Here is a 67842-nt window from a genome sequence, read left to right as displayed (position 1 = left end):
TGGCGGGATCTACGTGTGAAGCGGAGTACATAGCTGCTTCGGAAGCAGCAAACGAAGGAGTCTGGATGAAGGAGTTCATATCCGATCTAGGTGTTCTACCTAGTGCATCGGGTCCAATGAAAATCTTTTGTGACAATACTGGTGCAATTGCCTTGGCAAAGGAATCCAGATTTCACAAGAGAACCAACCACATCAAGAGACGCTTCAATACCATCCGCGATCAAGTCCAGGTGGGAGACATAGAGATTTGCAAGATACATATGGATCTGAATGTTGCAGATCCATTGACTAAGCGTCTCTCATGAGCAAAACATGATCAGCAGCAAGACTCCATGGGTGTTAGAATCATTACTGTGTAATATAGATTATTGACTCTAGTGCAAGTGGGAGACTGAAGGAAATATGCCCTAGAGGCAATAATAAAGTTATTATTTATTTCCTTATTTCATGATAAATGTTTATTATTCATGCTAGAATTGTATTAACCGGAAACACAATACATGTGTGAATACATAGACAAACAGATTGTCACTAGTATGCCTCTACTTGACTAGCTCGTTGAATCAATGATGGTTATGTTTCCTAACCATAGACATGAGTTGTCATTTGATTTACGGGATCACATCATTAGAGAATGATGTGATTGGCATGACCCATTCCGTTAGCTTAGCACATGATCGTTTAGTTTACTGCTATTGCTTTCTTCATGACTTATACATGTTCATATGACTATGAGATTATGCAACTCCTGATTACCGGAGGAACACTTTGTGTGCTACCAAACGTCACAATGTAATTGGGTGATTATAAACGTGCTCTACAGGTGTCTCCAATGGTACTTGTTGAGTTGGCATAGATCGAGACTAGGATTTGTCACTCCGATTGTTGGAGAGGTATCTCTGGGCCCTCTCGGTAATGCACATCACTATAAGCCTTGCAAGCAATGCAACTAATGAGTTAGTTGCGGGATGATGCATTACAGAACGAGTAAAGAGACTTGTCGGTAACGAGATTGAGCTAGGTATTGAGATACCGACGATTGAATCTCGGGCAAGTAACATACCGATGACAAAGGGAACAATGTATATTGTTATGCGGTTTGACCGATAAAGATCTTCGTAGAATATGTAGAAACCAATATGAGCATCCAGGTTCTGCTATTGGTTATTGGCCGGAGACGTGTCTCGGTCATGTCTACATAGTTCTCGAACCCGTAGGGTCCGCACGCTTAAAGTTCTGTGACGATCGGTATTATGAGTTTTTGTGTTTTGATGTACCGAAGGTAGTTTGGAGTCCTGGATATGATCACGGACATGACGAGGAGTCTCGAAATGGTCGAGACGTAAAGATCGATATATTGGATGACTATGTTCGGACACCGTAAGGGTTCCGGGAGGTTTCAGACATATACCGGAGTACCGGGGGTTACTAGACCCCCCCCCCCGAGAAGCTATTGGGCCTTATGGTCCTTAGTGGAGAAGAGAGAGGGCAGCCAAGAGGTGGCATGTGGCCCCCCTTGCCCCAATCCGAATTGGACAAGGGGAAGGGGCGGCGGCCCCCCTCTCCTTCCTTCTCTCCACCTCCTCCTTCCCCATTCTCCTTCTTGGAATAGGAAAGGGGGGGGGACAAACCTACTTGGAGTAGGATTGCCCCCCCTTGGGCGCGCCTCTCCCTTGGCCGACCCTCTCCTCCTGCCTCCTTTATATACGGGGGCAGGGGGCACCTCAAAGATACAACAATTGATCTATTGATCTCTTAGCCAGGTGCGGTGCCCCCCTCCACCATAATCCACCTCGGTTATATCGTAGCGGTGCTTAGGCGAAGCCCTGCTTCATCAACATCGTCACCACGCCGTCGTGCTGACGAAACTGTTCCTCGAGCTCTACTGGATCATGAGTTCGCGGGTCGTCACCGAGCTGAACGTGTGCTGAACGCGGAGGTGTCGTACGTTCGGTGGTAAGGATCGGTCGATCGTGAAGACGTACGACTACATCAACCGCTTTGTTATAACGCTTCCGCTTAACGGTCTATGAGGTACGTGGACGACACTCTCCCCTCTCGTTGTTATGCATCACCATGATCTTGCGTGTGCGTAGGATTTTTTTTGAAATTACAACGTTCCCCAACAATTGGTGATGGAGGAAGGTTGATGATGATGATGGCGACGGGTTCCCCTCTATGGAGCCCCGAACAGACTCCAGATCAGCCCTCCCGAGAGAGTTTAGGGCTTGGCGGCGGCTCCATATCGGAAAACGCGATGAATCCTTCTCTTTGATTTTTTTCTCCCCGAAAGTGAATATATGGAGTCAAGGTGGACGTCGGTGGAGCGTCAGGGGGCCCACGAGGCAGGGGCGCGCGCCTAGGGGGTAGGCGCGCCCCCACCCTCGTGGACAGGGTGTGGGCCCCCTGACATGGATTCTTCTTCTAGTATTTTTTATATATTCCAAAAATAATCTCCGTTGATTTTCATGTCATTCGGAGAACTTTTATTTCTGCACAAAAATAACACCATGGCAATTCTGCTGAAAACAGCGTCAGTCCGGGTTAGTTCCATTCAAATCATGCAAGTTAGAGTCCAAAACAAGGGCAAAAGTGTTTGGAAAAGTAGATACGACGGAGATGTATCAACTCCCCCGAGCTTAAATCTTTGCTTGTCCTCAAGCAATTCAGTTGATAAACTGAAAGTGATAAAGAAAAACTTTTACAAACTCTGTTTGCTCTTGTTGTTGTAAATATGCAAAGCCAACATTCAATTTTTCAGCAAAGATTATGAACTAACCATATTCACAATAACATTTAGATCTCATGTTTACTCATATCAATGGCATAATCAACTAGCGAGCAATAATAATAAATCTCGGATGACAACACTTTCTCAAAACAATCATAATATGATATAACAAGATGGTATCTCGCTAGCCCTTTCTGAGACCGCAAAACATAAATGTAGAGCACCTTTAAAGATCAAGGACTGACTAGACATTGTAATTCATGGTAAAAGAGATCCAGTCAAGTCATACTCAATGTAAACTAACAGTAATACATGCAAATGACAGCGGTGCTCTCCAACTGGTGCTTTTTAATAAGAAGATGATGACTCAACATAAAAGTAAATGGATAGGCCCTTCGCAGAGGGAAGCAGGTATTTGTAGAGGTGCCAGAGCTCGATTTTGAAATAGAGATGAATAATATTTTGAGCGGTATACTTTCATTGTCAACATAACAACCGAGAGATCTCGATATCTTCCATGCTACACACATTATAGGCGGTTCCCAAGTAGAATGGTAAAGTTTATACTCCCCCACCACCAACAAGCATCAATCCATGGCTTGCCCGAAACAACGGGTGCCTCCCACTAACAACAATCCTAGGGGAGTTTTGTTTGCAATTATTTTGATTTGATTTGAGCATGGGACTGGGCATCCCGGTGACCAGCCATTTTCTCATGAATGAGGAGCGGAGTCCACTCCTCTTGAGAATAACCCACCTAGCATGGAGGATACAGACATCCCTAGTTGATACATGAGCTATTCAAGCATGCAAAACAGAATGTTTATTTGAAGGTTTAGAGTTTGGCACATACAAATTTACTTGGAACGACAGGTAGATACCATATATAGGAAGGTATGGTGGACTCATATGGAATAAATTTGGGGTTTATGGAATTGGATGCACAAGCAGTATTCCCTCTTAGTACAAGTGAAGGCTAGAAAGAGACTGGGAAGCGACCAACTAGAGAGCGACAACAGTCATGAACATGCATTAAAATTAATCAACACTGAATGCAAGCATGATTAGGATATAATTCACCATGAACATAAATATCGTAGAGGCTATGTTGATTTTGTTTCAACTACATGTGTAAACATGTGCCAAGTCAAGCCACTCGAATCGTTCAAAGGAGGATACCACCCCATCATACCACATCACAACCATTTTAATAGCATGTTGGCACGCAAGGTAAACCATTATAAACTCCTAGCTAATTAAGCATGGCATAAGCAACTATAATCTCTAATTGTCATTGCAAACATGTTTCATTCATAATAGGCTGAACCAGGAACGATGGACTAATCATATTAACAAAAACAAGAGAGGTTGAGTTCATACCAGCTTTTCTCATCTCAATCAGTTCATCATATAATCATCATTATTGCCTTTCACTTGCACGACCGAACGGTGTGGATAATAATAATAGTGCACGTGCATTGGACTAAGCTGGAATCTGCAAGCATTCAATTCATGGGAGAAGACAAGGTAATATGGGCTCCTCGTTAAATCAACAATAATGCATATAAGAGCCACTCAACATTTTCATTATAGTCTTCTCCTCTGGACCCCCAATGGAAAGAAATAAAACAAAACTATTTACACGAGAAAGCTCCTAACAAGCAAAAGAAGAACGGGAAATATTTTTGGGTTTTCTTTTTAATTACTACTACTACAAGCATGGAAAGTAAACTAACTAAAAGCTACAACTAATTTTTTTTGTTTTTTCTTAAGGTTTTTCAAACACACAAGAAGAAAGCGAGAAAATGAAAATAAACTAGCATGGATGATACAATGAAAAATTATGAGCACCGAAAACTTGGCATGAGTGTGTGAACATGAATGTAATGTCGGTGAGAAATACGTACTCCCCCAAGCTTAGGCTTTTGGCCTAAGTTGGTCTATGCCCATGGATCAAAACTGTAGTTGGGGTCGTACTGAGAAGGGTCCTCAGATTGCCACTGGTTGGCGATCTCCTCTGGATTCCACTGATAAACAGACTGACAGTGAGGGTTAGATGGTGGCTCCAGCTCTGCAGATGACATCTGGCTCCGGTAGGCATGAATGGCCTCCGGCAGAACAAGGTATATGCCTGAAAATATGTTGAACAAATAGGGTGCAGGCAAGGTAATAAACTCACAATAATTTTTGTTAAATATCAATTTATATTTGAGTGTCTTATTCTTATCCTTAATAATAAACTCATGTGCTACCATACTCTTATAATCTAGAGCAATAGGAGGCAGCAACTTTTCCTCTTTCTCACAATGCCTGATAGGTATGTTAAAGTGTGCAGCAAGGCGCGAGGCAAAGAAGCCTCCGAGGACGGGGCCCTTAGTACGGTTCAGATTTAACCGTTTAGCAGCAATAGCGCCTAAACTGAAAGTAGTATCCTGAAACAAGGCATGACGCAAAATAACAATATCAGGGGCACTAAGGTTTCCACAGCTCCCGCGGCCAATTAAGCATCTACTAACAAATATTGTGAAGTAACGTAGAACAGGAGAATGTATGCTAGTGATTCTCGCATCGGAAACTTTCCTCGTTTCCCCTACAACAATCATATCAATAAATCCCTCCACATCATTACGATGTGGTTCCTCTATGCTGCCCTCAAAGGGTATCAAACAGAACTGGCAAAAATCATAAAGTGACATCTTCTTATGCTCATCATATAAATAAATTTCCGCCGAAGGTGGTGATCTCCTAGCATGGAAATGAAAATTTTGCACAAAGATATTGGTGAGTAAGAGGTACTATTCACGCTGGTCGTGGAGGAAGGCGGTGAGGTCTGCATTCTCAGCTAAATGATAAAAATCTTCATGAATCCCAACTTTTCTCAAGAACTCATCACAAGGCCATTCACATGGCCGAACCTCCGCAGTACGAGGGAGATTATACTTGGGCTTCTTGTTCTCTTCACTTTGCTTATCCTTTAAGCTTCGGCTCGAGCCCCTCAAAATCTCTTCATCTTTTTCTGAAATTTTCTAAAAATTTTAGTAACTTAAAAGAAGTGAACCAAACTCAACAAGATTGATAGCAACTACTCCTACAAGTGCCTAGAGGTATATCATGCATTAAAACTACTTTTGACCACATAAATTTTTGATGCAAGCTCAAGAACAGGGTCACCTAAGCAGCAAAAATTTGCAATTAATAAAGCACTAGAACAAAAACTAATTGGACCATTGGAGGAGTCACATACCAAAGAACAATCCCCCAAAGCAGTTTTGTGAATGGAGCTTTGAACAAGGAGGTCGAAAATGGTAGCAAGATGAGCAAGAACTCGGGTTTGAGCTGGCTAGTGATTTTTTCTGGTGCAAGACGAAGTGTGTGGATGCAAGGATAAGTGGATGGGACTCACGTGGGGTCCACGAGGCAGGGTGCGCGCCCACGGGGGTGGGCGCTCCCTCCACCCTCGTGGGCATGTGGCTGCTCCCCCTGCTGTGTTCTCAGTGCCTAAAATCGTCAAATATTCTAGAAAAAAATCATATTTCATTTTCAGGGCATTTGCAGAACTTTTATTTTCGGGGCATTTTCTATTGCAAGGATAATTCAGAAAATAGACAGAAAAATACTATTTTTACTTTATATAATATAAATAACAGAAAGTGAAAAGAGGGTACAGAAAGTTGTGATTTCTAACTTCATCCATCTCATGCTCATAAAAAATGAATCCACTAACAAGGTTGACCAGGTCTTGTTAACAAACTCATTTCGAATAACATGAAACCGGGGAAATTTCGAATAACACTAGGTTACCTCAACGGGGATATGCACATCCCCAACAATAAGAATATCATATTTCTTCTTGATAGTAGGAAGAGGAAATTCAAAACCTCCAATAGTGATTGTTGAAAATTTTCCAATAGAACTGATACTGTGGACTTGAGGTTGTTTCCTCGGAAAGTGTACCATATGATCATTACCATTAACATGAAAAGGTACATTGCCTTTGTTGCAATCAATAGCAGCCCCTGCAGTATTCAAAAAGGGTCTACCAAGGATGATCGACATACTATCATCCTCAGGAATATCAAGAATAACAAAGTCCGTTAAAATAGTAACGTTTGCAACCACAACAGGCACATCCTCACAAATACCGACAGGTATAGCAGTTGATTTATCAGCCATTTGCAAAGATATTTCAGTAGGTTTCAACTTATTCAAATCAAGTCTACGATATAAAGAGAGAGGCATAACACTAACACCGGCTCCAAGATCACATAAAGCAGTTTTAACATAGTTTCTTTTAATGGAGCATGGTATAGTTTGTACTCCTAGATCTCCAAGTTTCTTTGGTATTCCACCCTTAAAAGTATAATTAGCAAGCATGGTGGAAATTTCAGCTTCCGGTAACTTTCTCTTATCAGTAATAATTTCCTTCATATACTTAGCATAAGGATTCATTTTAAGCATATCAGTCAAACGCATACACAAAAAGATAGGTCTAATCATTTCAGCAAAGGGCTCAAAATCCTCATCATCCTTTTTCTTGGATGGTTTAGGAGGAAAAGGCATGGGTTTCTGAACCCATGGTTCTCTTTCTTTACCGTGTTTCCTAGCAACGAAGTCTCTCTTATCATAACGTTGATTCTTTGATTGTGGGTTATCAAGATCAACAGCAAGTTCAATATCTACATCATTATCATTGCTAGGTTGAGCATCAACATGAACATCATCATTAACATTATCACTAGGTTCATGTTCATTACCAGATTGTGTTTCAGCATCAGAAATAGAAATATCATTGGGAATCTCAGATGTGTCAACAACAGGTTCACTAGAAGCATGCAAAGTCCTATCATTTTTCTTCTTCTTCCTTTTAGAAGGACCAGGTGCATCAACATTAGTACTCTAAGAATCTTGCTCAATTCTTTTAGGGTGGCCCTCAGGATACAAAGGTTCCTGAGTCATCTTACCCCCTCTAGTCATAACTCTAATAGCATTATCATTTTTCTTATTGTTTAATTCATTGAGCAAATCATTCTGAGCTTTAAGTACTTGTTCTACTTGAGTGGTAACCATAGAAGCATGTTTACTAATAAGTTTAAGTTCACCTTTAACTCTAGACATATAATCACTCAAGAGTTCAAGCATATCAGCATTGTGTTTCAATTGTCTACCAGCATAAGCATTGAAGTTTTCTTGTTTAACCATAAAGTCATCAAACTCATCCAAGCATTGGCTAGCAAACTTGGGAAATGGAATTTCACATTTATCAAATCTATAGAGAGAATTTACCTTTACTACCTGTGTCGGGTTATCAATACCATGTATTTCTTCAATAGGTGGTAAATTCTTAACATCTTCAGCTTTAATACCTTTTTCTTTCATAGATTTCTTTGCCTCTTGCATATCTTCAGGACTGAGAAATAGAATACCCCTTTTCTTCGGAGTTGGCTTAGGAGTTGGTTTAGGAAGTGTCCAATTATTTTCATTAGTCAACATATTATTCAATAGAAATTCAGCTTGATCAATAGTTCTTTCCCTGAAAACACAATCAGCACAACTATCCACGTAGTCTCTGGAAGCATCGGTTAGTCCATTATAAAAGATATCAAGTATTTCATTTTTCTTGAGAGGATGATCAGGCAAAGCATTAAGTAAACGGAGAAGCCTCCCCAAGCTTGTGGGAGACTCTCTTCTTCAATTTGCACAAAATTATATATTTCCCTTAAAGCAACTTGTTTCTTATGAGCGGGGAAATATTTAGTAGAGAAGTAATAAATCATATCCTCGGGACTACGCACACAACTAGGGTCAAGAGAATTAAACCATATTTTAGCATCACCATTTAATGAGAACGGAAACAATTTAAGGATAAAGTAATAGCGAGTTTTCTCATCATTAGTGAACAGGGTGGCTATATCATTTAATTTAGTAAGATGTGCCACAATAGTTTCAGATTCATAGCCATAAAAAGGATCAGTTTCAACCAAAGTAATTAACTCAGGATCGACAGAGAAATCATAATCCTTATCAGTAATAAAGATAGGTGAAGTAGCAAAAGCAGGGTCATATTTCATTCTAGCATTCAAAGACTTTTCTTTAAGCTTAGCTAATAATTTCTTAAGATCAGATCTATCATTGCAAGCTAAGAAGTCTCTAGCAGTTTCTTCATCCATAACATAACCCTCAGGCACAATAGGCAATTCATATCTAGGGGGAGAATCTTCATCATCACTTTCATCAATATTATCAGTTTCAATAATTTCATTCTCTCTAGCCCTAGCAAGTTGTTCATCAAGAAATTCACCTAGTGGCACAGTATTATCAAGCATAGAAGTAGTTTCATCATAAGTATCATGCAAAGTAGAAGTGGCATCATCAATAACATGCGACCTATCAGAATCAATAGCAGCACTAGGTGTCGCAAGTTTACTCAAAATAGAAGGTGAATCAAGTGCAGAGCTAGATGGCAGTTCCTTACCTCCCCTCGTAGTTGAGGGGAAAATGTTGGTTCTTTGATCTTTCAAGTTCTTCATAGTGATAAGCAGATATAAATCCCAAGTGACTCAAAGAATATAGCTATGCTCCCCGGCAACGGTGCCAGAAAATAGTCTTGATAACCCAAAAGTATAGGGGATCACATCAGTTTTCGAGGGTAGAGTATTCAACCCAAATTTATTGATTCAACACAAGGGGAGCCAATGAATATTCTCAAGTATTAGCAGCTGAGTTGTCAATTCAACCACACCTGGAAACTTAATATCTGCAGCAAAGTATTTAGTACGAAAGTAATATGACAGCAGTGGTAACGGTGGTAAAAGTAATATTTTTGGTTTTATAGTGATTGTAACTGTAGCAACGGAAAAGTAAATAAGCGAAGAACAATATATGAAAAGCTCGTAGGAATTGGATCGGTGATGGAGAATTATGTCGGATGTGATCAATCATGCAACAGTTACAACATAGGGTGACACATAACTAGCTCCAGATCATCAATGTAATGTAGGCATGTATTCCGAATATAGTCATATGTGCTTATGGAAAGAACTTGCATGACATCTTTTGTCCTACCCTCCCGTGGCAGCGGGGTCCTATTGGAAACTAAGGGATATTAAGGCCTCATTTTAATAGAGTACCAGGCCAAAGCATTAACACATATTGAATACATGAACTCCTCAAACTACGGTCATCACCGGTAAGTATTCCGATTATTGTCACTTCGGGGTTAACGGATCATAACACATAATAGGTGACTATAGACTTGCAAGATAGGATCAAGAACTCACATATATTCATGAAAACATAATAGGTTTAGATCTGAAATCATGGCACTCGGGCCCTAGTGACAAGCATTAATTATAGCAAAGTCATAGCAACATCAATCTCAGACACATAGTGGATACTAGGGATCAAACCCTAACAAAACTAACTTGATTACATGATAAATCTCATCCAACCCATCACCGTCCAGCAAGCCTATGATGGAATTACTCACGCACGGTGGTGAGATTCATGAAATTGGTGATGGAGGAAGGTTGATGATGACGATGGCGACGGATTCCTCTCTTCGGAGCCCCGAACGGACTCCAGATCAGCCCTCCCGAGAGAGTTTAGGGCTTGGCGGCAGCTCTGTATCGTAAAACGCGATGAATCCTTCTCTTTGTTTTTTTCTCCCCGAAAGTGAATATATGGAATCAAGGTGGATGTCGGTGGAGCGTCAGGGGGCCCAAGAGGCAGGGGCGCGCCCAGGGGGGTAGGCGCGCCCCCACCCTCGTGGACAGGGTGTGGGCCCCCTGACGTGGATTCTTCTTCTAGTATTTTTTATATATTCCAAAAATAATCTCCGTTGATTTTCAGGTCATTCCGAGAACTTTTATTTTTGCACAAAATAACACCATGGCAATTCTGCTGAAAATAGCGTCGGTCCGGGTTAGTTCCATTCAAATCATGCAAGTTAGAGTCCAAAACAAGGGCAAAAGTGTTTGGAAAAGTAGATAGGACGAAGACGTATCAGACGTACAAAACATAGCCATTAGTTGCAACTAGTATTGGTAAGATTGAACTGGTGAGTTCATACTTGGTAAGTCCTGAGAGGTAGTTGTTCGGGCACTTCATCTTGGCCAGAGCCCACCCAAAGTCAGCGGCGGCGGCGGTGAGCTATTCCTCCGGGTCGAAGCGTGGATCAGTGCGACTGACATGTGTACCTACAGGCAACCAGTAAATGTTAGAAGTTAAACTGCAATTGCACAAATGATGTGAAATACTGTAAGACATGGGATGCAACTAACCTTGACAGTAAATAATAGCATCGGATGTTATGACCCTGCGTAAGTACATGAACATGCATGTTAAGTACAACATGGTTAGCATCCACCAAAAATAGCAAATGGGCAACATCTCTAGTTATATCCTGAGTCATGTATTGTAAGTTTGTTGCTGGTATTGATGAAATTGAGTTGGAGAGTTAATACTTGAACATCACACAGTGTGCAGTACTGAAATAAACAAGGCACGAACATGCTTAATACATCAATCGTACAAAACATAGCCATTGCAAGTGGTATTGGTAAGATTGAGCTGGTCAGATCATACCTGGTAAGTCCTGGGGGGTAGTCGCTGGGGCACTTCATCTGGGCCAGAGCCTGCACTAAGTCGGCGGCGGTGGAGGCGAGGTGTTCCTCCGGGTCAACATGCACATCGTCCATCGCGCCATCGACCGCCATCAGCTCCTCGACCTACACATGATATGTGGTTGGGCTTGCGCGGTGATGCTCTGGAGGTATGGGCGGTGGGGATTTGGAGGCATGAGGATGTTTCGCATGCACCATTTAAGCAATCAGGCCGGGGCCATGATAGAGATCGGTGGGTTACCTGACTGGGTTGATGATGGTCGGGCAGAACGTAGATGTGGTTGAAGTTGTGGTTGCGACGACGGCGATTTGAGCTGCCAGTAGGGGGAAGGGGGAGGGGGGATATGTTGTCGCTTGAAGCTACGTCAGTATTTCCCCAAAGAGGAAGGGATGATACAACACAACAGCGGTAGGTATTTCCCTCAGATATGAAACCAAGGTTATCGAACCAGTAGGAGAACCAAGCAACACAACGTAAACAGCCCCTGCACACAAATAACAACTTCTCGCAACCCAACGTGTTAAAGGGGTTGTCAATCCCTTTCGGGGTATGGCGCCTCAAGTGGCAAACGGATGTGAGATAAATTTGTAGTAAACTGATAGATCGAACACCAAACAAAATAAATAAGAATAAATTGCAGCAAAGTATTTTTGGGTTTTTGGATTAATAGATCTGAAAATTAAAGCAAATAAAAGTAGATCGCAAAGGCAAGTATATGGGGAAGAAGACCCGGGGGCCGTAGGTTTCACTAGTGGCTTCTCTCGAGAAAAATAGCAAACAATGGGTAAACAAATTATTGTTGGGCAATTGATAGAACTCCAAATAATTATGACGATATCCATGCAATGATCATTATATAGGCATCACGTCCAAGATTAGTAGACCGACTCCTGCCTGCATCTACTACTATTACTCCACACATCAACCGCTATCTAGCATGCATCTAGTGTACTAAGTTCATGGAGAAACGGAGTAATGCAATAAGAACGATGACATGATGTAGACAAAATCTATCTATGTAGAGATAGACCCCATCATTTTATCCTTAGTAGCAATGATACATACGTGTTGTTTCCCTTTCTGTCACTGGGATCAAGCACCATAAGATCGAACCCACTACAAAGCACCTCTTCCCATTGCAAGATAAATAGATCAAGTTGGCCAAACAAAACCCAAATATCAGAGAACAAATACAAGGCTATAAGCAATCATGCATATAAGAGATCAACTAAACTCAAATAACTTTCATGGATATAAAAAGATGGATCTGATCATAAACTCAAAGTTCATCGGATCCCAACAAACACACCGCAAAAAGAGTTACATCACATGGATCTCCAAGAGACCATTGTATTGAGAATCAAGAGAGAGAGAGAGATGAAGCCATCTAGCTACTAACTACGGACCCGAAGGTCTACAAAGAACTACTCACACATCATCGGAGAGGCACCAATGGAGGTGGTGAACCCCATCCGAGATGGTGTCTAGATTGGATCTGGTGGTTCTAGACTGTGCGGAGGCTGGATGAATATTTCGTCGACTCCTCTAGGGTTCTGGGATTTTTTGGGTATTTATAGAGCAAAGAGGCGGTCCGGGGGACACCCGAGGTGGGCATAACCCACTAGGGCGCGCCTGGGCCTCCTGGCGCGCCCTGGTGGGTTGTGCCCGCCTCGGGGCACCCCCCAGGTGCAGCCATGGCCCGTTGTGTTCCTTCTGGCCCATAAAAATTCTTCGTAAGGTTTCGGGGCATTTGGACTCCGTCTGATATTGATTTTCTGTGATGTAAAAAACACAGAAAAAACATGAACTGACACTTGGCACTATGTCAATAGGTTAGTACCAAAAAATGTTATAAGATGATTATAAAACATTCAAGATTGATAATATAACAGCACGGAACAATCAAAAATTATAGATACGTTGGAGACGTATCAACATCCGCAAGCTTAACTCCTACTCGTCCTCGAGTAGGTAAGTGATAAAAACAGAATTTTTGATGTGGAATGCTGCCTATCATGTCATATCATATTCTTTTCTTTATAGCATGGACAATTGGACCTTTAGTTGTTCAAAGCAATAGTCTAGTTTTGACATGATAATTTAGATACTCAAGCATACCAACAAGCAACCATGTCTTTCAAAATATCAACACTAAAATAAGTTATCCCTAGCCCATCATGCTCAAACATTGATCCATTCATGAAACACACTTGAATATTAGCTATATCCAATACTAAGTACGATAATATTGCCTCCTAGTTGGTGCTTTTATAAGAGAATATGGAGACTTAAAATAAAAATTGCATAAAGTAAAAGAAAGGCCCTTCACAGAGGGAAGTAGGGATTTGTAGAGGTGCCGGAGCTCAAAGAGAAAAACTTAGAGATAAAAACATTTTGGCATGTGTATCCATCCCACCAACGAAAACGACTTAGAGTTAAACGACTTTGAGTTCCCAATACTTTCCATGCATAGATATATCATAGGCGGTTCCCAAACAGAAAATAAAGTTTATTCTTTTTTCCACCATACTTTCACTTTCCATGGCTAGCCGTATCCACGGTTGCCCTCCATACCAACACTTTCCATGCAATTTATTATTTGACAACATAAAGTAAATTCATTTTTTTGCATTTCGGGACTGGGCATCCCTAATACCTTTGCCTTACTCTCGTGCAATGACAAGTGAATAAACACTCATCGTGAGAATAACACATCTAGCATGAAAAATATTAGCCACCCCTCACCACTCCGCGAGCGAAACGAACACACAAAAGAGAAGTTTATTTTTGGAAACTAGAGATGGCACATGCAAATTTGCTTAGAACGGCAAAAGAATACCGTATATAGGTAAATATAGTGGACTCATGTGGCAAAACTGGGTTAAAGGTTTTCGGATGCACAAGTAGTGATCATACTTAGTCCAAAATGAAGGCTAGCAAAAGATTGGGAAGCGACCAACCAAGAAACAGATAATCTCATAAGCAAGCATTAAGCATAAATAACACTGAATAATGCACCACAAGTAGGATATAATTTCATTTCATGACTGTTGACTTTCGTACTTGCATAGGTAATCACAAACCTTAACACCAATATTCTTACAAAAGCATAATTACTCACCAACATAACTCACATATCACATCATCATATCTCAAAACTATTACTAAGAATCAAGTTTATTTTGTCCACTGATCTTCATGAAAGTTTTCATTATATCCTTCTTGGATATCTATCACTTTGGGACTAATTTTCATGCGTTGCTTTTGACAAGCTCCAACAAATATAAGTGAAGATCGTGAGCATAATAAATTTTTCTTTCTCTCAAATTAATTTAAGTGAAGCAAGAGAGATTTTCTTGAATACTTTACTAACTCTCAAATAAATCTAAGTGAAGCAAGAGAGCATTTCTTCAAAAATACTAAAGCACACCGTGCTCAAAAAAGATATAAGTGAAGCACTAGAGCAAGTCCATTGCTCATAAAAAATTTAAGTGAAGCATAGAGAGCAATTCTAACAAGTCATGACATAATTTTGGCTCTCTCAAATAGGTGTGTCCAGCAAGGATTGATGACTTAAAGCACAAAATAAATCAAACAAAGACTCATATCATACAAGACACTCCAAGCAAAACACATATCATGTGACGAATAAAAATATAGTTTCGAGTAAAATACTGATGATCGTTGGAATAAAGCGGGGATGCCACTCGGTGGCATCCCCAAGCTTAGTTGGTTGCTCATTTTTGGATTATAGCTTGGGATGCCGGGACATCCCCAAGCTTAGGCTCTTCCATCCTTCCTTCATCCATCATAAGATAACCCAAAACTTGAAAACTTCAATCACACAAAACTCAACAAAACCTTTGTGAGATCCGTTAGTATAAGAATAATAAATCACTATTATAAATGTTGTATCAAACCAATTCATATTTTATTTTTGTATTATATCTACTGTATTCCAAATTTTCTATGGCAAAAACTCATCAAAGAAAACCATAGAGACATCAAAATAAGCACACAAAACAAAGAAAACATAATCTGTCAAAACAGAACAGTCTGTAGCAATTTGACTATTTCGAATACTTCTGTAACTCCAAAAATTCTGAACAATTAGAAAGACCTGAGCAATTTTTATATTGATCTACTTCAAGTGGAGTGGGTATTTTATTACTCTCTGGTAAAAACTGAAAATTAATTTCGTGAGCATAAGAGTTTCTGTTTTTTCAGCAAGATCAAACAACTATCACCCAAGAAGATCCTAAATGCTTTACTTGGCACAAACACTAGTTAAAACATAAAAAACACAATCATAACAGTTGCATAATTGTGCTAACACTCAAGAATAGAAAGCAAAAATAAAATGTATTCATTGGGTTGCCTCCCAACAAGTGTTATAGTTTTACGCCCTTAGCTAGGCATAAAGCAAGGATCTAAGTTTTGTCTTCCGAAGTTTTGGCAACTTTTGCAAGGGTTTTCTGAACCCGGGAGGCTCTTTACGCTTCCCTAAATTCTCCGGGAAAGAAACCATCTTAAGATCCAAAATATCCAATTGCTTATTACAAAGAGTAATCAGGGCATTCATGCGATTGATACTACCATTGAGGTATTTGAGGGGTTCATTATATTTTTGTATTTCAACCATATGTTTATGCAAATCACCAAGTTTGTCCAACATTTGAGCTCCATCGGGGGTAAAAGGAAACCCCTTCTTTTGAGGTGGAATTCCCAAAATTCCCTCTAAGATTTCAAAGGTAGCATTGGCATCAAGTTCAATGAAGTTTCCTTTAGCGGCAAAATCAAGAAGTTGTCTATGATGCAAAGCCAATCCTATGTAAAATTTTTGAAGCAAAACTTTAGCGTCCCCCTTTAAGTTGGAAATACGATACGATTCCATAAGCCTATACCAAGCATCTTTCAAATTTTCTCCTTGTCCTTGCTTGAAGTAAAGGACTTCAAAATCTGGTGACAAAGGAGGAGTAGGGATGCTAGCCATCGAGACTGGAAAGCAAGAGAACGGCAAACGAAAAAGAGAGGCGAATAAAACGGCAAATTTTTGTGAAGAGGGGGAAATGGAAACGAGAGGCAAATGGCAAATAATGTAAATTGCAAGAAGATGAGATTTGTGATTAGGAACCTACTATATGTTGAAGATCCTCCCCGGCAACGGTGCCAGAAATGGCACGTGGTCGGAGACTATCTTGACTTGATCCTCCCCGGCAACGGCGCCAGAAAATTCCTTTTGATGTCGCTTGAAGCTACATCGGTATTTCCCCAAAGGGAAAGGGATGATGCGGCACAACGGCGATAGGTATTTCCATCAGATATGAAACCAAGGTTATCGAACTAGTAGGAGAACCAAGCAACACAACGTAAACAGCCCCTGCACACAAATGACAACTTCTCGCAACCGACATGTTAAAGGGGTTGTCAATCCCTTTCGGGGTACGGCGCCTCAAGTGGCAAACAGACGTGAGATAAATTTGTAGTAAATTTATTGATCGAACGCCAAACAAAATAAATGAGAATAAATCGCAGCAAAGTATTTTTTGGTTTTTGGATTAATAGATCTGAAAATAAAAGCAAATAAAAGTAGATCGCAAAGGCAAATATATGAGGAACAAGACCCTGGTGCCGTAGGTTTCACTAGTGGCTTCTCTTGAGAAAATAGCAAACGGTGGGTAAACAAATTATTGTTGGGCAATTGATAGAACTTCAAATAATTACGATGATATCCAGGCAATGATCATTATATAGGCATCACCTCCAAGATTAGTAGACCGACTCCTGCCTGCATCTACTACTATTACTCCACACATCAACCGCTATCCAGCATGCATCTAGTGTATTAAGTTCATGAAGAAACAAAGTAATGCAATAAGAACGATGACATGATGTAGACAAAATCTATCTATGTAGAGATAGACCCCATCGTTTTATCCTTAGTAGCAATGATACATACGTGTCGTTTTCCTTTCTGTCACTGGGATCAAGCACCGTAAGATCGAACCCACTACAAAGCACATGTTCCCATTGCAAGATAAATAGATCAAGTTGGCCAAACAAAACCCAAATATCGGAGAAGAAATACGAGGCTATAAGCAATCATGCATATAAGAGATCAAAGAAACCCAAATAACTTTCATGGATATAAAAAGATAGATCTGATCATAAACTCAAAGTTCATCGGATCCCAACAAACACACGTAAAAAGAGTTACATCACATGGGTCTCCAAAAGATCATTGTATTGAGAAGCAAGAGAGAGAGATGAAGCCATCTAGCTACTAACTACGGACCCGAAGGTCTACAAAGAACTACTCACGCATCATCGGAGGCACCAATGGAGGTGGTGAACCCCATCCGAGATGGTGTCTAGATTGGATCTGGTGGTTCTGGACTCTGCGGCGGCTGGATGAATATTTCATTGACTCCTCTAGGGTTCTGGGATTTTTGGGCTATTTATAGAGCAAAGAGGCGGTCTAGGGGACACCCGAGGTGGGCACAACCCACCAGGGCGCGCCTGGGCCTCTTAGCGCGCCCTGGTGGGTTGTGCCCCCCTCGGGGCACCCCCCTGGCGTAGCCAGGGCCCGTTGTGTTCCTTCTGGCCCTTAAAAATTCTCCTTAAAGTTTTGGGGCATTTGGACTCCGTCTGAAATTGATTTTCTGCTATGTAAAAAACACGAAAAAACAGGAACTGGCACTTGGCACTATGTCAATAGGTTAGTACCAAAAAATGATATAAAATGATTATAAAACATCCAAGATTGATAATATAACAACATGGAACAATCAAAAATTATAGATACATTGGAGACATATCAGGAGATACTGAAAAAATATGATGGGTGGGGATGTGGTGGAAGGAATAAATTCTGAAATCGCGCGCCTAATGAAAATTTCGCTGCGAAACTTGAAACTTGGGCGGGGGAAACACACAACACAGACGAAGCGCGTAAAATACTCGTGTGTGAGAATTGAGAAAATTGGCAGACCCCGTTTCCAAAAAATGTACACATGTAGTTGATTTTTTCGGTCAATGATACGCCTATTTTATTAGGAAACGCCGCACATGTAATTGACTTATGGATTATTAACGCAAAAAACGCACACGGGTACGCCATAAAAACCATGTGTTTTGTGATCTTTTAATAATTCTTATATCTATCAGCATCTCCAACCACACCTAATTTCAAAAATCTCTTTCATTGTATCAGGATTATTCAATGTACATGAATGAGGCAAGGTGACACCCGATGAGCAATCATCGGTTTATGAAATTCAATCAAGTGTCAACCTGCCTCGCTCGCATAGCCAGATTTGTTCCTATGCAACAAGAGAGAAGCTTGCTGCCATCCGCCAGCGCAGCAATTTAAGTCGGTGTGCGGCCAACTCGCACAGCAAGGTGGGACTAAAAACCAGCTGCGGCCAACTCTATCTCCGCCAGTGGCTGCGGGCGGACGTTTCAGGAGTATTTAGGGCCGGGGTGCGGCTACAAAACTTCAGTGAACACATACTAATCAACGCTCAAAGCCCTCAAAGAATGTGCTTACCGACATTGTACGTTAATAATAGATAATACCAACTTAAAATACTAGTGGTAATTTTCTCTAAAACTAGTATGTATGTAGTACTCATAGATGCTCATAGTTAATTATACAAACTTACAGGTGACACACGCACTAACTACTTCTCACATGCTGCCATCGGGGCATGCCGGGCTAGACGCCGGCGTTCTCCTTCCCGGCCTTGTAGGCGACAGCCTACCGTGCTTCAATCTTTGCCGAGCTCTCCTCAGCACGACATGCGGCCTCTTCTTTCCTGCGGAGGCAGGACTCTTTTTTCTTGACTGCTTTCTGCCTTTTTAGCTCCTTCTGTGCGGCTTTGGCCGCCTCTAGATCCACCGCCCATTTGGCCATGGCAGCCACAAAGTCCGCCCACGTAACTGTGTGGCCGTTGGCGGTGATGAACTCGGCACGGCAAGATGTCATCGCTTCCTTACCATGTGTGCGATCGCGGGCGGCTGTGACGCCCCCGATTCGACCGTACACTAATCATACACGCAAATGTGTACGATCAAGATCAGGGACTCATGGGAAGATATGACTACACAACTCTAGACACATTAAAATAATACAAGCTTTATATTTACAAGCCAGGGGCCTTGAGGGCTCGAATACATAGCTCGATACACAAGAGTCAGCGGAAGCAACAATATCTGAGTACAGACATAAGTTAAATAAGGATGCCTTAAGAAGGCTAGCACAAACATCAACGATCGAAGAGGCAAGGCCTCCTGCCTGGGACCTCCTAACTACTCCTGGTCATCGGCGGGCTCCACGTAGTAGTAGGCACCCTCAGGGTAGTAGCAGTAGTCGACGGTGGCATCTAGCTCCTGGGATCCACCATCTTGTTGCAACAACCAGAAAGAAGAAAGGAAGGGAAAAGGGGGGTAGCAAAGCAACCACGAGTACTCATCCAAAGTACTCGCTAGCATCAGATCTATACTAAGTATGCATTGGTATCAAATGGAAGGGTTGTATCTGTGGACTGAAATGCAGAATGCCAGAATAGAGGGAAAGGCCTAGCCTATCGAAGACTAGCATCTTCAAGCAGCTCCAAGCATCTTCCAGCATGTAGAAGAGTAAAGAATAGCAGTTCATATTTAACAAACATGTTATAGCATTAACGCCCAGAGATCCTTCCTCGACTCCCTGCGAGAAAAGCCATCTCGAAGCCACATATCCATCTCATGTCTCAAGTAACCAGTTCTAGTTGTAATAGATCAGGATACAAGTCTAAACGTCCATTACCGTGGACACGGTAGTCGAATAGATAACTTCCCTGCAGGGGTGCACCACGTTACCCAACACACTCAATCACTCTGGCCGAACACACTTTTCTGGGTCAATGCCCGGCCTCGGAAGATCAACACGTTGCAACCCTACCTAGGCTCAGCAGAGAGGTCCCCGTCGGTCTACATCCTAAGCGTTTCGGGGTCTTGGGCCCATCGCCCATTGCACTCCTGGTCGTTGCGAGCAGGGTGAATACCAACACCGCCTCGGATGACCTACACGATCCGACCGTGCCGCAATGCTGAACTGGACGTCTGACAAAGCTTCGGCTGATGCCACGACGTCGAGGCCCATAACTATTCTCGCGTGGTGGTTAGTGCGTAAAGGCCAACTCAGAACAAATACCCAAACCTGTTAGTGCATTGGGGGCTCACGGAGACGAGCAGAGACTCACGGTAATGTGACCCCATGGCCCCGTCTCACGGACTTACGGCAAGGGCCCAGAATGCATGGCCGTGCCACGTAGAAAACTCGCGGGTGCTCTACGGGCCCGCCCGACTTTCACATCAACTCGCCGATACCCCTCGGGGCCAACCCGACTTCAACAATGGTCTCAAGTAAAGTCTGGGTAACCATGTGTCCAAAACATCAAGGAGGAAAACCGGAGGAATCACCCTCGGTGGATTCCACTCGATGTAATCATCAAGGTGAATGTAAGAGGAACCACCCTCAAGGTTCACACTTGAGGGATTGCACGATAGAGTCGTATCGGGAGTGATCAAGGAGGAATCACCCTCGATGACCGCGACCGAATAGCTACACTATAGAGTCATCATCAGGAGTGCGTTATGAGGTATCATCCTCGGCACTCGATAATAGCTCTGCAGAGTCGAGCAACAAAAGGGGCGTGATGTGAGGTGTCGGGCTTTGGTCGTCGATCACATTGATCGAGTCATCGATGATGAAGCAAGGGCAACAAGGACAAGGTGGGGGTCACTGATGGATCACTAACCAACCTATACTAAGTAGTTTAGGATAAGGAGGTAAGGTACAATAGCAGGTTACAAAAACAGGGTATGCATTAGAATAGGAGCAATCAATAACAGTAGCAAAATCTAATGCAAACATGAGAGAATGGAATGGGTGATATCAAGACGATCAAGGGAGGGGGGGGCTTGCCTGGAAGCTCCGCTCAAAGGGAAGAAGGGTCATCGTCGACGTAGTTGATCACAGCGGCATCAACATCGGTCTCGAGGTCTACCGAAGAAGAGGAGGAAGAAATAGTAAATACAAAGCACACAGATGCATGACATGACAACAGGCAAAGCTAGGGTGTTCTAACGCGGTGCTACACGCTACCGGCGAAGGAGGAGAACATTCGGGAATGTTTCCTCGAAGTTTGGCATTTTTGGACAGGTGAAACAGAGCGGGGGCGGTTCGATGTTCTCTATGTTAGGGATGTGTGATAGATGAATGGACCACGTATTCGGATTCGTCTCGTCGTTCTGAGCAACTTTCATGTTTTCATCCGAGCTACGGATTATTTTCTATAATTTTTCAAAGTTTTATTAATATTCTGGAATTATCTTTAATTCGAAAATAAAAGAATAAATTGCTAGGGGTACACAGGGAATGTACCCAGAATTTTTCTTTTCAGGCTGGTAGGTGGGGTCATTGACTGAGTTGACCTGGTCAAAAGTTGACAAGTCAAAAGAGGAATAGTGCTTGGGTCCCACTTGTCATTGTCTCTGACTTTATTAGATTAATCATTTTTCTTTAATTAATTGTGGGGCCCATTAGTCAGTGTGTTAGGTCTCGGGTTAGTGGGCTAAAATTAGTTTGACCTCCAATCTAATATTCACACGGCCCAGGTGGCAGGGGCACTAGCCAGCCAGGACCGCACGCGCGCAGTGGACGCGGCAGCAGCAGTGGGCGCCGGCGACGAGCGCATGTACTTGGCGCGGAAGGAGGTGCGTGGGCAACGGTGAGTGGAGGTGGGGGCTTGGCAACGGCGGCGGTCCGAGCAGACGGCACCAGCGCAACGGCAGCTGGAGGCCAGCGGGGGTCGGCCGCGACGCGGGGAGCACGCATGGGGGCGACCGGTGATGCGCGGGTCGAGCAAGCAGAGGTCAGGGGCGTGCGCATGCGATGGCTGGCGCACAGCAGGTCGCGGGCTGCGGGGCACGCGGAGCTACGACGGGTACGGGGGGTGGAGCGGGCGAGAGCGCACGGCGTCGGGATACAGGGGAAAAGGGAAGCGGGGCGCGGGAGCTCACGACGAGGGGGTCGGGGTGGCGTTCGGGGAGGCCGGCGACGCCATGGTCTCCCACGAGCAGAGGACGGCGCGAGGAGCGGCGGGACGGAGGCAGCGGTCCTCGGGCGTAGCCGCGCTTGACGCCGGGAGGAGACGGGGATGGCGCGATGATGAGGACGGGGCGACACGGTCCTCGGGCGACGGCAAGCGGCGACGCCGGGGGCGGCGCGGCACCCAGCTCAGGTCGGGGCGAGGAGAGGGAAGAGGGGATTGACCGGGGTTGCTCCCCCGATCCAGATCGGGTCGGGGTGAGGGGGAGACGTGGATCGGGAAGTGGGGAAAGTGGGGATCGGGCCTAGGGTTTGTGGGTGGTGGGGGGTTTATGGCGGGAGAGTGGGCCGGCCTGGGTGGGCTGGCCGACTAGGCCGGCCAGTTGGCTGGCTGGGCCGGTTGGCCCAACGTGGGGAGGGGGGGTTCATTTCCTATTTCACATTTTTTTCTATTTTCAATTTTAGCTAATGCTTTCTATTAAATTATAAAACTAAATGAGTTTTGTTAGATATGAGACTTGTCACATAAATCAGTCACATTGTTTTTAGGAGTCACAAAAAGTTCGAGGCCAAAAGGAGTTGTCTAACCATTTTTAGAAATAGAAAAGGCGAGATTTAAAAGTTGTTGGACCAGTTAATAAAATTCTAGGGGCACTTTGGGAATCCAAAAGAGGTTGGTTCCAACATGACAATTACTCAGTGATTATTTGCAATATCATGAACATTTTAGTTTCTCGGTTTGGATAAATTACATTTTGACTTTATTTTTGCGGGTTTGAATCAGAAGAATGATTTGGATCAAGTGAGGATTAGCAACAGTAATGTGATGACATGGCATCATTAGCAGAATGTTATTGTAACTTAATTATTCGGGCGTCAGAGCGGCGAGGAACGCGGCGCGGTGGGATGCCCATCGCTTCCTTACCAGTTACTGTACGCCGTGGCGCCATGAACGATGCTTGGAGAGAGCTCTGGGACAGAGTGACCGGGCAGCCGTACAGTGCGGTGGTTTTTAAGAGCTCAACGACAAACAACGAAGGAAATTTGGCTTCCCTTACAATTTTGCTCGTTCAATATCGCACACGGTTTATCTCCGTCGCGTCCGGAAACATTGTGTGCCGAGCTTATTTTGTGTTGCGTTATGATTGTCCGGAACCCCAGCCACGCGGATCGTGCGTGTGCATTGTAGGATGCACCGCGATCGAATGGCAATTCACGTCCCTCATATCACACCCGTGTAGATGGAGCTGTATTGGATTTATATGCGCTAAATGCCTAGAAAATGCACATAATCCCCTAAATATGGTAAATAAGTCCGGAAAAATGCCCAATTTGAACACGGTGATTTGCAGGGTGTATGTTCGTCATAGAAAAAAACTCCAAGGCAAAGAACGAAGAAAATTTGGATTTCCCTTCAATCTTGATGATTTCCCTCTCGAAAGTATGGAACTTCCTCGGTGATGGTTCGATTTATGAAGGGCGTGCATGATGACATACGCCAAACCTTATCATTTTTTTACAAGGGCATGGTGAGGCCATACCATGGCACCATGCCATGTGTCATGTTTTTCAAGCATTTATTTCATTTTTCTATAGTTGAAACCCCAATAAACAAACATTTGTGGTTGACTATTGCCACACATTTCATCGAAATATCTGCCCATACCTTGTAAAAGGCATGAGAATTTACTAAATGGAATGAGCATGGTTTTCCAGGCCGTTCTTGTGCACCCTTTCATGCACTGACTATTTGAACTTGAATTATGTGCAGTAATGTCTAGAAAACGCACATAATCCCCTAAATATGGTAAATGAACCCGGAAAAGTGCCAAATTTGAACACAGCGATTTGCAAGGTGTATGTTCATTGTAGAAAAAAACTCATGGACAAAGGAAAAAGGAAATTTGGACCCCCCCTTCAATCTTGGTGATTTCCCCCTCGAAACCATGAGACTTCCTCAGTGATGGTTCGATTTATAAAAGACGTGCATGACGACATAAGGCAAACATTCTTAATTTTTTACCAGGGCACAGGGACGCCATACCATGGCACCACGCCAGGTGTTATGTTTTCCAAGCATGTATTTCATCTTGGTATAGTTATTAACCCAGTAAACGACACCTTCGTGGTTGACTATTGCCACACATTTCCTTGAAATCTCTGCCCATTTCTTGTAAAAGGCATGGGAATTTACTAAATAGCACGAGCATGGTTTTCCAGACCGTTCTTGTGCACCTTTTCATTCACCGATTGTTCGAATTTGAATTATGTGGATTAATGCCTAGAAAATGCACATAATCCCCTAAATAGGGTAAATGAGCCCGGAAAAATGCCAAATTTGAACACGTTGCATTGGAGGGGGTATGTTGATTGTAGAAAAAACTGAATGACAAACTAGGAAGGAAATTTGGATTCCCAACCCCTTCAATCTTGGTGATTTCCCCCTCGAAACCATGAAAATTCCTCGGTGATGGTTCGATTTATGAATGGCGTGCACGACGACATAAGCCAAACCTTCTCAAATTTTTACCAGGGCATGGTGATGCCATACCATGGCACCATGCCAGCCGTCATATTTTTCAAGCATGTATTTCATTTTTCTACAGTTGGAAAACCAATAAACGACATGTTTGTGGTTGACTATTGCCACACATTTCCGTGAAATCTCTGTCCATTCCTTATAAAAGGCATGAGAATTTACTAAATAGCACACGCATGGTTTTCCAGACCATTCTCGTGTACCTTTTCATGCACCAATTGTTTGAATTTGAATTATGTGCATTAATGCCTAGAAAATGCACATAATCCCCTAAATATTGTAAATGAACCCAGAAAAGTGCCAAATTTGAACACGATGATTTGCAGGGTTTATGTTCATCGTAGAAAAAAACACAAAGAAAATTTGGATTCCCCTTCAATCTTGGTGATTTACTACCGCACGCGATTCATCGTCGTCGCCTCTGCGAACCGTGTGTGTTCACCCACACATGCAAAAGGAAAAAGAAAACCCTTGCACACTTCGTTCTCACCCACTCGCTGCGGACTCCTCCGCAACTCCGCACCTTGATAATCCCCAAGTGCAAGGAATCATCGTAGCAATTTTCAAAGGTGGAAGTGATAAGTATGGAGTGTCGAACCCACAAGGAGCTAAAGGTAAGATCAATATTCTCTCAAGTCCTATATGCCACTGATACGACTCTACATACACCGAACGTTTGCTTCCATCTAGAAACGAGAAATAAAACTACGTTGTGGGTATAAAGAGGATAACTTTGCACGATATCGGAGAGCTAAAATATAAAAATAGGTGCTGCTAACATAAAGTTAGAATATATTACTATATATTATAAATAGTGAGTGTGGAATAATGATGGATCGGTGTGTGGAATTACCCTAGGCAATTGTTAACAAGATCGATGATCATTATTGCAATTCTATATGAGGGAGAGGCATAAGCTAACATACTTTCTCCACTTGGAACATATGCAGTTATGATTGGAACTCTAGCAAGCATCTGCAACTACTAAAGATCATTAAGGTAAAACCCAACCATAGCATTAAAGTATCAAGTCCCCTTTATCCCATACGCAACAACCCCCCTACTCGGGTTTAAGCTTCTGTCACTCTAGCAACCCACTATAAGTAAATCATGAACGTATTGCAACACCCTACAATGGGAATCCTTCACATGTGCGCGACACGGAAGGTACCATAGGGCAGCACCAAAATAAAATATACAACTCAAACCAATCTAAATCATCAATCAACCCAAAAGGCAAAAGAAATCTACTCAAAACATCATAGGATGGCAACACATCATTGGATCATAATATGTGGCATAAAGCACCATGTTCAAGTAGTGGATTACAGCGGGGTGCGGGAGAGTGGACCACTTAAAAGAGATGAGGAAGGTGATGAATATGGTGATGTTGATGAAGACGATCACCGCGGCGCTGGCCCCGGTGGCATTCCGGCGCCATCAAGAGAGAGGGGGAGAGAGTCTACCCCGTGTGCTTCACTGTCGGTGTCAAAACCGGCGGATCTCGGGTAGAGGGTCCCGAATTGTGCGTCTAAGGTCGATGGTAATAGGAGGCGGGGGACACAATGTTTTACCCAGGTCCGGGCCCTCTTGATGGAGGTAATACCCTACGTCCTGCTTGATTGATATTGATGAGTATAAGGATTACAAGAGTTGATCTACCACGAGATCGTTGCGGCTAAACCCTAGAGGCCTAGCCTGTCTGATTGTGATTGTTATCTACAGACTAAACCATCCGGTTTATATAGACACTGGAGGGGCCTAGGGTTATACGAAGTCGGTTACAGAGAAAGGAAATAATACATCCGGACGCCTAGCTTGCCTCCCACGCAAAGGAGAGTCCAATCCGGACACGGGAGGAAGTCTTCTATCTTGTATCTTCATGGCCCAATAGTCCGGCCCATGTCACATAGGCCGGACGCCCGAGGACCCCTTAATCCAGGACTCCCTCAGTAGCCCCCGAACCAGGCTTTAATGACGATGTGTCCGACGCGCTAATAGTCTTCGGCATTGCAAGGCGGGTTCTTCCTCCGAACACTTCAAAGCGTTTGATCCGAAGAGTCATACTCGGCTTTCCATTTAATGCCGTACCCCTGGGCTTCTGCGCCTCTACCACTTCGGCTTCCACGTGTCAAGCGAACATGATAGGTCAGAGTACTTTTTGCACATACCACCCTGGCCATGTAAGAAGGGTGCCTATTTAAAGGGACTGGATCTCAGATCCCATTCCACATTGAGTGGAAAATCCTTAGAGCTTGCTAGGATAAACCATTCCAACATGGCTAGCATTCCCAGTTCTTCCTCCCGTCCCCACGGCTCCGAAAAAGGCGATTGGGGGAGATGTTCAGTATCCCACGATCAGCTGGCTAAGCTTCAAACGCAGGGATTTCTTCCCCCCGCGGATCTAGTCCCTGTTCGAGCAGGATTAACCTCTTTTACGGGCGAAGCCCTGGCGGAAAATTTCCCCAATCCAGCCAGGGGAGAGCGAGTGTGCTTTACATCCTTCTTAATAAGAGGCGTCGTGTTTCCAATCCACCCCTTCCTCCTCCGAGGTCTTCTGGAGTACTACGACCTCCAACTGCACAATCTCACACCGGGTTCCATTCTGCACATCGCAGGCTATGTTGCTCTTTGCGAGCTATTCCTGGGCTGCGAGGCCCATTTCGAGCTATGGAGGAAACTGTTCTGCCTCGTCCCTCGCTCCCAAAAGGGATCTATATTTGAGGTGGGCGGCGCCGAACTATGGCGCATAGCCGGGACTGGATACTTATCCGGCACGCCGAAGAAGGCGTCCGAAGAGTGGCCCTCGGAGTGGTTCTATATTGAGGACGTCGCTCTCCCTAACCCAGTTCGAATGGGCCTTCCCGAATTTACTCGTGCTCCATTGAAAAAACGCCACAGCTGGCGCCCTCGGAGCCTCGAGGAGGAAGATAGTGCGGAAGTCCAACAATTAATGGGCAAGATAAGGACACTCGCCCAGTCCGAATTATCAATAATCGATGTAGTGGCCACTTCCATAGTGCGGTGTGTGCAACCGCTCCAATTCAGGGGGCTTCCCATGTGGCACGACAATGGGGAAGATGACGCCTCGCGCTGTGGACAAAAGGGTCCGGATTCCCTTACCGCCTTGGCCGCAATACTGGCCGATCTGTATAAAGGGGAGAAAGAGGAGTTCACTCGTCTTACGCTCCGGGAAGGATTTTCTATGTACAATCCTCCTAGCCGGGTGGGTTTTAATCCCATCACTCTACTCAATCCTCTCCCTGAGTCATGCTTAATTAGCATTAACCCTTCCATTTGTAACATGAATGGCGGAAGGTTATAGCGGGGATCTATAGCCCCGCTCCATAACCGGAGAACCGTAACCGGGACCTTGACCCCGGATATGAAGAGGATCCAGACATATTCGTAGAGCTTGAGGAGGGAGTATTCTACCAGGCGAGCTATGATGGCACAGTAGTGCCAATTTTGGTCGACTATCCCGGCCTCCTTCCTGCCTCACATGTAAGTAATCAAGAGACACCTCCTCCGAAAGAGCTTCCTCACCGTACCTCACCCACCGCACTGTCTCATGCTCCAAAGGGTAGGCGCTCGGCGCGCCATGCTACACTAGAGGCATCTCGTAAGAGCGCGGCGCCCGCGCCTAACAAGTCGTTGAAGAGGAAGGCAGACGATAACACGGCCGAACCTTCATCGAAGAGGTATGGCTTTTTAAATATGCCCTCTAGCAGTCACATCAAACTGTGACACTACCTGCTATGTCTTATCAGGAAGAGCGTTCGCCAGACTATGTTCGGGGATCCTGCCGGTCGCGCCTCCACCAGTCAGGTTCCAGACCCTGCCTTAAGGACGGAGGCTAACACGGGAGTGACGCTGGATTGTCCTTCCGCAGAGGACTCGAATGACGTGTCCATCATGAACTCTGAAGTGGAGAGTGCCATGAATCATCGGCGCTGGAGGGCCACGAAAGAGGCATTCAATGCCTTCAGCTTGGCCGATGCATACATCCGAGCTGCTCGGGATGGGCTTGCCAGAGCCACGAACCAACATTTAAAAGATATGCGGGTAAGTACAGATTTGTACAACCTTTGTAATCATATACCAGTAGCCCCCGAGACTTGAAGCAGTTGATACAACTGATTTAAGGATCATTGTATAATCATGCACTTACAGATAAGAACAACCTGCTGTCTCAAGAGCTGGAAGAGTGTCAGACTCTGCTAGCTATGGCTACCGCCAAATTGGAGAAATCCAAGAAGGCACCGCATGGTATTGTTTCCCTCCATCTAGAAAAAGGATAATTATATACCAGTAATATTAATACTATTGTGTCTCCACTAACAAGATCGGTAGATCAACTGAAAGAGAAACTGAAAGTCGCCCAGGCGGGTGAACAGGAGGCCAAAAGGCAACATGCAGCAGGCGAACGTGTGCTGACGCGAGTCAGGGACGACAAGAACAAGCTGCAGGATTCCAACATCCTGATGGGTGAAGAGCTAAAAGATGTACGAGCCCAGCTGGCTGACACCGTGAAGGAGAATTAGAGGCGACGAGGCGGCATATTCAGTATGCTTTTGACCTTACCTTAATGTAATTTAGCGAAGAAATGATCTAACAGATTGATGTCTGCAGGTATGCTGACTGTCCATCCCGAAGAGGAAATGTCCGGTTCTCAAGGCGACCTGCTGCAAGAGCTATCCCAACTGCACGCATTGCCAAAGCTTTGTGGCCATCCGCCTCTCCTCCAGGAAGTATGGAAGAGCTTGTGAAGACATTCCAGGGAGCTCAGCGGCGCTTCCGATTATGGAAGATATCGGCCTGCCGAGAAGGTGCGTGAGAGGCCTGGGCCATGGTAAAAACACGGTACACCAAGCTTGATCCAAATCATATGGTCCGGGTCAGACCTCGGGGGTCAGATGGAAAATAAATTCCAGTTAGTCTGGTATATGACCAAGTAAAGATAGCCGCCAAGTATTCCCAACTAGCTAGATAACCTGTTAGATGGCATAGAGGAAGAAGTTTTTTAGTCCAAGTGACTATGTACTTCGATTGACAAACTTGTTCCTAGCCGGATTGTAAAACGATTGTCATGGCAGACCTTTTCGCTTCGACCTCTGGACCTGAAGGCTCAGAGTTTTTCTGAATACCATAACGGTAATATAGACCGGGGCATGCGTGGAAACCAGGCGTAGGGGTCATAGTTGCTTGAACAGACAAGTTGTATCCGGCTAGCTATGTTATATTACATGTTGATTGTAAGAAACATCTTACAGGGAGAATAGTTCCATTAGGGGTTCCTTTCCCTGGGCAGATATGCATTAGTATGCATGTCCGAACTATGATTGAAAAATCGCAGTGTACGTAACATCTGGGGGTTCATGGTGTGATGAAGGTAAAACGTCTTTAGTTCGCCGACCGAATATTCCCTTAAGAATGCTAGCTTTCGGCTTCACCCAGCCTTTAGGTACAAGTCTGGATGACCCTGCTGTAACAATCGCAGAGGTGCTCCCTTTATGCCCTAGCCGAACAAACAGGAACGTAGGGCATAAACACAGGAGCCAGGCAACCCAGCTTGGCAAAAACTTAAGTCATAACGATGCATATAATGTCGAAGAAAAGGTGCATATGCGGAAGAGGACGCATATGTGTTGAGCTTGATGCTCCGAAAATAATAATAAGCTTCTGTAAAAGAAGCCCCCAGGTATTATGAGTGTATACATTTAAGGATGTGCACATCATATGTGTGCGGTTTGGCCTCACAAGAGCTAAAGAGCTAGAGAAAAATTAAAGAGGCTAAAAAATGAAAACAAAGGGAGAAGAAGACAAACAAAGAGTATGGCTCTAGGCATAGAATCTTCGGAGTCTTGCGGAATTCCACGGGTTCGGCTCTAGGCGATTGTTAGATGCATCACGCAAGCGGTACGCTCCTCCAGTGAGAACCTCATCTATGATGAAGGGACCCTCCCACTTGGGCTTGAGTTTGTCCTTTTTCTTTTCTGGCAAGCATAGAACGAGTTCACCAACATTATAAGTCTTGGCCCACACCTCTCTGCTTTGATATCTGCAAGCCTGTTGTTGATAGAATGCAGAACATGCTTTTGCAATGTCACGCTCCTCCTCCAAGGCATCTAGACTGTCCTGCCGATCCAACTCGGCTTCTCTCTCTTCATACATATGCACTCGAGGTGAGTCATGAATGATGTCGCAGGGCAAAATGGCCTCTGCACCGTACACCATGAAGAATGGTGTGTATGCGGTAGTGCGACTCGGCGTGGTCCGCAGCCCCCGGAGTACGGAGTCGAGCTCCTCAACCCAGTGCTTGTCTGATTCTTTCAATGACCGCACTAGTCTAGGCTTAATGCCGCTCATGATAAGACCATTAGCTCGTTCGACTTGACCGTTTGTTTGTGGATGATAGACCGAGGCATAATCGAGCTCAATGCCCAATTTAGCACACCAGGATTTCACTTCATCGGCTGTGAAATTGGAGCCGTTACCGGTGATGATGCTGTTTGGGACACCATAACAGTGCACGACACCGGATATAAAGTCTATCATCGGTCCAGCTTCGACCGTTTTCACTGGTTTGGCCTCTATCCATTTGGTGAATTTATCTACCATGACTGGCAGATATTTTTTCTTATGGCTTCCTCCTTTAAGGGGTCCTACCATATCAAGCCACCAGACCGCAAAAGGCCAACTAATGGGGATTGTTTGTAAAGAAGTAGGCGGCATATGGCTTTGATTGGAAAAGAGCTGGCATCCGACACAACGTTGGACCAGGTCCTGTGCATCTGCTCGGGCCGTCGGCCAAAAGAAACCTGTACGGAAGGCCTTACTTACAATGGCCCGAGCCGCGGTGTGGTGACCGCTGAGACCAGCATGGATTTCAACCAGGAGTTGTCATCCCTCTTCTTTAGAGATACATCTTTGAAGGACTCTGGCAGCACTTTTCTTGTAGAGCTCTTCATTATGGACCTTGTAGGCTTTCGAGCGCCGAACAATGCAGCGAGCCTCATTCTGGTCCTCCGGGAGCTCTCGCCTATTAAGGTAGGCCAAGAAGGGTTCGGTCCATGGGGCAATTACTGCCATTATTAGATGGGCCGATGGTGTTATTTCAGTGGCTGAGCCCCCGATGATACCGGTATTGTGTTCGTAATATGGGGATATAATCGGATCCGGACTAGTGTTGCCGCTCTCATCCTACCACACCACGGATGGCTTGAAGAGCCTTTCCAAAAAGATGTTCGGCGGGACGGGATCACGCTTGGTGCCCATGTGAGCAAGGACATCCGCCGCTTGATTGCTTTCTCGAGCCACATGATGAAACTCGAGTCCCTCGAACCGAGCTGATATTTTGAGTACGGCGTTGCGATAGGCCTCCATCTTTGGATCCTTGGCGTCGGAGTCTCCATTTATTTGGGATATTGCGAGATTTGAATTCCCGCGCACCTCCAGGTGTTGTATGCCCATGGAGGTAGCCATCCGAAGACCGTGCAACAAGGCCTCGTATTCGGCTGGATTGTTGGAGTCTGTGTATAATATTTGGAGTGCGTACTAGACTGTGTCTCCAGTGGGGGACGTTAAAACGATGCCTGCTCCTAAACTGGCCAGCATTTTAGAGCCATCGAAGTGCATGATCCAGTTGGAATATGTACCATACTCTTTAGGGAGTTCGGCCTCTGTCCATTCGGCGACGAAGTCGGCCAATACTTGGGATTTAATGGCTCTGTGTGGTTTGTATGTTATGCCGAATGGTAGGAGCTCAATAGCCCACTTGGCAATCCGACCCGTAGCGTCACGGTTATTTATTATATCATTGAGCGGTACTTCTGAAGCCACCATGATCGAACACTCTTGGAAGTAGTATCGTACCTTCCGAGATGCCATTAAGACCGCGTACGCTATCTTTTGGTAATGAGGGTACCGGGATTTGCACAGTGTGAAGATGGTGGTGCTACCTCTTGAGCATGCGTTGGTTTTCCCTTGAAGAGGAAAGGGTGATGCAGCAAAGTAGCGTAAGTATTTCCCTCGGTTTTTGAGAACCAAGGTATCAATCTAATAGGAGACTACACGCAAGTCCCTTGTACCTGCACAAACAATCAAGAACCTTGCAACCAACGCGATAAAGGGGTTGTCAGCCCTTCACGGCCACTTGCAAAAGTGAGATCTGATAAAGATAATAAGATAAATATTTTTGGTATTTTTTGTTGTATAGATTGAAAAGTAAAGATTGCAAAATAAATAGTGACAGAAATAGCTAGTTGACGGGAAAATTATATAATGGAGAATAGACCCGGGGGCCATAGGTTTCACTAGTGGCTTCTCTCAAGATAGCATAATCTACAGTGTGTGAACAAATAACCATCGAGCAATTGATAGAAAAGCGAATAGTTATGAGAATATCTAGGCATGATCATGTATATAGGCATCATGTCCGTGACAACTAGACCAAAACGATTCTGCATCTACCACTATTACTCCACACATCGACCGCTATCCAGCATGCATCTAGAGTATTAAGTTCATAAGAACAAAGTAACACATTAGGCAAGATGACATGATGTAGAGGGATAAACTCAAGCAATATGATATAAACCCCATCTTTTTATCCTCGATAGCAACAATACAATATGTGCCTTGCTGCCCCTGCTGTCACTGGGAAAGGACACCGCAAGATTGAACCCAAAGCTAAGAGCTTCTCCCATTGCAAGAAAGATCAATCTAGTAGGCCAAACCAAACTGATAATTCGAAGAGACTTGCAAAGATATTTAAATCACGCATAAAAGAATTCAGAGAAGAATCAAATATTATTCATAGATAATCTTTATCATAAACACACAATTCATCGGATCTCGACAAACACACCACAAAAAGAATTACATCGAATAGATCTCCAAGAGAATCGAGGTAGAACTTTGTATTGAGATCCAAAGAGAGAGAAGAAGCCATCTAGCTAATAACTATGGACCCGAAGGTCTATGGTAAACAACTCACACATCATCGGAGAGGCTATGGTGTTGATGTAGAAGCCCTCCGTGATTGATTCCCCGTCCGGCGGAGCGCCGAAAAAGGCCCCTAGATGGGATCTCACGGGCACACAAGGTTGCGGCGGTGGAAATAGGGTTTCGTGGTGCTCCTGGATGTTTTCAGGGTATATGAGTATATATAGGCGAAAGAAGTAGGTCGGTGGAGCTGCGAGGGGCCCACGAGGGTGGGGGGCGCGCCCTCCTGCCTTGTGGCTTCCTCGCTGCTTCCTTGACGTCCACTCCAAGTCTCCTGGATTGCGTTTGTTCCAAAAACGACCCTCGCGAATGTTTCATCTCGTTTGGATTCCGTTTAATATTCCTTTTCTGCGAAACACTGAAATAGGAAAAAACAGCAATTTGCACTAGACCTTCGGTTAATAGGTTAGTCCAAAAAATAATATAAAAGTGCATAATAAATCCCATTAAACATCCAAAATAGATAATATAATAGCATGGAACAATCAAAAATTATAGATACGTTGGAGACGTATCAAGCATCCCCAAGCTCAATTCCTGCTCGTCCTCGAGTAGGTAAATGATAAAAACAGAATTTTTGATGTGGAATGCTTCCTAACATAATTTTCAAAGTAATTCTCTTTATTGTGGCATGAATGTTCAGATACGAAAGATTCAAGATAAAAGTTTAATATTGACATAAAAATAATAATACTTCAAGCATACTAACTAAGCAATTATGTCTTCTCAAAATAACATGGCCAAAGAAAGTTATCCCTACAAAATCATATAGTCTGGCTATGCTCTATCTTCACCACACAAAATATTTAAATCATGCACAACCCCGATGACAAGCCAAGCAATTGTTTGATACTTTTGACGTTCTCAAACTTTTTCAATCTTCACGAAATACATGAGCGTGAGCCATGGATATAGCACTATAGGTGGAATAGAATGGTGGTTGTGGAGAAGACAAAAAGGAGAAGATAGTCTCACATCAACTAGACGTATCAACGGGCTATGGAGATGCCCATCAATAGATATCAATGTGAGCGAGTAGGGATTGCCATGCAACGGATGCACTAGATCTATAAGTGTATGAAAGTTCAAAAAGAAACTAAGTGGGTGTGCATCCAACTTGCTTGCTCACGAAGACCTAGAGCATTTTGAGGAAGCCCATCATTGGAATATACAAGCCAAGTTCTATAATGAAAAATTCCCACTAGTATATGAAAGTGACAACATAGGAGACTCTCTATCATGAAGATCATGGTGCTACTTTGAAGCACAAGTGTGGTAAAAGGATAGTAGCATTGCCCCTTCTCTCTTTTTCTCTCTCTTTTTTTTATTTGGGCCTTTTTTATGGCCTCTTTTTTTCTTTTTTTTTCTTTTTCGTTCGGAGTCTCATCCCGACTTGTGGGGGAATCATAGTCTCCATCATCCTTTCCTCACATGGGACAATGCTCTAATAATGATGATCATCACACTTTTATTTACTTACAACTCAAGAATTACAACTCTATGTGAATGCCTCCGACGGTGTACCGGGATATGCGATGAATCAAGAGTGACATGTATGAAAGAATTATGAACAGTGGCTTTGCCACAAATAGGATTTCAACTACATGATCATGCAAAGCAATATGACAATGATGAAGCGTGTCATAATAAACGGAACGGTGAAAAGTTGTACGGGAATATATCTCGGAATGGCTATGGAAATGCCATAATAGGTAGGTATGGTGGCTGTTTTGAGGAAGATGTAACGTGGGCTTATGGTACCGGTGAAAGTTGCACGGTACTAGAGAGGCTAGCAATGGTGGAAGGGTGAGAGTGCGTATAATCCATGGACTCAACATTAGTCATAAAGAACTCACATACTTATTGCAAAAATCTATTAGTTATCGAAACAAAGTACTACACGCATGCTCCTAGGGGGATAGATTGGTAGGAAAATACCATCGCTCGTCCCCGACCACCACTCATAAGGAAGACAATCAATAAATAAATCATGCTCCGACTTCATCACATAACGGTTCACCATACGTGCATGCTACGGGAATCACAAACTTTAACACAAGTATCTCTCAAATTCACAACTACTCAACTAGCATGACTCTAATATTACCATCTTCATATCTCAAAACAATCATAAAGAATCAAACTTCTCATAGTATTCGATGCACTTTTTATGAAAGTTTTTATTATACCCATCTTGGATGCCTATCGTATTAGGACTAATTTTATAGCCAAAGCAAATTACCATGCTGTTCTAAAAGACTCTGAAAATAATATAAGTGAAGCATTAGAGATCAATAATTTCTATAAAATAAAACCACCACCGTGCTCTTAAAAAGATATAAGTGAAGCACTAGAGCAAAATTATCTAGCTCAAAAGATATAAGTGAAGCACATAGAGTATTCCAATAAATTCTGATTCATGTGTGTCTCTCCAAAAGGTGTGTTCAGCAAGGATGATTGTGCTAAACTAAAAATCAAAGACTCAAATCATACAAGACGCTCCAAGCAAAACACATATCATGTGGTGACTAAAAATATAGCCTCAAGTAAAGTTACCGATGGACGAAGACGAAAGAGGGGATGCCTTCCCGGGCATCCCCAAGCTTAGGCTTTTGGTTGTCCTTGAATTTTACCTTGGGGTGCCATGGGCATCCCCAAGCTTAGGCTCTTGCCACTCCTTATTCCAAAATCCATCAAATCTTTACCCAAAACTTGAAAACTTCACAACACAAAACTCAATAGAACATCTCATGAGCTCCGTTAGTATAAAAAAACAAACCACCACTTCAAGGTACTGTAATGAACTCATTATTTATTTATATTGGTGTTAAACCTACTGTATTCCAACTTCTCTACGGTTCATACCCCCCGATACTAGCCATAGATTCATCAAAATAAGCAAACAACACACGAAAAACAGAATCTGTCAAAAACAGAACAATCTGTAGTAATCTGTAGGTTTCGAATACTTATGTAACTCCAAAAATTCTACCAAATTAGGAAGACCTAAATAATTTGTATATTGATCTACTGAAATTGGAATAATTATTTTATCACTCTGTGGTTAAAAATTAAAATTATTCTCGTGAGCGCATACTTTCTGTTTTTTTTCAGCAAGATCAAACAACAATCATCCAAGAAGATCCTAAAGGCTTTACTTGGCACAAACACTAATTAAAATATAAAAAACACAATCATAACAGAGGATAGATGATTTATTTATTACTAAACAGGAACAAAAAACAATAAACAAAAATAAAATTGGGTTGCCTCCCAACAAGCGCTATCATTTAACGCCCCTAGCTAGGCATGAAAGCAAGAATAGATCTAGGTATTATCATAATAATAGTAAGGCAAATCGCGAAAACTCATCTCGTATTCCCTACGTTCGGCAGAAAGTTTTCTTTGAGGCAAGCAAAAGTAATCAAAAGGGCTAAATTTAATGGGACAAAAGTCCCCAAGATCAAGCTCGAGAGGTATGGGTTCATCCTTTGGCCCCTTATATTGCACAACTAATTCATCATTATAAGACTTCTTTTGGCAAAAACTCATGAGTTTTGTTCAAGAGAAAAGCCTAGCCCGTTGTTCTGAATAGCAAAATTATCATTAAGCTCAGAAATTCTATTGACCAGAACATTGGTAGGAACCTTCTTTCTAAGGTCTTCATTATAATTAACATGATCTAAAGATTGTAAACACACTATATCTTCCTGATTAAAAAGGATAGCCTCTATGGGTGGACGGCCGACATCCACCCTATAGTGCGCAAACATTTCCTTGGCTTCTTTCATAATAAATCTGAACTCATGTGCCAAAAAGATAGTAGCTGCGCGTTTGACAGAAGAATGCTCAATATTGGAAAATTCTAAGAAAATCCTTTGTATGGAAGGATGAATATGCATAAATTGTCTTTCAAGTTCAACCATGAGCAAAGATATAACATCTGCAAGACTACTAGTTCTATGAATAATTGACCCTCCCATAGTGGGCAAAGCACCGGCACACGTAAAGAAATCTTGAATAACTCCTTTTCCAATGATATTACCACTACCAATCCGAAACTTTTTAGCGTGTAAAATAGTAGGATCTTCATGAGGATCAACAAAAGCATCAAAGTTTTCCATGTCATTACCACTATCCTTATCAATGATAACCTCCCTAGTTTCACACATAATGGCAGCAATTCGCACAAAGAACGAGCACACAAAAGGTAAACAAAAAGAGACGAACGGAAAAAGGGCGAATGGAGAAGAGGAGGATAAAGCGACAAGGGTGAAGTGGGGGAGAGGAAAACAAGAGGCAAATGGCAAATAATGTAATGCGAGGGATAAGAGTTTGTGATGGGTACTTGGTATGTCTTGACTTGTGCGTAGATCTCCCCAGCAACGGCGCCAGAAATCCTTCTTGCTACCTCTTGAGCATGCGTTGGTTTTCCCTTGAAGAGGACAAGGTGATGCAGCAAAGTAGCGTAAGTATTTCCCTCATTTTTTGAGAACCAAGGTATCAATCCAGTAGGAGACTTCACACAAGTCCCTCGTACCTGCACAAACAATCAAGAACCTTGAAACCAACCCGATAAAGGGGTTGTCAGTCCCTTCACGGCCACTTGAAAAAGTGAGATCTGATAAAGATAATAAGATAAATATTTTTGGTATTTTTGTTGTATAGATTGAAAAGTAAAGATTGCAAAATAAACAACGACAGAAATAGCTAGTTGACGGGAAAATAATATAATGGAGAATAGACCCCGGGGCCATAGGTTTCACTAGTAGCTTCTCTCAAGATAGCATAATCTACAGTGGGTGAACAAATTACCGTCGAGCAATTGATAGAAAAGCGAATAGTTATGAGAATATCTAGTCATGATCATGTATATAGGCATCACGTCCGTGACAAGTAGACCGAAACGATTCTGCATCTACTACTATTACTCCACACATCGACCGCTATCTAGCATGCATCTAGAGTATTAAGTTCATAAGAACAGAGTAACGCATTAGGCAAGATGACATGATGTAGAGGGGTAAACTCAAGCAATATGATATAAACCCCATCTTTTTATCCTCGATGACAACAATACAATACGTGCCTTGCTGCCCCTGCTGTCATTGGGAAAGGACACTACAAGATTGAACCCAAAGCTAAGCACTTCCCCCATTGCAAGAAAGATCAATCTAGTAGACCAAACCAAACTGATAATTCGAAGAGACTTGCAAAGATATTTAAATCATGCATAAAATAATTCAGAGAAGAATCAAATATTGTTCATAGATAATCTTGATCATAAACCCACAATTCACGGGATCTCGTCAAACACACCGCAAAAAGAATTACATCGAATAGATCTCCAAGAGAATCGAGGAGAACTTTGTATTGAGATCCAAAGAGAGAGAAGAAGCCATCTAGCTAATAACTATGGACCCGAAGGTCTGTGGTAAACTACTCACACATCATCGAAGAGGCTATGGTGTTGATGTTGAAGCCCTCCGTGATCGATTGCCCCTCCGGCGGAGCGCCGAAAAAGGCCCCGAGATGGGATCTCACGGGTACACAAGGTTGCGGCGGTGGAAATAGGGTTTTGTGGTGCTCCTGGATGTTTTTAGGGTATATGAGTATATATAGGTGAGAGAAGTAGGTCGGTGGAGCTGCGAGGGGCCCATGAGGGTGGGGGGCACGCCCACCCCCCTGGGGCACGCCCTCCTGCCTCGTGGCTTCCTCGCTGCTTCCTTGACGTCCACTCCAAGACTCCTGGATTGCATTTGTTCCAAAACGATCCCCGCGAAGGTTTCATTCTATTTGGATTCCGTTTGATATTCCTTTTCTGCGAAACACCGAAATAGGCAAAAAAACAGCAATTTGCACTCGGCCTTTGGTTAATAGGTTAGTCCCAAAAATAATATAAAAGTGCATAATAAATCCCATTAAACATCCAAAAGAGATAATATAATAGCATGTAACTATCAAAATTATAGATACGTTGGAGACGTATCAAGCATCCCCAAGCTTAATTCCTGCTCGTCCTCGAGTAGGTAAATGATAAAAACAAATTTTTTGATGTGGAATGCTTCCTAACATAATTTTCAAAGTAATTCTCTTTATTGTGGCATGAATGTTCAGATACGAAAGATTCAAGACAAAAGTTTAATATTAACATAAAAATAATAATACTTCAAGCATACTAACTAAGCAATTATGTCTTCTCAAAATAACATGGCCAAAGAAAGTTATCCCCACAAAATCATATAGTCTGGCTATGCTCTATCTTCAACGCACAAAATATTTAAATGATGCACAACCCCGATGACAAGCCAAGCAATTGTTTGATACTTTTGAGATTCTCAAACTTTTTCAATCTTCACGCAATACATGAGCATGAGCCATGGATATAGTACTGTAGGTGGAATAGAATGGTGGATGTGGAGAAGACAAAAAGGAGAAGATAGTCTCACATTAACTAGACGTATCAACGGGCTATGGAGATGCCCATCAATAGATATCAATGTGAGTGAGTAGGGATTGCCATGCAATGGATGCACTAGAGCAATAAGTTTATGAAAGCTCAAAAAGAAACTAAGTGGGTGTGCATCCAACTTGATTGCACATGATGACCTAGGGCATTTTGAGGAAGCCCATCATTGGAATATACAAGCCAAGTTCTATAATGAAAAATTCCCACTAGTATATGAAAGTGAAAACATAGGAGACTCTCTATCATGAAGATCATGGTGCTACTTTGAAGCACAAGTGTGGTAAAAGGATAGTAGCATTGACCCTTCTCTCCTTTTCTGTTTTTTTTATTTGGGCCTTTTTTATGGCCTCTTTTTTTATTTTTCGTCCGGAGTCTCATCCCGACTTGTGGGGGAATCATAGTCTCCATCATCCTTTCCTCATATGGGACAATGATCTAATATTGGTGATCATCACACTTTTATTTACTTACAACTCAAGAATTACAACTCGATACTAGAACGAAAATATGGCTCTATGTGAATGCCTCCGGCGGTGTACCGGGATATGCGATGAATCAAGAGTGACATGTATGAAAGAATTATGAACGGTGGCTCTGCCACAAATACGATGTCAAGTACATGATCATGCAAAGCAATATGACAATGATGAAGCATGTCATAATAAACGGAATGGTGGAAATAGTCCGGGTGTTTTATTTCTCTGATGTATCCGGCCTCGATTAACTTGGCTAGCTCCCCCCCCATAGCTTGTCGTTTTGGTTCGGAAAAGTGCATCATTGTTTGCTTGACCGGCTTATATCCCTTCAATATATTGAGGCTGTATTCGGCCAGCCTGCCTGGGATTCCTGGCATATCAGAAGGGTGCCAGGCGAATATGTCCCAGTTCTCGCACGTTCGTAGTGCGGCGTCAACCCTTGGGTCCAGCCGTGCCCCGATAGAAGCTGTCTTCTTGGGGTCCCTCGGGTGGACCTGAAATTTGATTATTTCGTCTTCTAGTTTGAAGGAGGTGGATTTGAGACGTTTATCAAGGATTATGTCGTCCCTATCCACCGTAGAGCGTAGTGCGGTTAACTCTTCGGCCGCGAGGGCCTCAGATAGTGCCTCGAGGGCTAGGGATGCTGTTTTGTTTTTGGCACGGAGGGATATGTCCGGATCACTCGCAAGAGTGATAATACCATTGGGCCCGGGCATCTTGAGCTTCATATACCCGTAATGAGGTATAGCTTGAAAGCGTGTGAATGCATCTCGCCCCAACAGGGCATGATATCCACTATTGAAAGGGGCCACTTGGAAGGTTATCTCTTCGGACCGATAGTTCTCCGGCATGCCGAATACCATATTGAGTGTAATTTCCCCCGCGCATCGTGCCTCCCGGCTAGGAATGATCCCTCGGAAGGTCGTATTACTATGCTCGATGCGGCTCCTGTCTATTTCCATTTTCTTCAGTGCGTCCTCGTAGATGAGGTTTAGTCCGCTACCGCCGTCCATGAGCACTTTAGTGAGCCAAAAGCCATCCACAATTGGGTTGAGGACCAAGGCGGCTGGTGCCCGGACTGACCGGATTTTTGGTTCGTCACTCGCGTTGAAAGTTATGGCCTGTCGTTCCAGGGATTTATTGTTGCGACTTGGCAGACTTCGGCGAGGTCGCGGAGTGTCCTCTTGCTCCAATTGTTTGAGGCAAAAGTCTCGAAGACTGTCAATACTCTATGGTCGTCGTATTCTGGGGGGAGTTGCTCCGCGGTGTTTTTGGTGAGGATATCCTCGCCACTCTTGGTCACTTGTCGGAGTATCCAACATGCTCTAAGGCTGTGGGTTGGTACGGTATCCGGTGTCGTGTGTATTTTGCATGGCCTATCGAGCCATCCCTCCATAATGGTTCCATGTCCTATAATGGGTTTAATTTTCTTTACTATGGGTTCGGGTGCCCCGTGAGGGTGCATCCGTTTTGCTCGCCCGAGGGGTTGGGTGGAGACCGGTGGCTCCCAGCAAGCTGTCTAATTTTCCAGCCGCTTAGCATTGCACAGTACTTCTGTACTATAGTTGCCAAGTTTGCGAAGTGTAATACGCAACGGTGGTTGATGGCATTGAGGATTCCTTCGTCTGTGCAATTATTGCAGAATACTGAAATCGCGTCCTCATCGCGACAATCTTTAATCTTGTCTTTGACAAGTAGGAACCTGGCCCAAAAGTGATGGACTATTTCCTGAGACTGCTGTCGTATGCACGTGAGGTCGCATATATCTGGATGACCGGAATTTCTTGTTGAATATTGCATGTGGTGGGTGGGTGGCTTTAAATCCGAACCCTGGCCCAATTTGGAGTCCGGAGCTTGAGAAGCTTCCGAGCTTGTTAGTTCGGGTTCCGGGATGTCCAATGATTTTCCGGGCCCCACGCCCGATTCCGGATTCGGAGGGCTTAGAGTGTTGTTCCGCAGACAGGTATCCGGCTCTTTGAGCTCAGAAATCTGAACATAGTTCATCTTCAGGATACGGGAATAATTATTGTTTTGCTCTTCTACGACCGCTATCTGATGGGTGATCGACAGAGATTTGATTTCTCTCTGATCGGTTTTAAGCCCAATCTGATCATAGTCAGTAGCAACCCCCATGGTGGCAATGCGATCCAGGAGTTTGTTTAAAGACGACCACTCCGTCGGATCCATCCGTTTGGAGTATTCGGCGTCAACACGGAGGCGATTTTCGATGACCCGAGAAGTCAACATCGGTTTAACAACCGAACGGGCGGTCATGGTAAAGCCGCCCAGCCGGAGGGTTTGGCCTGAGGCCAGAGCTCCTCCGGAGGTGATACTGTCTTTGATAACAAGGCGAGCCATCAACCCTAACTTTGATGTCATAGTGGAACTCTCAATGAAAGCACCAATGTTGGTGTCAAAACCGGCAGATCTCGGGTAGGGGGTCCCGAACTGTGCGTCTAAGGTCGATGGTAACAGGAGGCGGGGGACACGATGTTTTACCTAGGTTCAGGCCCTCTTGATGGAGGTAATACCCTACGTCCTGCTTGATTGATATTGATGAGTATAAGGATTACAAGAGTTGGTCTACCACGAGATCGTTGCGGCTAAACCCTAGAGGCCTAGCCTGTCTGATTGTGATTGTTCTCTACGGACTAAACCCTCTGGTTTATATAGACACCGGAGGGGCCTAGGGTTGTATAGAGTTGGTTACAGATAAAGGAAATAATACATCCCTTAATCCAGGACACACAGGCCGGACGCCCGAGGACCCCTTAATCCAAGACTCCCTCATTCATCCTCCATGGCCTCCCCCTAGATGGGGAGAGGTTCTCCCTCTAGTCCTTGGCCTCCATGGCGATGATGGCCCCCTTCGGATTACTCCTCCATGGCCTTCGGTGATGATGTCCCCCTTCGACAGGGTGCTGGAGATGGCCTAGATTGATTTTTCGTGGCTACAAAGGCCTGCGGCGGAGGAACTTCAGAGCTAGGTTTCTTTTTGGGGTTTTTGGCATTTATTAGAATTTTTGGCGTCGGTCTCACGTCAAGGAGGTGCCCGAGGGGCCCACAAGCCCTCAGGGCGCGCCTCCCCTGTGGCGCGCCTAGGAGGCTTGTGGCTTCCTTGTGAAGCTTCTGGTCCAGCTCTTGTGCTTCGGGGGTCTCTTTTTGTCCATAAAAAATCACCGTAAATTTTCAGCTCATTCCGAGAACTTTTATTTCTGCACAAAAAATGACACCACGGTAGTTCTGCTAAAAACAACGTCAGTCCGGGTTAGTTCTAATCAAATCATACCCAAACCATATAAAATTGTTGTAAACATGGCATGAATACTTCATAAATTATAGATGCGTTGGAGACGTATCATCATCCCCAAGCTTAATTCCTGCTCGTCCTCGAGTGGTAAATGATAAAAGAAATAATTTATGAAGTGTGAATGCTAGCATAGTGCATTAATTTGATCAATGATAGTTCCATACACTTTTTCCAATGTCATTATATATTATAAACAGCAGCTCATCTCATAAAACTTCTCATGAGCAAGTAACAAGCTATTCACATGTTAAAGTATAGCCATAAAGTTCCTCGAGAACTAACAAACTATGCTTTGAGTCACCAAACAATTGTAATTCATCTTATTTTCAGGAAGGGTCTATGTAAGAGCTTTGATTTAGCAAATTCTACATACTCAGTTATCATATAGTCTTCCATGATTGCTAACACTTAAAAGCATATTTTTAGAACAAATAGCATCCGTCGAACATAGAGAAAGATAGGGGCTTAATGTTTCGCCTCCCAACTTATTTATCATATAGATAATTGTCAACAATGATAATTCATGATCAAATATATTTGAATCGCCATATATGCTTGGATCTTTCTCCACCACATGATGCTTGCCAACTAAGGAATAATTGAGGTTGAACTAAGAAGGAATACTATTCACTCTTGCATAAAGGTAAATACATGAAAGTAAAAGATAGGCCCTTCACAGAGGGAAGAAGAGGTTGTCATGTGCTTTTTATTTTTGGATGTGCAAACCCTTAATGCAAAGGAACGTCACGTTGTATTGCCCTTTGTGATATCAACCTTTATTATGCAGTCTGTCACTTTTATTTCTTTAATTACCATCACAAGTTCATACAATGCTTATTTTCCCTTACTATAAAAGACCATACATATTTAGGAGCAGTTTTTATTGCTTTTTGCACCGATGACAACTTACTTGAAGGATCTTATTCAATCCGTAGGTAGATATGGTGGACACTCATGGCAATAAACGGGGTTTAAGGGTTTTTGGATGCACAAGTAGTATCTCTACTTAGTACAAATTTTTGGCTAGCAAAAGATCCTAAGCAAGCACCACATGTTGGAGGATCCATAACAATATAACTTCTACACAAATATACACAAACATAACTCATTATGTTGTCTTCCTTGTCCAACTTAAACTAATTTCCTCAAGTTTGAAAATAATTAATGGGGCTCAAAATCATAGAAGATGTCCAAGATAGTATATTTATATGTGAAATCTCTCTTCTTTCAATATTCTTTCATGAATTGTTCAAGTAACCAATGCGGTGTTTGCTAACTTTCAATAAATTTTACCACCTATACTTCTTATATGTGAATTCATTACTCCCCATGGGATAAGCATATAAAACATATATAATTTTAGATTTATGATATTCAATTCATTCAACCATTTACTCATACGATATAAGTGAAGCACGAGAGTAAATGACAAAACTACTCCAGAAAGATATAAGTGAAGATCCATGAGTAGTCAAATAGTTAAATAGCCATGTGTCGGAGTAATGGGCCATGGGTAGCCTAACCCGAGTCCCTGAGCATTTCAAGACATCGGGCCGGCTGCTCCCCTCAAGCGTCAAGGACGAAGCGCCGCCTTCTGGTGGCTGGCTGGCTCAAGCGACCGGCTGCCAGAGGACGACCAAGCACCAGAAGACGCCCCCAAGACGGGCCGAGTCCCATGCCCCCAAGGGAGGCCGGCTCCTGGCAGGCGGCCCACGGCGCCCTCAAAGTCTGCGCCCCCATAAAGAAGACAAGACAGGATGTGGCTACAGTGTAGCCCATCACCCCCATATCCAGGGCGAGGCGCGGCCATAGTGCCCCGTACCGGCCGAGATCTCCGCACGACGCAGTACTGTTGCCATCCCACCCTTGACGTCACCCCTGTCAGGTGGAACCTTGTTCCCACGACGGCCTGTCGATACGGCCTGCAGGCGGCGGGCCCTACCAGGCAGCGAGAGCCCAGAGGGCGGCGGCACCTGACCAGTCGGACCCGAGGGAGGCCGGCCTCTAGCAGGCGGCCCACTCTTCCCTTGGAGTCCATGAACCATTAACCAGACGGGACATGGTGTGGCTACATTGATCTCCCACTAGACGCGGGACTGTAGCCACGCCCCCCGACCAAGCACGCGTCATTAGCATTACGGCTATAGTAACAAGCAGCCGGCCAGACCCACAAGCGTCGGAGGCGGCCTGTCGGCTCCGTACCAGACCAGCCGGGAGGGCCCACCTGGCGGCGGGCCCCAGCGGCCGGCGGAGGAGCCGGCGACAGGAGACACTGACAGCCAGGCCCTACACCCAGCCAGATTACCATTGTACACATGGGGGTAGGCCTATATAAACCCCCAGGGCACCCATGCAAGGGGTTCCCAACCTGTTAGACCTAGACACACACATAGAGAGAGGAGAGAGCTAGACTTGCATTCTTCTACCTCCAGCATATAGCTCAAGGAGCACCATTGTACTCACTAGTGCCTTAGTAATCATGCAAAGACCCCGCAGAGCAGGACTAGGGGTGTTATTTCCTAGGAGAGCCCCGAACCTGGGTAAGATTCGCCGGCGTACATGTCTTCGCCTCATCCCATTTCCTGGCACCGGCGGCGTCCTACTAGCCCCCATCATGATTAGCCATCCTTTGGCATATGTCGCTCCAAACACTCGACATTTGGCGCCCACCGTGGGGCTAGGTGCACCGTCGTCCGGAGATCTGTTCTGGATGGGAATCCTCTTCCTCCCTGCTGAGCGCAGCCATCCAGGCACGCCGGATGGCGTTTGCGCCGATGTGTTGCTTGGCACGGAGGTCGCCTGCGCGGCAAGCTGCCTCGCTGACCTTGTTGGCGAGATCTGCCTCTCCGACGAGCATTCGACACAGGCAACGACGGCCCCGAGAGCCGCCTTGTCAGCTTCCTCGACCAACTCCACGTCGCCAACGAGCCGGCCATCGACTTGGAGTCGGTTGGCTCCATCGACCCGATACTCATTGACTCCGACACGGCGTCGCTCGATGCATTCCCTACCAACGTGGTGATCGTTGATGATCCTCTCCCCGCGTCGAAAGCGGCGGTAGCACCATCAGGGAGGTGCTCATCATCAACCACGATGGAGTTTCCGGTGACGGTGCCCGAGACCCGCTCCAAGCAGCGCTGCAAGACTTGTCGGCACCCATCCCGGAAGACGCGGACGCCGAGACACTGGAAGCCCGCCGCGTCCAGCTTGTTAAGAGCGCCAAGAAGCTAGCCAGCGTGAGACGCCTTTTGGAGGCTTATCAGCGCGAGATGGACCGCGCCGTTGGCGGCACGCCAGCTCCTGGCGGACCCAGCCGCATCGGTATGGTCCGGCAGCACGGCGCGGCCATTGCCAGCATGTTCGGGGCCGGTCACCCCATCTACGCCACGCCCATGGATAACATACGAGCTGCCCGAGCGGCAGCAGATGAGCTGGACAACCTTGAGGGTGACGAGCGTCGCCACATGATGGAGTGCGTCCAGCAACTCATCGATGCGGCTGCCGAGCAGCAAGAAGCCGGCTGTCGCGTCGGGGACCTCAACCGGCGGAACGACGACCCGCCTCCCCGCCAGGAGTATGGCGCGACGTCCCGGACGCCGACTGATGGCAACCGTGGATGACGAGACAAGGAGCCGGCTGCCAGTCGCAGCCGGACGCACATCACCATCGAGCGCGACCAGGACGACTACCCTTGTGTGGTGGAACGACCAAGCGACTACCGGCCTCCCCAACACAGAGAAAGGCGCGTGTATCCGCTGCCTGTCGATCATCCGAGTCTTAGAGGCCAGCTTGGACCCCGAGAAGGAATCGGAGAGAATGATGCCTGCCACCGGATCGATCGTATCAACCAATCCTTGGCGCTAGAAGAAGAAGACGCATTGGGCCCGCCTTGCTTTGGCCCCTGCATCAGAGATTAGCCCTTCCCCAAAGGGTTCACGCTCCCAAGAGATGCGCCCAAGTATACTGGCTCCGTGAAGCCGGAAGACCGGCTGGTCGACTACTCCACAACCGTCAGCATTGCAAACGGCAACATGCGTGTTGCCATGAAGTATGTCCCACTCATGCTCCAGGGCACCGCCCGGACATGGTTGAATAGCCTAAAGCCCCGTAGCATCAACAACTGTAGATTTCACTGAGGCCTTCGTTTGCAACTTCACCAGCACGTACAAGCGGCCGCCCAAGCCTCGTCAGCTCTCCTTGTGCATCCAAGGCCCCAACGAATCGACTCGCGACTACCTCACGCGTTGGGCCGAGCTGCGCAACTCTTGCGAGGGCGTGCACAAGGTGCAGGCCATCGAGTACTTCACGGCTGGGTGTAGAGAAGGCACTTTTCTCAAACACCGGCTCCTCTGCGACGAGCCGACGACCCTCGACAAGCTGCTAATCATAGCAGACAAATACGCCACGGCTGATTCCTCCATGAAGACGGAAATTCAAGTTGATGCATCGGGCAAGGTGGCTCCTCAGGCTCCTCGGACCCTGGCTGGTGATACCAGTCGGCGCCAGCAGCAAAGCGAAAACAAGCGAAAAGCCCCGAAGGGCGGCAAGCCCAACTAGTTGCCCGCCTTCTCCTATGAGAAGACTCTTGATGCTCCCTGCAAATTCCATAGCGGCGCAAAGCCGTCCAACCACACCACCCGGGAATGTCATTGGCTCGCATGAATCTCCAAGGGCGAAGGGCTGCAACCACCGCCGCCTGCTGGCCAGCCGCCTCCGCCTCTTCAGCAGTCGGCGGCCCGCCCAGCAGTCGACGCCGTTCAAGATCAATTCCCTGAAGAACATGGAGCATATGTTGTCTTCACTAGTGTGGCCGATGTCAGGCGCAGCCGGCGCCGACAGTCTCGTGAGGTGAATGCCGTAGCCATTGAAGCCCCGGAGTTCATGCACTGGTCAGAAAGGCCAATCAGTTGGAGCCGGGCTAATCACCCGGAAGTAATGCCTTCTTCGGGCTCTTACGCTTTGGTGTTGGAGGCCACCTTTTCCACGGAGAGGCAAGCCGCTCGTTTCTCCAGAATCCTGATAGATGGCGGCGGCAGCATCAACATCCTATACCATGATACCATGGAGAAGTTGAAAATCAAGCCCAAGCATCTCCTCCCCAGTCGGACTGTCTTCCACGGCATAGTTCCTGGCCTTTCTCACTCACCAATCGACAAGATCCAGATAGATGTCCTCTTTGGGGACAAAGTCCATTTCCGCCGAGAGCCCATCTGGTTTGAGGTAGTCGATTTGGAAAGCCCGTACCACGCACTGCTTGGCCGACCTGCTTTAGCGAAGTTCATGGCGGTGCCACATTATGCCTACCTCAAGATGAAGATGCCGAGTTCCAGGGGAGTCATTACCATCTCCGGAGATTATCAGAAGTCGTCCGACTGTGCGGCCGCTAGCAGCCGGCTAGTCGAGTCCCTTGTGATCGCTGCCGAGAAGCGGCTCCTTGACCGAGTTGAGCTGGCCAACTGTCGGAGGAGAAGAGAAGAATAGTTGGATAAGAGATCGCCCGTCTGTTGGCAGCCGACTTCATCATGGAAGTTTTCTTCCCAGAATGGCTTGCCAACCCAGTCCTTGTACTGAAGAAGAATAACAAGTGGCGCATGTGCATTGATTACACCAGCCTCAACAAGGCCTGCCCAAAGGATCCGTTTGCTCTGCCACAGATAGACCAAGTGATAGACTCCACAGCCGGATGCGAGCTGTTGAGTTTTTTGGATGCCTACTCAGGATATCACCAGATCAAGTTGAACCCAGCAGACCGTCTGAAGACCGCTTTTATCACACCATTTGGAGCCTTTGCTACCTGACCATGACATTCGGCCTGAGAAATGCCGGTGCCACGTTTCAGCGTTGCATGCAGAAGTGTCTCCTCAAACAACTCGGCAGAAATGCCCACGTCTACGTAGACGATATCGTGGTGAAGACGGAGAAGCGCAACACACTCCTCGAAGATCTCAAGGAAACCTTTAAAAATCTGCGCCGATTTCAAATCAAGCTCAACCTGGAAAAGTGCGTGTTCGGAGCACCAGCCAGCCAGCTCCTTGGCTTCCTGGTCTTAGAACGCGGCATTGAGTGCAACCCTGTGAAGATCAAAGTCATCGAGAGGATGGAGAAGCCCACCTGACTGCGAGACGTCCAGAAGTTCATCGGCTGCTTGGCATCCATCAACCGGTTCATCAGTCGGCTGGGAGAAAAGGCTCTTCCCCTATACCAGCTCATGAAGAATACCACTCACTTTGAGTGGAACGGCAAGGCGGATGACACTTTTCTCCAGCTGAAAAAGATGTTGACCATGCCGCCTGTCCTGGTGGCTCCGACTGCTAAAGAGCCCATGTACCTTTACATCACCGCCACCAGCCGGGTGGTTAGCACAGTCATAGTTGTGGAGCGCAAGGAAGACAACAAGGCATTACCAATCTAGAGGCTGGTGTCTTACCTGAGTGAAGTGTTGTCCGCCTCCAAGCAGAACTACCCCCACTATCAGAAGATGTGTTACGGCGTGCATTTCACCGCCAAGAAGCTGAAGCCATACTTTCAAGAGCACTCAATCACTGTTGTCTGCACTGCTCCCCTTGCCGAGATCATTGGAAGCTGAGATGCTTCGGGACGAGTGTCCAAATGGGCCATAGATTTGGCTCCATACGCCATCTGCTACCAGCCTCGCACCGCCATCAAATTCCAAGCACTGGCCGACTTCCTCATCGACTGGGCCGAGACCCAGTACCTGCCGCCAGCGCCAGACTCCACCCATTGGCGGATGCATTTTGATGGTTCAAAGATGCGCACCGGTTTGGGAGCCGGCGTCGTCCTCACCTCTCCCAAGGGCGACAAGCTCAAGTACACATTGCAAATCCACTTTGCCGCCTCCAACAATGTGGCCGAGTATGAAGCATTAATACACGGCCTCCGGTTGGCCAAAGAAATCGGCATCCGCCGGATCCTGTGCTACGGCGACTCCGACTTGGTGGTCCAGCAGTCTTCTGGTGACTGGGATGCCAAGGATGCAAATATGGCAAGCTACCATTTTTTCGTCCAGCAACTCAGTGGATACTTCGAGTGGCGCGAGTTCCTTCATGTGCCAAGAGCCGACAATGAGCAAGCAGATGCCTTGGCACGAATCGGCTCCACCCGGCAAGCAATACCATCCGGTGTCTCCCTTCAGCGCCTCCTTAAACCGACGATCAAGCCCTCTCCGAAATCTGAGTCCATCTTTGTGCCAGCTCCTCCCGAGGCCGACGGATCCGACTCTAGGGCTGCGGCAGCCGGCTCGCGGACCTCAGCGGTCAGCACGGGTACTGTGACAGTAGCACCCGGCCCGGGGACTGCAATAGTCGGCCCAGGGACTTCACCAAGCAGCTCGGGGACTGCAGCAGTCGCACCCGGCCCGGGGACTTCAGAACCTGGCCCAGAGGCTGCGGCAGTCAGCCTAGGGACTTCATCGACACAACAAGTAGCAGCCGACTCCAACCCGCCGCCTCCCAGCCCAACTGCCCTCGTGCAAGTTGCAGTTTTGGCAGTTGAATAAATAGCAGCACCCTCATGGGCGCAACCCATCCTCAACTTTCTGGTGAACAAAGAGTTGCCGACTGATGTGATCTCAGCCCGACAAGTGCAACGTCGGGCAGCAACATACACCATTGTCAACAGAGAACTTGTGAGGCGTAGTGTCACTGGTGTGTACCAGTGCTGCGTGGAGCCAGAGAAAGGCCAAGTAATCCTCAAAGATATCCACCAAGGCGAGTGCGGCCACCACGCAGCTTCTAGATCACTCGTGGCCAAAGCTTTCCGCCACGGTTTCTTCTGGACAACTGCCTTGGAGGATGCCAAGGATCTAGTCAAGCATTGCAAGGGGTGTCAGAAGTTCATCTCGTAGCAACATCTACCGACTTCTGCACTCAAGACCATTCCCTTAGCATGGCCTTTTGCCGTCTGGGGCTTGGATATGGTGGGACCATTCAAGACATCACGCGATGACATGACCCATCTGCTTGTCGCCATGGACAAATTCACCAAGTGGATAGAAGCAAAGCCAATCAAGAAGTTGAATGGCCCGACTGCCATGAATTTCATTGCAGATATCACCACTCGGTACGGAGTACCACACAACATCATCACGGATAATGGCACAAATTTTGCCAAAGGAGCCTTGGCCCATTTCCGCGCGACGCAGGGCATCCGACTGGACCTAGCGTCTATTGTCCATCCGCAGTCAAATGGCCAAGTTTAGCGGGCAAACAGCCTCATCCTTTCCGGCATCAAGCCCCGACTGGTCGAGCCTCTGGAGCGGTCGGCCATCTGCTGGATTGATGAGCTGCCGCCGTCCTCTGGAGCCTGCGCACAACTCCAAACAAGTCAACCGGCTTCACACCTTTCTTCCTCGTCTACGGTGCCGAGGCCGTCATCCCAACTGACATTGAGTTCGACTCACCTTGCATCACCATGTACACTAAGGCGGAAGCAAAACAAGCGCGAGAAGACGGTGTCGATCTACTGGAGGAGGGCCGGCTGTTAGCACTCATCCGGTCCGCCATCTACCAGCAGAGTCTGCGCTGCTACTACAATCGGAAGGTCAAGCCAAGATCTTTCCAGGAGGGAGACCTTGTGCTCTGGCTGATCCAGTGAACAGCCGGCCAGCACAAGCTCTCGGCACCTTGGGAAGGCCCATTCATCATTAGCAATGTTTTGGGCAATGACTCCTACTACCTGATCGATGCTCAGAAGCCCAGAGCACGCAAGAGAGACGACTCCGGCAAAGAGACAGAGCGGCTGTGGAATGCAAACCTCCTTCGAAGATTTTACAGTTGATGCAGTATGTACCACACTATCTTTTGTATTAAGTGCGAAGACTCTGGGTCCCCCGAGAAGAGCTCGGGGGCTACCCTCTTTTCTATATGATAAGTATTATGCCTATGAATGTGTTATTTCATTATCCCGCCTGGCACCGGGTTCAACCAGTCGGCCCGGGGGCTCGCCGCCTTGTACTATGTGGAGCTTCCTGCAGTCGGACAAGTAGTGTGTTCGCACCTAAGCTTTCTCCTGCTAGAAGCCGCAACTCGCAGAGCGACTGTCCGGTGGGCAGGAGTTACAGGCAGGAAAGGGTGTCCACATGAAAAATGGCTAAGGACCCTAAGCATGCACATAGTTCAGGCCGGCTTCCTGCCTCATCGACCGGCTGCTGAAATAGCCGGCCGACCTCTACTTAACTTGCTAACGCTCTAGTCGGCTAAGTACTTGCCCTCTCGAAAGCACCTAAGTACTTGACCAAGCCACAGTCCGCAGAGCGGCTGTTTGGCTGGCAAGGCGGCAGCCAAGGGAGGGCAGCAAAGGAAAAAGGCCAAGGAGCAGAAAGCAAGAAAAGTCAGAACTCGACAAAAGCACAACTTCTGTGAAAGCATATTTACATGTCAAAAGGCCCTTGGCGAGCATTCAACAGAGTTTGAAATACACCCATGGGTGGAATTGTGCAAATTTAACAAAGTTTGTCGAGACTAATAAAACAGGGAAAATAAAGATAAGTCAACGGCCTAGGGAGCTGCAGAGGGGTCCGGCTGGTTGGCGGAGTCGGTGGTGCCGGTTGGTGGAGTGGACGGCTGGTCAATCTCCGCTTGGTCGCCTCCAGTAGCAGTCAACGCATGATGTCTACTACACAATCTTCTTCTTGTAGACGTTGTTGGGCCTCCAAGTGCAGAGGTTTGTAGGACAGTAGCAAATTTCCCTCAAGTGGATGACCTAAGGTTTATCAATCCGTAGGAGGCGTAGGATGAAGATGGTCTCTCTCAAGCAACCCTGCAACCAAATAACAAAGAGTCTCTTGTGTCCCCAACACACCCGATACAATGGCAAATTGTATAGGTGCACTAGTTCGGCGAAGAGATGGTGATACAAGTGGTATATGGATGGTAGATAAAGGTTTTTGTAATCTGAAATTATAAAAACAGCAAGGTAACTAATGATAAAAGTGAGCGTAAACGGTATTGCAATGCTAGGAAACAAGGCCTAGGGTTCATACTTTCACTAGTGCAAGTCCTCTCAACAATAATAACATAATTGAATCACATAACTATCCCTCAACATGCAACAAAGAGTCACTCCAAAGTCACTAATAGCGGAGAACAAATGAAGAGATTATGGTAGGGTACGAAACCACCTCAAAGTTATCCTTTCCAATCAATCCGTTGGGCTATTCCTATAAGTGTCACAAACAGCCCTAGAGTTCGTACTAGAATAACATCTTAAGACCCAAATCAACCAAAACCCTAATGTCACCTAGATACTCCAATGCCACCTCAAGTATCCGTGGGTATGATTATACGATATGCATCACACAATCTCAGATTCATCTATTCAACCAACACATAGAACCTCAAAGAGTGCCCCAAAGTTTCTACTGAAGAATCAAGACGAAAACATGTGCCAACCCCTATGCATAAGTTCATGGGCGGAACCCGCAAGTTGGTCACCAAAACATACATCAAGTGAATCACGTGATATCCCATTGTCACCACAGATACGCACGGCAAGACATACATCAAGTGTTCTCAAATCATTAAAGACTCAATCCGATAAGATAACTTCAAAGGGAAAACTCAATCCATTACAAGAGAGTAGAGGGGGAGAAGAAACATAAGATCCAACTATAATAGCAAAGCTCACGATACATCAAGATCGTGCCAAATCAAGAACACGAGAGAGAGAGAGATCAAACACATAGCTACTGGTACATACCCTCAGCCCCGAGGGAGAACTACTCCCTCATCATGGAGAGCACCGGGATGATGAAGATGGCCACCGGAGAGGGATTCCCCCTCCGGCAGGGTGCCGGAACGGGTCTAGATTGGTTTTCGGTGGCTACGAAGGCTTCTGGCGGTGGAACTCCCGATATATTGTGCTCCCCGATCGTTTTAGGGTATATGGAGATATATAGGTGGAAGAAGTACGTCAGGGGGGCCATGAGGGGCCCACGAGGGTGGGCGCGCCCCCTACCTCGTGGCTTCCTCGAAGCTTCCTTGACGTGGACTCCAAGTCTCCCGGGTTGCTTTCCTTCAAAAAATAAGTTCTGTGAAGTTTCTGGTCAATTGGACTCCGTTTGATTTTCCTTTTCTATGATACTCTAAAACAAGGAAAAAACAGAAACTGGCACTGGGCTCTAGGTTAATAGGTTAGTCCAAAAATAATATAAAAGTGTATAATAAAGCCAATAAACATCCAAAACAGATAATATAATAGCATGGAACAATAAAAAATTATAGATACGTTGGAGACGTATCAACGCACTCGAGCATGGCTCGTTGTTTGAGGCACGATCAAGCTGGGGCTGGCCGTCCGCTCCGACCTTTGGCGCATCTTCTTTGCCTTCTTTGTCCTCCTCGTCTTCTCCCTCGTCGCTGGAGTCGATCATCTCGGCCGAGTCTTCGTCATCCTCCGGGTTCAGCCCGAACCACTCTGGTGGCGCCTCGGCACCATTCTCAGCTAGCTCAAGAACGAAGATGCTGGTGTCGGTGTAGTCGGCAATCGCTGTTGCCCGTCTGACAAGGTCGCGCTCCACCGCCACCAGCTCCTCTTGGGCCTCCTACTGGAATGTGGTTAACTGGGCTAGATTTAGCCCAGGATACCATGCCTTGACGAACTCCAAGGCCCGACGCGCTCCAGCCCGGGCCGAGGAACCCTTACAAGCCTCGACTCGGCCGGCCGCCACCTCCAGCCAGTCGGCAGTCCGACTAGGAGTGCGTGGGTCCGGCATGTCTGGCCAAAGGGCGGAGATCGCCTGGGCCCCGACACGTTGAAGACGGCACAACATCCGATGAGCCGGCCAAAGGCAGGCTTGGCTGCTGAGAAGTTGTTCGCTAAGAGTCCGGGGGGTGTCGGCAGCGATCTGCACGCCTTCTGCCCTCCGTTCCTCACGGTAAGCCTCAATAGCGTCGTTGGCGGCGTCATAATGGCCAGGAAAGTAGTCTGCTCAGGCAGAAAGCAAAGAAATCAGAAGTCAGAAGTCAGATGCTGGAAGCCGGCTCGAACGGTAGCTGGCAGCCCAAAGAAAGAAAAAGAAGAAAACTTACCATCAACCATGTCTTCAATCCTGCCGAAGCCGGACTTCAGCAGCGCCTCCTTGTCGGTCTAGGTGGAGCGTTCGGTCTCGGCGAGGAGATTGGACTCCACCCCCGCCTCCTTCTGGGCCTTCTGGAGAAGCTCTGCCTGCTCCGCCAGTTGCGTGGCCAGTCAGTCGCGCTCCTGGGCCAGCTCGTTGCACTCTGCCTCCTTGGCACACAACATAGTGTTGGCTTCACCCAGCTGCCGCTGCAAGGCAGCATTGGACTCTGCAAGAGCGGAGAAAGAAAAAGATGTCAATGACCAACAAAGAATAAGTATAGTTGCCGGGGAGATCCGACCCGACTGCTCAGCAGTCGCCTCCACGCACCCATTCAGCGGGAGCGGCGCTGGTTGCTTCGGCATCCGGGGCTGATGAGCTCGCAGCACCGGCTTCCAGCGGTCGTGGCGCCGAAGTCGCCTTCACGCCTCGGCGGCGCGATGGTGTGCGGACCTCAGGAGTCGGGCCCGTCACCATCTCGTTTCCAGACGGTGGCACTAGCGGGGCCGCCGGCTGTTTGTCCCGCGCTCCCTTAGACGGTGGTGGCGGAGGTACGGCTCCCTCCCGCATTACGACATCGCCGCCTCCCCTCTCCATGACCGGCTGTCCGTCGCCGGCTCTCCCAGACGGTGCCGTGAACTCTGGTGGTGGCGGCGCGGAGTTCAAGGGAACGACGAATATCGGCGCCTGACGGTGCATGGCTTCTCCAGCCAGCTTCTTCGTCGCGACGGCCTCAGCCTCCGCCAACTTCTTCAACACGACGTCCTCCGCCTTGTCCGCCTCCGCCCTCTCCCTTTGGTCGGCTTCCTGCTCCTCGCGCACCTCCCGTGCTTTTCGTTCCCACGCCTCTCGGAGGTCGGCCGCAGGGTCGATTCGCCGGGAGGTGGCAGAAGTGTTCGCCGACCCAATGACGGAGGCGGCGACCGACTTCTCAAGAGAGAGCGGAGCCCTAAGCCAATAAAATGAAGCAGAAAAGCTCAGATAGAATCGACAAGAAAGGAAGGCACAAGGAAAAGACACTTACGCCGACACCATAGGAGGCACTTTCGGAAGCTTCTGAAACTTGGTCGCCTTCGTGGCGGCCTCCTTCCGCTTGGTCGCAGCGGTCGGGTTCTTGGTTTTCTTCGGCGCACTGCCAAACAAGGCGGCGCCTTGTTTGCGCTTGCGCGTGCCGCCTTGAGCAGCCAGCTCGGCGGAAGGGCCCACGTCCGCCTTGCCGGGGCCTCGCGCATGGCGCGGCTCGTCCTCGTCTTCGTCGTCATCAGGCCAGGTCTCGATGCCGCCTACGTCTTCGGAGGCGCCCGCTCCATCACTGCCGCCTATGGTGTCGTCCTCCAGGGCGGCCGCCCCCAAGTCGGAGTCATCTGCATTGCTCACCGCCCGGTCCGGCAGGTAGTCTCCACCCGGCCCTATGATGGCGTCCGTCGCCGGAGACATGAAGATCTATGTTCACAGGACCGACTATTCAAGACGACAAGACAAAAACCAAGACAAATACTAAAAAGGAAAGAGTTGAAGAACTTATAGCAGGCGGCGGGTTGGCCCGGGAGTATGGCCGCATGCCAAACCGCCAAGACCCTTCTGATAGCTTAAGGTCGGAGATCTCATTCACCATGTGGGCGACCTCGGGAGTCGGCATGTCCCTCGTGCACGTCCGGCTCGGGTCCCGGTGCCCGCTCATCCGACAGATCAGATGAGGCCGGCCTTGGAGCGAGAGAACCCAACGCTCGACGAAGGCGACCAGCAGGTCGGACGCCTTGAGGCCTGCCGCGTCCGTCAGCACCCATAGCCGGTTGATGCCGGTGGTGGCGTCAGTTGACAAGGGCTTTGGCTTGTTGCCCCAGTTGGCCCGAGGTTCGGCCGGAGGGCAGGCTTCGTACGGCGGCAAGTTGATGAAGTCGAGGGCAGGGTCGACGTTCTCCATGTAAAAATACGATTTCTGCCACAATTTGACCGACTGTGACAGCTTGATGGCGGGGAAGGCATTCTTCACGGACGGACGGCACACCGCGAGAAAGGCGCTGCACTGGGCCGCCTTCTCCCTGGCGGAGGTGCACAGTTTGGTGTAGAAGAACGCTCCTCATAGCTCGATGGTGGGGAGGATGCCAAGATAGCCCTCGCACATCGTGACGAAGGTAGGCAGCAGCATCACGGTGTTGGGCGTCAGATGATGCGGCTGAAGATGGAAGAAGTTGAGGAAGGAACGGAAGAATCCGCTCGCCGGCAGGCTGAAGCTGCGGAGGAAGTGCGAGCGGAAGATAACCTGCTCGCCTCCCCGCGGCACCGGCGAGATCTCCTCCACCGACGGCACGCGCACCTTGACGTAGCCCGCACCGGGCAGCCGCATGTGGCGCAAAGGAAGGCGAGGTGGTCGTTGATCACGACCGAGCCATCCCAGTACCCTCCCTTCTCGCGCGTCATGGAGTCCAAGCTCGACCGGGAAATGGCGTGGCGGCAGAGGCAAGGACCGCGACAGAGCAAGAGGCTTGACGCAGAGGAGGCTGACGGCGACGAGCTGCGGCAGCGCTTCAATGGGGTGCAGAAGTGCGGTGGCAGCGAGAGGAGGAGAAGGTCGAAAATTGCAAAGGGGAGGAGGGCGCGCGTGCTCCGCCGCTCCCCCTTCCCCCTACTTATAGCCCTTGGGCTGCGAAGCCGAGGGGGCGGGGCGTGGGATCCTGGGATTAACTGCGCCCACGACCCCACGTCTCCATGATTATTGCGCGAGTTACTGCACGCAGTAACTCCGCACGGAATCACAACGGTCTGCCTCGGCCATAGTGGATCCGCCCGCGCGCTGAGGCCTGATGACTCACAAGTGTAGGGGATCTATCGTAGACTTTTTGATAAGTAAGAGTGTCGAACCCAACGAGGAGCAGAAGGAAATGATAAGCAGTTTTCAGTAAGGTATTCTCTGCAAGCACTGAAATTATCGGTAACAGATAGTTTTGTGATAAGGTAATTTGTAACAGGTAGCAAGTAATAAAAGTAAATAGGGTGCAGCAAGATGGCCCAATCCTTTTTGTAGCAAAGGACAAGCCTGGACAAACTCTTATATGAAGGAAAGCGCTCCTGAGGACACATGGGAATTATCGTCAAGCTAGTTTTCATCACGTTCATATGATTCGCGTTCGGTACTTTGATAATTTGATATGTGGGTGGACTGGTGCTTGGGCACTGTCCTTACTTGGACAAGCATACCACTTATGATTAACCCCCATTGCAAGCATCCGCAACTACTATAGAAGAATTAATGTAAACCTAACCATATCATGAAACATATGGATCCAAATTAGCCCCTTACGAAGCAACGCATAAACTAGGGTTTAAGCTTCTGTCACTCTAGCAACCAATCATCTACTTATTACTTCCCAATGCCTCCCTCTAGGCCAAAACAATGGTGAAGTGTCATGTAGTCGACGTTCACATGACACCACTAGAGGGATGACAACATACATCTCATCAGAATATCGAACGAATACCAAATTCACATGACTACTTATAGCAAAGACTTCTCCCATGTCCTCAGGAACAAACGTAACTACCCACAAAGCATATTCATGTTCAAAATAAGAGGGGTATTAATATGCATAATGGATCTGAACATATTATCTTCCACGAAGTAAACCAACTAGCATTAACTACAAGGAGTAATCAACACTACTAGCAACCCACAGGTACCAATCTGAGGTTTGGATACAAAGATTGGATACAAGAGATGAACTAGGATTTGAGATGAGATGGTGCTGGTGAATATGTTGATGGATATTGACCCCCTCCCGATGAGAGGATCGTTGGTGACGACGATGGTGATGATCCCCCCGGAGGGAGGTTTCCCCGGCAGAACAGCTTCGCTGGAGCCCTAGATTGGTTCCGCCAAGGTTCCGCCTCGTGGCGGTGGAGTTTCATCTCGTGAGCTGGCTTATCATTTTTTTCTCGGACGAAAGACCTCATATAGCAGAAGATGGGCATCAGAGGGCCACCAGGGGGCCCACGAGGCAGGGGGCACGCCCAGGGGGGTAGGGCGCGCCCCCCACCCTTGTGGACGGTGGGTGGCCCCCTCTAGTACTTATTTCGCCCAATATTTTATATATATATTCTAAAACATGCTCCCGTGAAGTTTCAGGACTTTTGGAGATGTGCAAAATAGGTCTCTAATATTTGCTCCTTTTCCAGCCCAGAATTCCAGCTGCCGGCATTCCCCCTCTTCATGCAAACCTTGTAAAATAGGAGAGAATAGACATAAGTATTGTGACATAATGTGTAATAACAGCCCATAATGCAATAAATATCGATATAAAAGCATGATGCAAAATGGACGTATCAACTCCCCCAAGCTTAGACCTCGCTTGTCCTCAAGCGAAAGACGAAATCGAAAAATATGTCCACATGTTTGGAGATAGAGGTGTCGATAAAAATAAAATACGAACATGACGGCATCATGATCATTCTTAGAGCAGCAACATAAATATATATTGTCATATGATCTCTTATGCTAAAGTAACAATTCAATCACAATTTCAAGTATGAATCATAAACTTCATTGAGAACCAACAAACTCTAATCTCAGTCATTGAGGCAATTGCAGTTTATCATAACATAGGAAAGAGTCAATATAAGAGCCTTTCAGCAAGTCCACATACTCAACTATCATTTAGTCTTTCACAATTGCTAACATTCACGCAATATTTATGGGTATGAAGTTTTAATCAGACACAGAGAAAGATAGGGGCTTATAGTTTTGCCTCCCAACATTTTACCTCAAGGGTAATGTCAACAATAATAGCTCATGAAAACTCACATCCAATTAGCTATATATATATCAGGATCTTTCCAACACATTGTGCTTGCCAAAGGCTAAAATGTAAAAAGGAAAGGTGAATATTGTCGGCGTTCTGGGAACGGGGGTCCCCAGACTTGCCTGCCTGCAGCCCATAGTGTGGCTTTGCTAGCAGGCCTGTACGACCCATCTTCACTAGCAAGGAATCAAGACCCTTGCGAGGGGCCAAGCCTCACAAGGAGGACGATGCAAGACCTCCTCAGGAGCGGTCTCGCCAGGCAGGCTCGCGAGGGGCGGAGAGATCAAGGCACGACAAACCTCGTGAGATTCTCGTGATGTAAGCAGTGACGATCGAGACCAGGCAGGCGCCAGCGCACGCGACGTCCTTGTTTCCTCTTTGGTGCTAAGGGGGCAAGCGCAGGCGCGGAGTACCGAGGCATCAAGCAAATGTTTCCATATCGGTGCAACGAGACCAAGACCAGCATGACGGCAAGATGGAGGTCACCATGGAGCCCAAGGCGACGTCACCACCAGAGCCTTTTGCAGGCGAAGACCACTTTTGTCAGGATAAGCTGTACTAGTTGTCCCCTTTCAAATTGGCCATTGTTGGCTCCCACCCCGCTCAATATTTGGGAAGAGGACCAGGGCCTCTATAAATAGGACTAGCCACCACCATCGCTAGGAGAGAGTGAATCAGATCCTCACACACACAAGTTCACCAAGCACAAGAACACCTCAACCTCAGGAGGTTGTTCTTCCCCTTGTACTGTTCATCATCAGCCCCAGAGGCAATCCACCACCACCACACTGGAGTAGGGTATTACACCACAACGGTGGCCCGAACCAGTATAAACCTTGTGTCCTTTGTGTTGCGAGTTCGTCAAGTTAGTTCGTAAGATCTCAGTTGTGTTAGGACGTGGATCGGTAGGGGGGAAATCTTCGCGCGCACCCAAGTGTTCGAACCTTAAGGGTTTTGCCGGAACCTGTGATCCAACATTTGGCGCGCTAGGTAGGGGCGCGCTGAAGCTTCCCTTCCGTCGCTCCGTGTCACGCCGCTTCATCGTCTCCATGGTGGACGCACGCCGCGCCCGCGCCGAGCGCCGGGCTACCCTCGCCACCCGCGTTGCTCAAACGGCCCCTGTCGGCAGGCCACCCCGTCGCTTTCCGTCGCCTTCCACCAACGCCGCCACTGGCCCGGCGGGGAACGAGCAGCAAGCATCCTTGCTGCACCCTTCGGTGCAATAGGACGGCCGCACCGCCACTCCATCACTGACTCCCGCTGGTTCGTCGTCTCACGCTCGTCGCGTTCCCACGGACGCACGGGTCGCGCTCCTCATGGCGCACGAGCTCCTGCGCTACCGCCCAGTCGACGACCTCTACGAGGACTGGCTTGACCGCATCGCCGAGCTTGTCAGTGCCGCAGGGGGCTCCCCTGCGCCGTCCCACTCTCTGCCTCACCCACCGCTAGCCACGGGCGACGCAGCTCATGAAGCACCTCCGCCACCTCTGCACCAATACGGCGCCCTAGCGCCAAGGCACGCGACTCCACGGCGCGACCCACCGCGTCCGGCGCCCGCGCGTGAAGAAAGAAGCTGTCAAGAAGTCCCTCGACTGCAAGTGAACACTCTGCCGCTCCTCGCACCGTCGCGCCAGGATCGTTTGCCGCGGCAAGGCCCCGCGCCGCTTGCCGTAGCGGCGCGCGGGCGCCAAAACCAAATTCCACCTCCAAGGCGGACCCCGGCGACCATGGCCGGCTGTCGCACCTTCACCCTCGAGCTGCGTAGCATTTCCTGGCCGGGCAAGTTCAAGCCAGATCTGCCTCCTTGCTATGACGGCACCCCTGACCCCGCGGAGTTCGTGCAGCTCTACGAGCTGAGCATCGAGGCGGCGAACGGCGTTGAGAAAGTCATGGCGAACTGGTTTCCCATGTCCCTCAAGGATGGCCCTTGCTCCCGGCTCCTGAACCTGCCTCCAGGCTCGATTTCCTCCCGGGACGAGATGCGCAACCACTTCATCGCCGACTTCCAGGGCACTCGTGACCGCCCCCGGTCACGGGTGACCTGCCCCGCATCAAGCAACAACCAAGAGAGACTCTGCAGAAGTACATCCAGCGCTTCAACAGTGCGCGAATCAAGATTCCCAAGGTGACCAACGAGGCCATCATCTCAACGTTCTCCAATGGCGTCCGTGACGTCAAGATGAAGGAGGAGCTCGCCATCCTTGAAGAGCTGTGCATGACCTTGGAGCTGTTCAACATCGCGACCAAGTGTGCAAGAGCTGAGGAGGGGCACCTCTCCCTCATCGAGCTCATTGCTGCGGACCCAAAGGAGAAGAAGACCAAGGCCAAGGACATGAAGCACAAGGGAGCAGCCGTGCTCGCGGCGGAACCATACACCAAGCGCGGCAGAGACCAACCCGAGTCACCCAAGAGCAGCCGACTGTTCTGCGCCTTCCATAACCTGCATACCCACAACACCAGCGACTGTTAAGAGCTCAGAGCCATTCGAGAAGGACGCTTCGGTCGATGCCCCGAGCGCAGCGACCGGGGCTACGGCCGAGGAGGAGGACATGGTGGCGGACGATGGGATGACCGTGGCCCGCGCCAGGAGTGGCGCGACCGGCCTCGTGAGGACCGATGGCAAGATCAGCCTCGCGAGGGCGCCTGGAGGGACCAGCCTCATGAGGATCTTCCTCAAGGCAACGTTGGCCTTCCTCCACTACCGCCACCACCCAGAAGAATGACGACCACCATCAAGACAAGGGGGCTGGGGGCTTCCAGGAGCCGCGCGCTATCGCCTACATCTTGGGCGGAGCTCAAGCCCCAGCCTCACAGCGTATCTTCAAACAGTCTGCTCACAAAGTGAATGCAGTTCACCCCAAGCTCGAGGCCACACGCCCGCTCAGATGGTCCAAGTGCCCCATCACGTTCAGTTCGGCAGATCAGCTCAAGTGCGCAGCTACTGTAGGCGTCCTCCCAATGCTTTGTTCACCAGTCATCAGCAATGTGGAAGTTACCAAGACCCTCATCGATGGCGGCGCAGGGCTCAACGTCCTATCCGTCGACACGTTCGACAGCCTCCAAGTGCCATACGACCAGCTTCAGCCTACCAAGCCTTTCTCAGGAGTGACCGACGGCTCTACTACCCCGATCAGGTAGGTCCGCCTCCCCGTTACCTTCGGAGAATGCAACAACTACCGCACTGAACTCATCGACTTCGACGTCGCCTACATCGGCCTTCCATACAACGCCATCCTCGGGTACCCAGCCCTGGCCAAGTTCATGGTGGTGACCCATCACGGCTACAATGTCCTCAAGATGTCGGGAAGCGGCGGAATCATCACAGTACCGTGCGAGGAAAGAGACGCGGTGTGCTCCCTCGAGCGTGCCTTCCAAGCTGCAACAATCGACGACCCCGACAGCCAGGGCGAGCGCCCTCTCGAGGCCACCCCAAGAAGAAGAAGCAGTTGCGCCACGCAGGGCCTCAGGCAAGCGGCGCCTCATCAGGATCGGCGCCCGCGCCTGGGGCGCCTCCCTTCATCGCATAGGAAAGTGCGCCCAGCGCCCCTCTCGGGTAGGGTTCAAGGGCTCTCTTCTGGAGGGCCTCAGACTTTGCCAACATCACGAGGGAGGCGCTTGGGCACCACTTGGAGGCGTGCTTCGCAACACGTTTTCCTCAGGAGAATACAGGGCAAGGAGTGCCCACCATTCAGGAGTTCATCACCGAGACCACTCAGGAACTGCAAGACGCAAGGGCCATGCGCGGCGGCCGCCGCTCACCAGGCGTAGCTCCCCATCCAGACGAGGATGTCGGGCTGCGTGTTTGCATCAACGTCCCAGGGCTCAACCGGGCCGCCTCTCAGGAGCTTTTCTGGCCTTCGCGCGTGGGGCGCTGCGTGGGCCCACCTCACAGCTACGTTCGTATGCCTTTTGGCCTGCCGAGCGTGGCGACCGCCTATCAGCGCAACCTGCGCAGCGTCTGGGCGGCTGAGGAGGCCAGGCACCACGCCGTGCTCACGGAGATGAAGACGGTCCTCAAGGAACCCCCTGGACCCCCAGCGCCTCCCGAGGCTCAGGGCCCCGGCGGCTCATGAGGAGCAGCCCCTTCGCCGCATACCTTCAGCTGCCCCAACTCTCCTTCATCAACAGAACCAGGTGACATTTTCCAAGTTCATTCAGCTGGGAGCGCCCCCAGGGCTGCATTATTCCTAGGCCGCGTGGGTCCGTCCCTGTGGCATGTATCTTTCCTTTCATGTCTTTAGCTTACCTTGTTGGGGCGGCCCCTCGGGCTGCATCATCCCCAAGCCGCTCGGGCAGGACCCAGTGGCGCGTATCGTTATGCATTTACCTGAGCTAGGTTGCCTTTTATGCTTAATCTATCTATGACTATCACCTGCTTGATCGCCACCCACCATGGGAGCCGCGCGCCGGCCGTCTTTCTTCAGGACCCTTCGCGTTGTCTAACCATCTCACAGGACCAAGACAGCGAACAAGAACCAAGACCAGGCCCAACCCGCCTTGAGGTAGGGCCTCGTGAGTCCCGCGCTGGCTCACGAGTGTCCAGACACACCTCGTCTAGCCCTGCCGTGCAAGCCACGTGTTAGGGCGGGGCTGTACACGCCCCGGGGGCTCTCCGCAGTAGGGAGTCCCCTCTCACGCACCAGAAGCAAACCAGCAATCACCACGACGACCGGTGCCCTTCCTCGCGCTAACTCGCAGGAACTTCCTAAGGGCCGCAGCAGGAGGTACCGCAGACTCTCCCTCTTCTCTCATGCAATTCGCTTGCACGTTAAAAGGGGGGCTCCTGAGCATCGCGCCTCAGGACCTCTTACTGGCTCTCCAGCCCTCACCCCCTGGCCTTGACCATGGCACGCGACCTGGCATACCAGCGGCGGCTGAGCTCGCTCGAGGGCCGGGACCTGAGGACGCAGAGCACCAAGAAGAACATGGAGGAGACCCGCACGGGCCTGACCTAGCTACACTACGGTGACCGACGTGTGAGTCCGGCATGACTCGAGGAGCCGACCCCGGACAACCAAGATAAGTTCTTGCTCTGGATCCACCAGTCGCTACGGCATGAGACCCTCGCTCACTCCCTTCACCGCCCTGCTGCGGCAACGTTTTCTTCCTTTCCCATCCTAAGACAGCTGCTTGCGCGCTAAAGGGGACCTCTTGAGCATCGCGCCTCAGGAGCTCTTACTAGACCTTGGGCCGCTTGATAGAGGCAAAGGTGTCCCGTCTTTCGATGAGATGGTGGCTATCATTTTGGAGGAAGTCGACTTTGACGATCCGACTATGAATGTGCGAGGACGTCGCGCCTTAGCAATCGCTAAACAAACTCCGAGAGGTTATTGACCACGCCAGAGCACGATCAACCTGACCACGAGGGTCTGTTTCCTGTGAGAAAACGAAGAACAAGCAAGAAATGGAGATTGCAATCTGGATATTGCAAATATAAGATGAAAGCTTTATTGATCAAGGTGGGGTTCTGTGACGCCTTTGTCTGGTCGTTGAACACAAACGAAGTACGCGAAGTTGCAGCTATGGCGAACTTTAATCTAAACAAAACCCAAAGTCTAAACGACGCCCTAAGGGCTGTATATATGGAGGAAGAGGGGAGAATTTCGTGGCCCTTGGAGGAGGGGTCCGAAACGAACCCTAACTCTTGTTTCCCCACACATACGGACTCTAAAAACAGCCTATACTTAAGTATTTTGAAAATACATGGGCCTGACCCAATAATAAGGTGACGCAGCACCTAGAATATCCTCTGGACAAAATTTATGAAGTGGCATCGTGTATATTTCGTCCAAGGCTTCATGCACTCCTTATGGTGGCTTCAAAGTCCTGAAATCATCACTTGTAACTCTGTTGTTGATCCCCTTGCGCATGCCATCATCTCCATGCTTGAACTTTCTCCAAGGTTCATCTTTCTTGTCCAAACTAGACCCTTCATTTATAAGCAAAACAATGTATCCAATTTAGGTAGCATCATATTCTCATGAACATTAGAATCGTTACTAAGAAACGAAAGTACCTGATAATTCAATTGGCGTGCGCGAGCTCTAGTAATTGGTCCAGTATGTATAGCAACATGGGCTGTGGGTGTAACAATGGTATTGATGTCCTCGTCATCCTCCCCTTCTTGAAATGAAGTCGTCCCTCGACGAAAGCTCATCTTCCTCACCCAAATAAGGCTTCAAATCTGCAATGTTAAAAGTGAGACTAACCCCAAAATCTGCAGGCAGCTCAAGTTTATATGCATTATCATTTATTTTCTCTAACACCTTAAAAGGACTAGCAGCACGTGGCATTAGCTTTGATTTGCGCAAATTAGGAAATCTATCCTTACGCAAATGTAACCAAACAAGATCTCCAGGTGCAAACACAACATGTTTTATACCCTTATCTCCAACAAGTTTATATTTAGCATTCATACGCTCAATGTTTTCCTTAGTTAACTCATGCATTTTTAAAATCAATTCAGCATGTTCTTTAGCATCAAAATTAACATTCTCCGAAGATGGAAGAGGCAATAAATCAATAGGTGCACGAGGTAGGAAACCATACACAATTTCAAAAGGGCACATCTTAGTAGTAGAATGCAAAGAACGATTATAAGCAAATTCAATATGAGGCAAGCATTCTTCCCACATTTTCTTATTATTCTTCAAAACAGCCCTAAGCATAGTATACAATATTCTATTAACTACTTCAGTTTGTCCATCAGTTTGGGGGTGACA

The 67842-nt window shown here is 47.2% G+C and overlaps 1 long non-coding RNA gene across 1 annotated transcript; it reads right to left on the bottom strand.

Moving 5' to 3' along the window:
* Positions 1–17448: 17448 nt before the first annotated feature.
* On the bottom strand, positions 17449–22743 carry LOC147971045 (uncharacterized). Its single transcript, XR_015604471.1, has 2 exons — positions 22421–22743; positions 17449–21401 (listed from the first exon to the last, which is right to left on the bottom strand). It is a non-coding gene; the product is annotated as an uncharacterized LOC147971045 (long non-coding RNA).
* Between the last annotated feature and the right edge of the window lie 45099 nt (positions 22744–67842).

This window comes from Triticum urartu, chromosome 5A (assembly GCF_056163025.1).
Source record: "Triticum urartu cultivar PI428250 chromosome 5A, HENAU_Tu73, whole genome shotgun sequence".
Classification (NCBI taxonomy): Eukaryota; Viridiplantae; Streptophyta; class Magnoliopsida; order Poales; family Poaceae; genus Triticum; species Triticum urartu.
This window is presented reverse-complemented; position numbering and strand designations above follow the sequence as displayed.